General features: G+C 36.9%; 4 protein-coding genes across 6 annotated transcripts; 3 read left to right on the top strand and 1 right to left on the bottom strand.

The window, feature by feature from the left end:
* The first annotated feature begins 3,735 nt into the window (after window positions 1–3,735).
* On the top strand, window positions 3,736–13,546 carry LOC121252443 (protein STRUBBELIG-RECEPTOR FAMILY 3-like). Of its 2 annotated transcripts, none has more exons than XM_041152092.1 (17): window positions 3,736–4,122; window positions 4,370–4,563; window positions 5,663–5,792; window positions 5,883–5,954; window positions 7,485–7,550; window positions 7,669–7,740; window positions 7,834–7,905; window positions 7,997–8,068; window positions 8,144–8,209; window positions 8,377–8,442; window positions 9,173–9,570; window positions 9,680–10,107; window positions 11,133–11,401; window positions 12,011–12,149; window positions 12,332–12,468; window positions 12,556–12,712; window positions 13,124–13,546. In XM_041152092.1, the coding sequence occupies exons 2-17, from the start codon at window positions 4,422–4,424 to the stop codon at window positions 13,220–13,222; spliced, it is 2,385 nt and encodes a 794-aa protein (XP_041008026.1). In that variant the 5' UTR covers window positions 3,736–4,122; window positions 4,370–4,421; the 3' UTR covers window positions 13,223–13,546. The 2 variants fall into 2 exon arrangements, with proteins under 2 accessions (XP_041008026.1, XP_041008025.1); XM_041152091.1 differs by having other exon boundaries at window positions 4,359–4,563.
* A 24,735-nt stretch (window positions 13,547–38,281) lies between these two features.
* Window positions 38,282–46,213, top strand: LOC121253266 (secretory carrier-associated membrane protein 1). Its single transcript, XM_041153265.1, has 12 exons — window positions 38,282–38,489; window positions 40,039–40,140; window positions 40,276–40,338; window positions 40,884–40,917; window positions 41,013–41,135; window positions 43,135–43,197; window positions 43,291–43,384; window positions 44,958–45,003; window positions 45,090–45,157; window positions 45,335–45,383; window positions 45,630–45,695; window positions 45,787–46,213. Exons 1-12 carry the CDS (start codon window positions 38,436–38,438, stop codon window positions 45,871–45,873), a joined length of 849 nt encoding a protein of 282 aa, XP_041009199.1. The 5' UTR covers window positions 38,282–38,435; the 3' UTR covers window positions 45,874–46,213.
* A 1,462-nt stretch (window positions 46,214–47,675) lies between these two features.
* Window positions 47,676–48,034, top strand: LOC121252887. The gene has a single exon (XM_041152718.1). It carries the CDS (start codon window positions 47,733–47,735, stop codon window positions 47,937–47,939), a length of 207 nt encoding a protein of 68 aa, XP_041008652.1. The 5' UTR covers window positions 47,676–47,732; the 3' UTR covers window positions 47,940–48,034.
* Window positions 48,035–54,244: 6,210 nt separating this feature from the next.
* LOC121253224 (protein ULTRAPETALA 1-like) lies at window positions 54,245–58,848 on the bottom strand. 2 transcript variants are annotated; one of them, XM_041153202.1, is made up of 3 exons: window positions 58,062–58,848; window positions 56,271–56,595; window positions 54,245–54,636 (listed from the first exon to the last, which is right to left on the bottom strand). In XM_041153202.1, the coding sequence occupies exons 1-3, from the start codon at window positions 58,273–58,275 to the stop codon at window positions 54,462–54,464; spliced, it is 714 nt and encodes a 237-aa protein (XP_041009136.1). In that variant the 5' UTR covers window positions 58,276–58,848; the 3' UTR covers window positions 54,245–54,461. The 2 variants fall into 2 exon arrangements, with proteins under 2 accessions (XP_041009136.1, XP_041009137.1); XM_041153203.1 differs by lacking the exon at window positions 58,062–58,848 and adding an exon at window positions 57,694–58,045.
* Between the last annotated feature and the right edge of the window lie 13,241 nt (window positions 58,849–72,089).

Below are 72,089 nucleotides of genomic sequence, written 5' to 3'. Positions count from 1 at the left end.
AATATGATCTATTATTTATTTAATTTTTAATAAAAACAAATTAAAACACATCTTAATAGAATCTATAAAATACTATTATTCATAACTCAATTCATTTTAACATCTCAGACATTGAGTTGTCAAGATCGATGCCATTGGAAGATATTAAGTGCTCTTGTCGATGCTTCCGGATAGAATGTTTTAAAAAATATTTTAAAATATTAAAAAAAAAAAAAAAAGGTGAGATTATACCAGTGGCACGTCCCACGAAAAAGAGTTGAGGGGCACATTAGAAAGGATACTAGAAAAATACCTCACGAATATAAATCGGGTAGCGATGGAGAAATACATTTGTTAGGTGTGCAACTGCCAACCCCATTCAAGAGATTCTTGCGGTTGTAGAAGAGTACTGAGAGATACCCTACCTTAAGGTCGTCCGAATGGTAACGTGAAGGGACAGAAAGTGACATGTAAGTCTCCTCGTTAGAAATTATATAGTATCTACTTCTTCAAACCCAACCACGATCCGGCTAGGACTAACAGTCTGGATTTCGGTCCGGAAATTCAAGTATATTCGAACCGGAATTCAAGTTTTTAAGCCTAGTCGAAATTTGGATGAATTCAAATTATTTTTTTAAAAAAACTTGAATTCGGGATTCAACCACTTTTTCTATTTTTGTAGATTAGAATTCACAAAATTTCATTTTAACATGTCAGCTTTGGCTGAAGATAAAGAGTTTTCCTACTGCATTTTTACAAATTCCTCATTCTAGAAATGCTGGAGATCACTGAGGTTCTGTTGATAGAAATTCTTCTTTGCAATGAGCCTTGTGAAGTGCACAAACAGAGAAACAGAGCACATCTACAAGTCTAAACAAGATAATAATTTTATATAATTACCGCCCTAGCCGGCCAACAAAAGGGCAAAAAGACACTCAATAAACTAATTAAAGACGATAAGATTAGTAACAATAACAATTAATTAGAGCATGATTATGCAAGTAAATAGATAGGTAAATGAAAATGCTAGGGACGAAAGCGTTTTTTCAGTCAGATCATTGATCTGAATTTTGTAGACAATTTCTTCAACCCCAGAGCTTGTTGAATCCAAATAATAATAAAAATAAAAATAAATCGGGTATCGGGTGTATCCAAATTTTATTATGTGAGTACCAATCCTAAAAAAAACTTGACCCAGATGAATAGTCTTACATCCTGCCCATTTGTACGTAGATGGTAACTAGTCAATAAATTTGTTTTTCAAGAGTGTTTTGCAATTTCAAAATTGTCACACACCATTTTTTTTTTTTAATTAAGAGAGGGGGTCGAATCTAAAATCTCTACTTTGAAAGTTTGGATGTTATGCCACCAAACCATATGTCTTTGACATTGTCACACACCAAACTTGAGTTGGCGAAATAAAGAAAAAAATATCATACTATTAACGTAAAGGTAACAACATTGACACCATATATTAATATATCTATCATATTCGTAATTAAAAAATAAATAATTAAATTAAATTACCAACCTTATTCTCAATGGCAATAGATGTTAAAATTAAAGAATATTATTTTGTAAGGAAAAAGTAAAAAGAACCAATAATGTCTGAGTGTGTATTTTATTTTCAACTGGGCAGAAAGCTCGAGAGCTAACGACAATTCGTCTGACCACGTGGAGCCCATAGAAAAACTGGCGGCTATTATTGACTAGGTTACAGTCTGGTGATAAGAGTGTAAAACCCCAACTCCAAGTTGATATGTTTTTTTGCATTTCATGCACGTGGATTCCACTTCCCTCCCAAGTCCTAATAAAGCTAATATCATACAAATCGAGTCAATTTTTAAGTCCAACTCAACAACTCCTTCCCATGCATTTTCTTTTTTCTCGTTATATTTATATACGCTAGGTAGCATTTATGTTAAGGGAAAATGACTTCATCCTGGAATTGAGAGAGAGAAAATTTTTATACAGTATTTCTACACCACGCAGTTGTTGAAAAAAATAAAAAATAAAACATAAAAACCTACGTTAACAGATGTATATATAAAACTACTAAATAGAAAAATTCTTGAGAGAATTAAGATATTTTAGAATCACATTTAACCTTTCGAGTTATATATATAGATAAATAATATTTGTAATCATACAGTGCACAAATACTGTACGATCTTTTTGAAAAAGTAAGTAAACATGAGATCTATATGAAAAAAAATTAATTTTTAAATAATAAACCACACTATTTTCAAAGCGATTGCATAATATTTATACACTCTACGACTATAAGTAATATTACTCATATATATATATAAAATAATAAAATATACATCTAGTCATGCAATAACTTCTATTAAAAAAAGAATAAATTTATTTATATATATGTTTGTTTATTGAACATTAAAATACACTGTCAGTCTAGAAGCTGACTACATTAGTCTACATAAATAAGTATTGGTATTATTAATTCTTTTTATGAATATAATGAATCCCATGATAGATTATGTGTACTTATATAGGAGAACTAAAAAACTCCCATTTGACCTAGATTGAAAATGTCGTGAATCCTTTGGCATAGAATTTTGGGTTTTATCGTTTATTTTTTAGTGCTTTTATTATCATATACTGACTTTAAGGTAGAGTTACTATTATTCTTATTCATTGACTAAAATTACTATAATACAAATCATATTCACTTATAACTTGGATTAAAATATTTTTTTACTATTTGAAAATATACAAAACTTTGCGTAAGTGAAAATAGATTTGTTTGTCTTATTATACTTAATGACACCTAAATTTTTTAAAGCTTTATATAAGAACACTGGTTAATTGTAAAATAGGTTGTAAATTAGTTGCAAAAGAATTATAGGTATATCATTACCAGTCTCAAAATATAATTATATATAGTACCGTGCACTCATTTTGAAAATAAAAATTTTATGTGCAATGACTTTTACGCGTTCTACCAATGTAATTGGCTGTGCTATTTTTTTAATATAAAATAACTGTTTTGGCTAATTACATTAATAGAATGCGTAAGGAGTACGTAAAAGTGACTGTATGTAAGAAATTTTGTTTAAAAAAAGTACATAAATATGAGACTCATATAAAGAAATAAATTTTTTAATGGTGGATCCCACTTTTTTTCAAAAGGTGTGCGCGGCGTTTGCACAACTCATAATTGTATTTAGCATCACTCATAATTTAAAAATAATAATTATGCAAGTAAGACATGCCACACACTAAAATTTACAAATTAAGGCGGTTTGTTGTGGTATATTAGATTATAAATTTTTTTTTTTTTTGTAAGGGAGATAACATATTATATACAACCATTTCAATTTATAAAATTTTATTATGTAATTCATTTTCATTTTGTGAATTTGGCAATTTTCCGTCTCACGGGAATCTTATTCCGAATTACTCATCATTCTATACCATACATTTTATATATTTTTTAAAAAATACATATTTTTTATTTTTACTAAACTAATTAAATTTTTCTACTCATTATTTATATATTACATACTTATTATGATAACAAATAAAAAAATTAAAAAAAATATATTATATGATGTATAGAATGATGAGTAAAATTTTCATTCGGAACAATAAGCAAAAATTACCATGCTCAAAGTAAGAAGAAAACATAATTTCATGGACACGCGCCCGTACAGAGCGCGTCAGGGTCATTTCACAGAGAAGATATAGATGAGGAATGACACGCACGCAAACACACCGTTCCTTAGTTTAGTTAAGGGAAGAGAGAGAAGGAAGCGAAGAAGCACGAAAACTCAGAAAATATAAATAAATGGAAAGAAAAGAGTTTCAGAGTCTCGCAGAAACCCCCCATTGCACCTTTCTACGTCTCCTTTTTCTCTTTTTTCCCATCTCTTTCCAAAGCTTAGGGTTCTCCAAATTTAGCACCTTTTATATATTTTTTTTAACGTAATGTACTATTTTCTTACGTATCCCACTTAGTTGCTGTTTTCACTGAATCTTAGCTCCTAAGTCTTGCTTAATTCCTCTTTAAAAATTCTTTCTCACTTCCTTTTGTTTGTGATCAATTTTCCATTTCCATTTTTGCCAACTGCTTCGTAGACTTCAGCTCTCTTCAGCATTTTCCAAAATCCCTGCTGCTTTGTAAGTTTTTTCTTTTATATTTGTAGATTTTGTCTGTTCGCTTTTTTATTTTTTTATTTTATTGTATGTTTAAATATGTACATATATGTGTGTTGTCTTTTAAATATATAGGCGTGTGTTTTTTGCTGAATTATGGGGGTTGTTTGTTTTTGCTTTTGGCGATATTGTCTGTGGGTGTTTTGGATTGCTGCGCTGTGATAACGTGTCAGTGACCGTGAGCTTAATTTTGCTTCTAGTTCGTTTTCAGATTCAAGGATGTCTTCTGTGATTGGTTTTGCAGGAAAAGAATGAATTGAGGAATGAGGTTGAGTATGGCATCAGTGAGTGGGAAGAGATCTGCTATGAAGTCCAAGGATTTGAAGATCTCTGCACTAGTTTTGGTGTGGTTCTTGTGGATCTGGGCGGCTCCTGTTTCGCGTGGAGAGACTAATCCAAGTGATGGTAAGGGTATTTCGATTTTGTTTCCTGGGTATTCGTCAGCATTATGATTCTTTTTGTCTGTTATCTGTTTGGTTGCTGAGAAATTGTTGCAAAAATGAATAGAAATCAAGATAAAATAGTATTTTTATGCCGACCTCGAGTCCTATGATTGTAAATTTTCACCTAGAATTTGGTCAAATAGCTCGGTCTAGCGCAGCTTATTCATGGTTTTTGTTTCTCAGGGGAATAATAGTTGTATTGAATAATTCCAAATTTAACTTTACTTCTTTCTTTCCCATGTTTTAATGGCTACCAAATAAAACCCTTTAGTTTATGTCATTTTGCTTTGAGTTTTCTGGAGATGGACCACCAGTCTGAACAAATTCTTAGCTGGAAATCTTTCATAATGGTAATGCTTAACCGTTTTTCAATCAAAGTTTTCCAGTGCCAATAAAGTATCTTGGTGTTGTAGCAACACAACTTCCACCTTCATTGGGCTTAGGACATTTAGGGTGGGTGGCTATTTAGTATGAGCATTCAGAACCACCCCTGTTAGAGATAATATCAAATTAAGAATGACTAACAAAGAACCCAATGATAAAGGCTCCCAGCTTATAAAGATACTCCAAAGGCGTTGATTTGGGACAAAATATGGTTAAAGATTCTGTGATGAAAGATTCTGTGAAAGAGATAAAGTTAGACGAAGGATTGAATAAAACAGGATTGAGCCTGGCATTGGATGAGGGCTCTGATACCATGAAAGAAGTTGAACTATCATAGAAACTGAAATGGAAAAGAGAGGAGGAGAATTAGGGAGAGATTTTTTTTTTTTTTAATAAGTAAATTAAGGAGAGATTTTATAGGCTAAATCTTTATTATTATCAATTGTGGTTGAATACAAAGTGTAGGCCTCTATTTATAGTGAAATTACATGGAGATGAGAATAAGGTAAATATCTTGATCTTGTTTTGGATAATCAAATATATTGATCATGATGAAAATATTATCTCTAACACCCTCAATAGAAAAAATGAAGAGAAAAGTGTCTGCAACACTGTTTTTTTATATTGTTTCTATCAATCAGAACTAACATTATCTAGTGTTAATTCCGTTGAATCAGTGGCTGCAATCAATAACCTATATGTTGCAATGGGCTCCCCTCTTCTTCCTGGATGGGTTGCTACTGGTGGAGACCCATGTGGTGAAGCTTGGCAAGGCGTGGTGTGTACGAATACAGACATAATGAGAATGTATGGAAACCCCTATTCTGACAATGTACATCCATTGATATTTTCTAACATTGTTAACTGTCAGCTCTAATATGGATATGTGGGTTACAGTGTTCTTAATGGCGCTAATTTGGGAGGAGAACTGGGCGGTAATTTAGGATTGTTTGCTTCTATTAAAGCAATGTAAGTCTCTCTCTCTCTCTCTCTCTCTCTCTCTCTCTCTCTCTCTCTCTCTCTCTCTCTCTCTCTCTCTCTGTGCGTCCCGCATGCACACACATTGTGGTAATGATATTTATAGTTGGGGATATATGGTAGACTTCATCATCTATTTCTTTCAGTTTATTTATTGCTTTTTCATATTGTGCCTGATTCTGCAGTAGGAGTTCCTTGAATTACTTGATAGACAAGTTCTAGTGGTTGAGAGTTTAATTATTTTATAAATAATACTTGTAACATGCCTTTCATCAATAAATGCAAAGCTGGGTGTGTCATTTGTAGATCTGCTTTCTTATTCTTCATTGCTTGTTGGAGTATCCTGATTAGGGCTAAGCCAAGTTCGAGCGAGTAGTGCCTAGTCAAACATGGCTCGATTATTAAAAAGTCAGGCTCGAGCTCGACTTGAACTTGAATTGAGTTTTTTGGATGTCTGAACTCGACTTGAACAAGATATTCTCATATCCAAACTCGATAAAATAACAAAATATTTTACTCGTACTTATCAAAAAAAATATTTTACGTACATTTTACAATTAGAATCCCTAGGGATGGGCTCAAGTGGTAAAGACTTTGGTCTTGGTGGTATGCTCCCTCCAAGTGTAAGGTTTGAATCCTCTTGGGTGGAAACAATTCCTTGGAGCTATCGGACTAGGGGATTTTCCCCTTGAATTCCCTGAGGCGCACTTGCGGAAAACTCCTCACCGAGGGCTTGTGCACCCCCAAGATTAGTTGAGACGCTGTTCTCGGACACCCAGTGCCAATCCAAAAAAAAAAAATACAATTAGATACAAATTTATTCTCACAATTACAATTATTGACAAATACAATTAAATGGCTACAACACCATATGACTATTTGGCTCTTTTCCAACTCTAATCAATTATACTTGTTACTTGTAGAAAGTATCAGTATATTCATAACATTTACGTAATCATACTCATTAAATAGTGAATTACATATACACATATTCATCGTAAGTACTACATATTCATATATAGGGAACTATATACATATATATCATTATGTATTTTTATATATTAATATATGTGTGTGTGTGTGTTAATATATGAGCAAGCTAACGAGTCGAGATGAGCTTGATATGAGCATGCTTGCGAACTTTAATCAAGTCAGATGAGTTTTATACTAGTTTGTATAATTTAATAATCGAGTCTAATTTTTTGTTTGTGAACAACCTATTTAATAATCGAATCGAGTTGAGTTTGAGTTTAATCAAGCCGAATTCGAGCTGCCTATCGGTTAGCATTGTTTATTAACAGCCCTAATCCCGATGCCTGATTTTGAATGTTCTGTCAGTTTCATTTATCAAGCTGGCTGATGTGCTCCCTATACATGCAAATTAGATATAAGAAGGGAAAGACAAGTCAGGAATCCAGTCTTTACGTTTATGTTATGGGATCTTATGGGTATTAGGCAGTCATCTTTCTTTTTGATACATTTGTGGGGGTCATATCCTTACTTTTTTTTTTTCCTTTGCAGAGATCTAAGCAACAACCACATTGGGGGCAGCATTCCGACCACGTTGCCATCTACGATGCAAAACTTGTATGCATTAGTCTTTAGCCAAATTAAAATTTCATTTCTGTAAATATTATATCTGCCTGAGTATGCATCTGTTCTGCATTCCAATGCAAAAGATATAATAATCTTTACTCCTTGGCAGTTTTCTTTCAGCTAACCAGTTCAGTGGAAGCATCCCGAGTTCTTTATCCTCTTTAACTCAACTGACAGCCATGTAATTTTTTCCCTTGTCTACTTTTCTGTTTTGCTGGTTCTTACTAGAAGTCATCCCAATTTTCATAAGCCTATTTGTTTTTTGCCTTTTCAGGTCTCTTAATGACAATCATTTATCTGGAGAAATACCGGATGCCTTTCAATCTCTGACAGGGTTGATCAATCTGTAGGATCTCATTTATATCTGGCAACCTGCTCATGTCTAGATTAACTTTATAGGCTATTTATAGTTGATGGAGTCACTTATCTTTGTGCAGAGATTTGTCCAGTAACAATTTGAGTGGGGAACTCCCTCCTTCTTTTGAAAATTTGTCTACTCTGACCACCCTGTAAGTATTTTGTCTTGGTAAGGCTGTTTAGATCTGCTTTATCTCTAAGTATAGTGCTAACTTCGTAGTTGTCAGACGCTTGCAGAACAATCAGCTTTCTGGGACCCTTGATGTTTTACAAGATCTGCCTCTGAGAGATTTGTATTCTTCTCAACAATGCTTTAATTAGAAGAAATCTCATTTTCTTATGTTTTTAATTTGAGAATCATGCACAGAGGTTTTATAAATTTGTAGGATAATGTTGCCTTATCACGCTTCAATTGCTTATACTTGTTTTTTTCCCTAATGAAAACTGTCTTGTTTAACAGGAATATTGAGAATAACCAGTTCTCTGGACCAATACCTGAGAAGTTGCTAAGCATCCCATACTTCAGGTGAGAACCCCGAGCCTTCAATTAATTGGTTTATTTCCATTTGAAATATGACTATCAAATATATGACCTGTGTTGGAAAAGAGATATATTTCAATAATTGAAGTGCATTCCACCAATTTAGAATTTTTCTGAAACGAAGATTCTTTCTTGACCTTTACAGGAAGAGTTTCTTAAGACTCAACAGCTTAGAAATAGCTATAGATAGATAAAAGAAATTGATGTAGCGCATTCCATGTTTTTCTGATTTCTGCTGTCATTGGCAAAAAAAATGACCAATGTTAGCTCCCTTTAAACTAGCAGGTCTGGAAACCTTATTGGATAAACTAATGAGCTACCTTTAGATTTGGGGCTCTTTTTCTTGGCACAATAGCTGGGGATAATTAGACAAAATATAATTTCTTCCTGTCTTGCAAATTTTTGTTTCACATGGGTTTCCATGCAGCAGGCCCACAACGTCAACGTATCTACCATTCATGTTTCTGAGCAGCTTTAAGAACAATCAATGTTGTGATGTATACCTCTACAATAACATTATACTTACCGATGACTGTACTTTTGCTACCACAGCTGCAGCTGTCAACTTTCATTTTATTTGCTTGCTGTTTATGCATCTGTCTTGCTTTGATTTAATTCTGCATTATGTTGTTGTCAACAAAAGAGCAAACAGCATTCCACGTAGTTATGCTTGTTAGTTTGCTGTTTTACTAATACTTTGGTAATTGCTATGCAGGAAAGATGGAAACCCATTCAATACTACCACTCCTCCACTAATAACTCCACCTACATCCCCATTAAAACCTCCACCAGTGGGTCCAGCACCTCCATTTTTTAAGGGACTATCTCCTGAACGTACGCCTGCGAAACAGGCTGATGGACCATCTGCAACAGGGGAATCGAATTCTGAAAAAACGAAGAAAGTTTGGACCACTAAGCGGGTGGTTGGAATATCAATTGCGGCGGTATTTTTTCTGGTGATTCTGGCCCTGGGACTTGCACTCCTTATCCCATGGTTTAGCAGACGAAGGGAGGAGGACAGATTTTCCAGGCTACATCAAATAGGTGCATATGAAACTGAGAGGCAGAATCCTAGAGACAATGGATCTTTATCTCCACCAAACAATGAGAAAGGTAAAAAAGTATTTCTGATTTCCCAATCAATTTACTATTAAGTTATCCGGTGCCTAATCATAATGTTTATTCCATTAATTTTTTTATGCATGGCTGGATTTTTGAACAGTTCAAAAGGGGGCAATTGTGAGGCCAAAGGAGGACCATCAGGCAGAGAATAGAAGAGTAGAAGTGATTGCAAAATCAGAGGATGAGAAAGAGAGAAACGTGCAGAGATGGGGTACACTACCGAAGGAGAACCATGCGATAGACATGAGTACATTTGATATGCAACTGATGCATCTTACCCCTTCCCCTCCCCCTCCCCCTCCCCCTCCCCCTCCTCCACCTCCTGTTGAAAAGGTCATTGCAGCGCCAAAATTGCCTGCCGAAGTGACTACAGTGAAGCTTCCCCCCAAAACTCTATATCCCCCCACTCGTGCGAAGTCTTTCACAATTGCATCCCTTCAGCAATATACAAACAGCTTCTCACAAGAAAATCTTATAGGAGAAGGAATGTTGGGGACTGTTTATAGGGCACAGCTTCCTGATGGGAAGGTTCTATCTATAACTATGATTTCATTAATTTATAGCAACTACTTTGTTGTGGATTAATGACTGGAACGTATCCTGGGCTCTCATTACTTTAAGCATTTTTTGCTCCTTTTTCTTCTAGCAATTTGACTATTCTCAATATTCTTCTTGTACGCTCTTTTCCTTTTATTAAATGTATAGGTTTTTATCTTTGTAGCCTCCAAGTACTCGTATTACTGACTAAAAGCTAAATATGAGATATAACTGGGCTTGTATTGGAATTGAAAACATAGAAGAGGAATGGGAACACTAGTTTAGTAATATTCATGCTACAACATCATCTCAAATAACCGTCCAGGAAGTAGTGAGAAAGTCATTTGATTCATTTCTGTTACCACATCATCAATTGCTGTCTTGATGTTCCCTGATTCTTAAAATCGTGCACAGTATGAAATGTATGAAAATTGTTTTGGAAACATGACTAGTTCTTAGTCGCCTCTGGTATTGTACTTGTAGGATGATGTTAGGGGTTTGTTTCTCGTTTACTTGGTTGCTTTACTGGTACTCTTTCAGGATACACATTATTTTCACAATAATAAATTATCTCACTTTTCTAGTAATAATTACATTCTGTGCCCCACACAATTGCTCACATCTTTATGTATTTGCATTAAAACAGCTTGCTATATAGAAGTTAATGCTGAATGATAGTCAATCCCCTTTATTAGGATTTCATGTTTATCGTCAGAAATAAAATAAATCCTTACCATGCCAAATTTGACTATCATCCTATTCAGTGACTGTTTTTCTATTTTACCGTGGATTCTGCTGTTTCGACTTCTTGTTCAACATAAATATGATTAAATCATCAAAGGATTATTGTATCATAAAAACTTTTTGTATTTATAAGCTTTTTGTATCCATTATGGAGGTAGTCAATCTAATATGTTCTGAATTGTCTCTCTCACTCTTATGTGCTGCAATTGTTTTATGTTTTGTTTAGAATGGCTTCTGATACTTACATTTGATCTTTTTGGATTCTTTTGTAGCTACTTGCAGTCAAGAAACTGGATAAGAGAGCTTCCGGTCAGAAGGACGATGAGTTTCTTGAACTGGTAAACAACATTGATAGAATCCAACATGCCAATGTTGTTGAACTTATCGGTTACTGTGTCGAGCATGGTCAAAGGCTTCTGATCTATGAGTATTGCAGTAATGGGACACTGCAAGATACACTACACTCAGATGATGAACTTAAAAAGAAACTGTCATGGAATGCCCGCATTCGGATGGCACTTGGAGCTGCAAGAGCCTTAGAGTAAGTCAAATAACCATTGAGATGATAGTTTGTGATCCAACTTGTTAACTTCGCTACTAATAATGGGTTTAAAACATACATCTTCAAATTGTGGCCAGATGTAACAGATTGAGTAATCTGTATGTCTTAAAAGTGAATGCAGTACTGTTTGGACCCAGACATGATACTATCGATTGGGAGATGACTCAAGATATTAACATTAATTAACTATGCAGTGGTTCGGAATTTTCAGCTAATTTTTCTGAAATGATGAACAAAAATATATTGAGTAAATAGCAGATATAAAATAATAAGTGGATATGAACATATCATCATGGACAATAACCCCTATATCACATTAAGAGGTCATGAGTTTGGTTCATCTCTTGGGTCGAAAGGTGGGATCAAGTGTGAATGCAATATAATGGTTTTACATCAGTTGAGCAAAGGAAACTTTACTAGTACTGTTCTCAGATCTCTAATTAATCTATAAACTAGTCAACATACAATTGAATAAGCGAATATGGGCAGGAGAGTTATCCTTGTTCTGTTGTGGCATAAATATTTAAAAAGAGTCATGCCCTGTTTCTAGTACTGATTTCGTTGTGTTGTGTTGTGTTCTGTGTGAAGGTATTTGCATGAGGTCTGTCAGCCTCCTGTCATACACAGGAATTTTAGGTCTGGAAACGTTCTTCTTGATGATGATCTTTTGGTGCATGTATCTGATTGTGGTCTGGCTCCATTAATAGCATCAGGCTCTGTAAGTCAGGTAAGTGATAATCCTCATAGATAGAGAGGTTTCTTGCTTCTATGGATATAGGGGAGTAACCATTATTTCTTTTAGAAATTGTGGAAAGCCTATTTTCTGAGTTTATTGTTGGATTGGCGCACAATTAATGATTATTATCACCATTGCTGCCACCATAACTATCTAAAGTTACTTAATTTCAGCTATCAGGAAGTCTGTTAACAACTTATGGTTATGGAGCTCCAGAATTTGAGTCTGGAATTTATACTGAGCAAAGTGATATTTACAGCTTTGGAGTGGTTATGTTGGAACTTTTAACTGGTCGGGTGTCCTATGACAGGTACAAATCATGAAAAAATTGTTCTTTAAGATTTGCTTGTGCTTTTTTTATGCAGTGAAGATTTTATCTTCCTCAACTTTTGGACAGGTCACGGACTCGTGGGGAGCAATATCTGGTGAGATGGGCAATACCCCAGCTTCATGACATTGATGCCTTATCAAGGATGGTTGATCCTGCTCTCAATGGAGAATACCCAGCCAAATCTCTGTCAAACTTTGCAGACATTATTGCTCGTTGTGTTCGGGTGAGCAATGTTGTTGATTTCTAGGATTTTGAGTAAGACCGATTTCGTCCATAATGGGGGGACTCCTCTGGGTCCTGACCATCCTTTTGTGGGTACACTTGGGTCAATGCATAAATGCTTCAAAAAGCTTGAGTGACAAATATTATCATATACAACCAAATTTTCTCTCTCGGATTCAGGATGGAACCAGAATTTCTAAGACAACCAGAATTTCATATTAGAGGGGCCAAAGTATGAATGAGAAAATAAGATTTCTTATAGAAGCAAGTGGGCTTAGGTTAATTTTTACGAGTCAAACCTGCACACCCACACACACATATTTGTTAAGAGTCCTCCCCTAGTTCGGTTTCTGCTTAGATTGATTATGCTCTTCTATCCAACTGATTTCCTAAACTGAAGCATAATTTGCAGTCTCAGCCAGAATTCAGGCCACCAATGTCTGAAGTTGTCCAAGACTTACTGGACATGATAAGGAAGGAGTCAAACGGCAGTGGATCAAATGGAGACTGAGTTAGATTAAGGAATGCAGTAGCGACTTCAGCTTATGAACGAAGAAGTTGCAGAAATTACTCTGCAGGATGACAACCCAAGAAGACAAGTCTACCCTGAACAGGCTGCGGATGAATGCGTGGGCTAACACACCCAAAACTGTTACCTAGGAGTCTTCCTGTCAGCCGCAGAACTTTTTGGTCTTGAAGAGTCCAATTCTTATGGTCCATTATTCTTGATCATTCTATTGTTTATGAAACAAAACATAGATGTGTGTACCCCATAAATGTGCTAACTAATTGTTTCATAGCTTTTTTTATAATGAAATTTTTTTCTTCCTGTTGTATCCTTTTGAGTTGTGATTCAAGTTACTTGTCCATTTATAGAAATGAGAGATGCCGTCTATTTCTTAGCATTAGCAGAGCCTTGCTTACTGATTGCATCCATTTAATGTGGTTTTATATGTCAACATTTCACTTAAACTGTCACATCAGAACATATAATTAGAGATGACACAATCTAGGTGAAGAGTAGTATTGCTCTTTAAAATTTCGACAAGAATCCGGATTCAATTTGCTTAAGGTTTGACTCATAGAGCTGGTGAACCAATTGTCTTAAAGAATAAATTGTATTCATTTTTGGGAATAGATAGCACGATCAAAGGTCCGTTTGTATCTTGTATGGGAGACAGCATGTGTTATGATCTTAATGGTTAAAAGTTTAACCCAATTAGTATCCAATTGTCTTAAAATTTTTGGATCAATGGTTTGGTCTTTAACAATTGGTATTAGAGTAGGGATCACGCCATGGAGGAGGCGACCTATATGCTAAATTAAAATGCTTTGGTATTATGTATGAGTAGGGGTGTAACCGGTCCGGTTTTGGATAAAATTCAGGACTGAACCGGTATGTACCGGTTTTGTATTTTTCAAAACCGATTACGCACCAGTTATCCTCCTAAACCGGTATTTCCGGTTTCCGGTCCGGTCCGGTCCGGTTTTTCGGTTTTTTTAAAATGTAAGTTTCACAATTTGTTATTAAAATTTGTTTATGAAAAAAAAATTGATTTAAAAACAATTGTTTTATACTTTTATTAATATATTAGATTATATAATAGTATTAATATTAGACTATTGGTATAGTTATAAGTTATATATTAGTATTAGTTATAAACTTTTAGTGATTTAATATTAACATTTTATGTAATAATTTATAAATTATAACAAGAAATTACTTCATATATGAATATATATAATTATATATAAAAATTTCACATAAAAATTTATAATTATACATTATATATAAAACTTATATATATTAATTTTTAATATATATAAAATATTTTGTATAAAACTTATATATAAAAATATTATTTTTTATTTTTTTTAATCAACCGGTCCGGTCCGGTCCAAAAAATCCTGAAACTGGAACCGGACTGGAACCGGCCGGTTTTTAGATTTTAAAAACCGGTTCCGGACCGGGCCGGTTTTCCGATTTGAATTTACACCCCTATGTATGAGCATAGTGTTAAGTCATTGAATATTGATAGATGAGTAAAGTCGTCAAAAGGGAAAGGGCTACCATCGAGTCAACGTCAATAGAGAGGGCTGCCATAGACGTCGGATTCGGAATTATGGTAGAATGTTGTGATTATGAGGGTTAAAAGTTTATTAAATTAATATCCAGTAGTCCTACGGCTTTTTGGATCAATGGTTGGATCTTTAACAATTGATATAAGAGCAGAGACCACGTCACGAGTACAAGTCACGGAGTGGGCGACCTATAGCTAGATAAAAATGCCTTGGTATCTTTAACCCTTAGGATCATAACATTCTACCATGCTTACTTCCAAATCATGGAAATATGAGTTCAAGGAAAGTCCACCGACTCAGTAAGCAGTAAAATTATACTAGTGTGTAGAATATGAATCAGTTATAAAATGTAGAGATTTCTCATTTCTTGTAAAATAACAAAACTGAATTTTCATGTAACAAAATAGTTAGAAAATATCTTTGACATAAACATAACTGAAACATCATAATAGAAACAAATGTTGTGTTTACCTCTGGTTGCATCTTGATGGCCAATCGAGCGGAATGGAAAGTGAAATTTTCCCCTATTAAACCCGATGAGTCGAGTGTGCACTTAGGAAAGACCCAGTAGAGAACCACTTTGTCTTCAAAGTGGGTGCACTCATAAACAAAAATAAAAATAATAGAAACCACAATTTGACACCTATGGTAAGATTAGAACATAAGCAAAAATATAATGTTATGCTATAGGATTTTTCAGATACAATATAATAATAGATAGTGTATTGAATATTTATTATCGTATAATCACATAAAAAATTCAAAAGTCATTCGTATTTTTTGCCATAAAGAAATAGAGTAACAAAAATTCTCATGTCTATATCAATCATGACAAAACTCTCGTTTCAATGTTTAGGCACATAGAATAGTATAAAAAATAACTGAGGTAGTTATTCATAGCAAAATATGTAAGTTTTCATAGCAACATATGCAAGTTTTTTCTAAAATCAACCTCAGTTTGTCTAGCATAGGAGCATCACTTACCTTACTTTTGCAATAAACTACATAAGCTTTGAACTCGAATAGTTCGATGTGACAACCTCTATCAAGAGTTATCACTAACATATTAATAATCATACCACCATAGAATAAACTCAAATAACGTAACTCTATAGTTGGGATCACGGCTCAATAAGAAACGACTCGTGAGTCCACAAATAGCACATTCAACATTTGGTGCCTCAAGGCCAAAGTACAAAGTGCCCCAAGAATACAACTCCATCAATGGTCAACCCAACCTCCTTGAATTTGCTTAAAACTCATTATAACCTCGTACCAAAGTTCACATTCCTAAACCTGGCATTTTAGAATACCAACCAGCATTTTACAACCCATTTACGCTACCTCCCGAAACAAGAGACTAAAGGGAGAGAAAAAACAAAGTTGGAGAGGGAGAGCGAGACACGGATGGAGTGAGAGAAAAGCATACCGATGAGGTGTGGCCGTGGTGTGTAGCTGCGGTTGGGAGAGAGTGCAGGGTGCATACAGAGGGTTGTTTTGGAACCTTTTTCCTGCTAGCTGGGTTTAGAACATTCTTGGGTCTAGGCTTCTAATGGGCCGGCTCATGACAAGTGTGGTGTTGCTTAAATGAATTTTTAAAAGAATCATTTAAGCAACACGAATTAAAAGAATCCTATAGGCTGCTTTAGGATTAAAAAAAAAAGTTTGGATTTAGATTGGATTTCAAATCAATAAACTTCAAATGCCATGATTTCAGATTTCTTCCATTTTGATATTGTTATAAAAGGTGTCAACCATTTAGAGCAAAGCATGTGAGCACATAGCTGCACATGTGGAATGACTCGAGTAATGGCTTGTTTATAGGAAACATAGAAACTCATTCTATTCTGTTATGCTTTAGTCTATAAATAGAAGTCTTCATGTGTACTTGAAATTCAATTGCATTCAATACATAAAAATACAAGAGAGAAATAGAGAGAACAATCTGTGCAAGGCTCCAAGAAGTGAGGTGTGTATGAGAGAGTGTTCTTGTAATCTCAAGGCTTGTATTCTTATCATCAATCAATAAAAGTCTCTTGACTGTTGCTGCCGTGGACGTAAATCACTAGGATCGAACCATATAAAATTTATGTGTTCTTTACATTTCTTTTATGTGCTGTTTATAAGTTCTTTATAATTTCTTTACAAATCTTGGTATCTGAGTTGGAGACATTAAGGGCAGGTTTGGGGATGGGATGAGACACAAAATTTTCATCTCATCTCATCTCATCATTACACCTTTTTCAAATTCCCATATAAAATATAATAAACAATTCAACTTTTTCAAATCTCAATTCACCTTTTTCAAATCCCAATACAATAATAATATTAAAACATAATATTTTAAACTCTCAAACAAAACACAAAATTCTCATCTCACCCCCCAAACCTGCCCTAACTCAGCAAGTAACTCAGAATTACAACAAGTGGTATCAAGAGTTGAGGTTGAGATGGGAAATGCCAAGTTTGATGTAGAGAAGTTCAATGGAAAAAATGACTTTGAGTTATGGAGGATCAAGATGAGAGCTCTTCTAGTTCAGTAGGACATTCAGGATGCACTTCTTGGTGAAAAGAACATGAGTTCTTTGTCTGAAAAAGTAAAAACTGAGATATTGCAGAAGGCCCACAACACTCTAATTTTTTCTCTTGGTGACAAAGTCTTGAGAGAGGTTGCCAAGGAAGAAACAACTGCAGGGGTTTGGCTAAAGTTAGAAAGCTTCTATATGACCAAATCCTTAGCAAATCGACTCCATAAGAAGACCAAGCTTTACCCCTTTAAAATGACCCCAGGTATGTCTATGGAAGAACATCTTGATGAGTTTAACAAGATCATCTTGGATCTTGCAAACATAGACATTAAAATTGATGATGAGGATCAAGGTATTCTGCTATTAAGTTCTTTAGACACCTCATATACAAATCTCAAAGAGACTATAATGTATGGTAGAGAAAGCTTGACCTTAGATGAAGTACAGTCTATCTTGCACTCAAGAGAATTGCAAAATAAGGCTGACACAAAAACAGAAACTGGGGAAGGTTTGACAGTAAGGGGTAGAGCAGAAAAACAAAGTCACAAGGGAAGGAATAACAAATCAAGGTCAAAATTAAAAGGGAAACAACTCAAGTGTTTTGTATGCCACAAAGAAGGGCATTTTAAAAGAGACTGCCTTGAGAGGAAACAAAATTCTGGAAACAAACCTAAGGGAGAAGGAAATGCTGATGTTGTATTAGATGGATATGACAGTGCTGAAGTGTTGAATGTCTCTGAGGTAGATTCTGGCAAGGAATGGATCTTAGACTCAAGGTGCTCATTTCACATGTGCCCCTCGAAATCATGGTTTGAAACTTTCACTGAAATAGATGGAGGAAAGGTGATCCTTGGAAACAACAAGACCTGTAAGATTCTAGGAATAGGGTCAGTCAAATTAAAGCTACATGATGGTATGGAGAGGCTACTGAAAGAAGTAAGGTACATACTAGAGTTAAAGAGAAATCTAATTTCTCTTGGGATGCTTGATCATTCTGACTGCATTTTCAAGTCAGAATCAGGGGTATTAAAGGTCACGAGGGGATCTTTAATAATAATGAAAGGCATCGTAAAAAATGGCCTCTATACACTAATAGGGAAAACAATACGTGGGGAGGCATCATCTGTTCATATAAAAAAGGATGATCTGGCTGCACTGTGGCATAGGAGACTGGGGCATGTCAGTGAAATGGGTCTTCAAGAGCTTCAGAAGCAAGGCTTGTTAGGTGAGAAAAAATTTGGAGAACTACCATTTTGTGAAGACTGCATACTTGGAAAATCCACAAGGACCAGTTTCAAGTCTGCAGTCCATCACACCAAACATGTTCTGGACTATATCCATTCAGACTTGTGGGGACTTGCAAGGGTCAGTTCTCATGGTGGAGGAAACTATTTTTTATCCATCATAGATGACTACTCGAGAAAGGTATGGATTTATATTCTTAAAAACAAAAGTGATACATTTGTTAAGTTTAAGGAATGGAAAGCTTTAGTTGAAAACTAGGTGGGAAGGAAGGTGAAAAAACTCAGACTGATAATGGACTAGAGTTCTTATCAAAAGAGTTTAACACTTTCTGTCAAAAGGAGGGGCTGGCTAGGCACAAAACAGTGAGAGAGACCCCTCAACAAGTGGTCTAGTTGAAAGAATGAGCAGGACCATTTTGGAGAGGGTAAGGTGTCTGCTATCAAACTCAGGCCTGCCAAAATCATTTGGGCAGAAGCTGCTGCTACAGCAATATATTTGATAAATAGAAGTCCCTCAACAGCAATTGGTTTCAAGACCCCTCAAGAAATGTGGTCAGGAAAACCCTCAAGGTGTGACTACTTGAGAGTATTTGGTTGTGTTGCCTATGCTCATTCAAGAACAGACAAGCTTGAACCTTGAGCACTCAAGTGCATCTTTGTGGGGTATCCAGAAGGGGTCAAAGGCTACAAATTGTGGGTCGATGAACCCGGGAAACAGAAGTGTATGATTAGTAGGGATGTGACTTTCAATGAACAACAAATGGCTCGAGCACCAAAAGAAACAACTTAGATAACACAAAACCTTGTTTCTGACAGCATGCAACTTGAGGTGGAGCAAGAAACCACACTAGTTCAGCTGGATGATCAAGTTGGAAAAATTGAAGAATCAAGCTCAGATGACAGAAATCAAGGTGGAGTAAATTCTTATAACCTGGTAAGAGACATGCAAAAGAGAGTCATCAAGCCACCTCAGAGATATGGCCATGCTGAGTTGACTGCATTTGCTTTGACAGTTGCTGAAGAGGTAGTGGAATTAGATCCAAGATCCTATCAAGAAGCCATGGAAAGTAAGGAGGCTGATAAATGGTTACTTGCAATGTAAGAGGAAATGGAGTCTCTGAACAAAAATAAAACATGGGTACTAGTTACTAAACCAGAGAAGCAAAAATTGATAGGGTCCAAGTGGATTTATAAGAGAAAGGAAGGGATACCAGGGGTAGAGGGTCCAAGGTATAAAGCAAGAGTGGTAGCAAAGGGGTTTACACAGAGAGAGGGGGTTGATTACAATGAAATCTTTTCTCCAGTTGTAACACCCCGTATTTCAGTGTATTTTTACTGAAGGATTATTTTTGATTGTTCAAAAATTTATCCTCTTATTTTAAAATTGGTTGAATTTTTAGTAAGTTTATTTCTATGATTTTAATTTAGTGAAAATTAATTTTATGTGCTTTCTAAATATTTATTTATTGTTATGCATTTAAATTGCTTTTAATATTTAAATTAATTACTGTGGGATTTAATTATTTCAATTTGACTTTACCATTACGTTTAAATTATTTTATTTAACTTGTGGTTTTAAAATCGTCTCCGTTGGATCTTTTTTGTGACCCAAGTTATGAGGATTGGACCTCATTTCTTTTCCCTCTTTTTTTTCTTTCCTTCCTTTTTCTTTTCTTTCTTTTCTTTTCTTCCTTATTTTCCTCTCCTTCCCGCGCGATCTCTCTCTCTCCTCTCCTCCGCCCGTTTCCTTCGTCTCCTCCCAGCGCCGCCGTCGCGCCGCCGTGCGCGACACCGCCCAGCCGACCAGCTCCCCCTCCCTCCGGCGACCTCACCTCCCAAATCTCAGCCCCTACCTCGCCCCCGGTAGCCCACACGCCCCCCACGAAGCCGCGGGCCACCTTCACGCCAGCGCCGCCGTGAGCCGGCGGTGGCCCTCACCGCCCAGCCCATTAGCTTCCCCAGCCGCCGGCGACCTCACCCCACCAACCTCACCTCCATCCGTGCCGCCGTTAACCACCAGTAGCTCTTCGAAGCCGCGGCACTCCTTCCGCCGTTGCGCCGCCGTCGCACCACCATTGGCCACCATCTTCCTACCACTTCATCCCCGACCTCTTGGCAACCCATTGGACCCAACCTCACCTCCGATCCGTCACCGGTGAAGCTCCACCATCTACATTTCCGATTTGGGCATTTTGGTCTTCTACCGCCCATTCCGCCGCCACCCACGGCAAACCACCGCCACCATTGGCTTCACCGACCTCCCTAGGCCCTACCCTATCAATCTTGGGTCTTCGTTTGTCCTCGTTGAAAAGTTGGTAATTGTGACCCACGGCCACAGTGTATTTTACACTGTGGTGTTGCTCAGAAATCACCACTTGCAACTTCGAGATCCTCCGGAAATTATTATATTGTACTGTAAGTATTTTCCTTAAAGAACTTTCGTGATTTAAATATATTTTTGCACTAACGCATATTATCTGTGAATTGAGTTGTTTTGCCGGACTGAGTCCGAGGAGTTTCGGGGGTTGGATGGATTGTGGACGGAGTTGTGTTTGTTTGCATTGTGAATTGTGGTTGTTGGTTATGACTTGTTCACGTACATCGCGTATTGCATGCATGATCATGTTTGTAAAGAAAACTGGGTTTTCGTGTATTGCATACATGTTTATGTATTTATTGGATTTGGATTTTCATGTGAGTAAAAGGAAAAGAGACTGTAGGGATGGTGGTAAGCAGGGATGGTGGTTGTGTCCCGCCTGTGATTCCCGCCTACAGTGCTCTGTTAAGTATTTATTGTGTGTAAAGGAACTGTAGGGATGGTGGTAAGCAGGGATGGTGGTAGAGTCCCGCCTGTGATTCCCGCCTACGGTGCACGCGTTAGGGATGGTGGTAAGCAGGGATGGTGGTTGTGTCCCGCCTGTGATTCCCGCCTACGGTGCACGCGGTAGGGATGGTGGTAAGCAGGGACGGTGGTAGAGTCCCGCCTGCGATTCCCGCCTACAGTGTCCGATAACTGGATTGTTTGTGTGAATCATTTTATGGGAAAATGTGTTACGGATATTTTGGGCCAAAATGGGATTTTTGGCGTGTGTTGGAAATAATCATTTTTCTGGGAAAAAATGGTATTTTATGGTTAACTGTATTTTGCTATGTTGTTGGTTGCATTAATGTATTTTTATCCCGAGAGTTGTTTGGTTTATACTTACCTGTGGTACCATTTTATGGTATCGCAGATTTTGATGCAGATGATGATGACGAGCCTTAGCTTGGCTCCGTTGGAGGAGTGATCTGGGATTGCTCCTGTTTAGTGAGTTATGTGTTTTTATCAGTTTATGTATTCATCTTTTGTATTATATTTGGGATGACTGTATAATTTTTTTAAAGATAAATTGTTTTAAATATTTGTATTTAAATTCTGGTACTTAGTTGACTATCCGCTGCGTTATTATATTTGTACACTGTTGCATGTACACACACTGGCACTTCGTTGGGATGTGTGACCGTGTTGTCACCATCCTGGCGTCTCGATCCCTGTGTATTTATATAAGGGGGATTGGGGGCGCCACAGGTGGTATCAGAGCAGTTCGGCTCTGGGTAAAACCACATGTCCCATAGGTGTAGTACCAGAAAATTTTAAAATTTGATTTGAAATTGTTTTGTTGGGAGTACATTATTTTAATTTAATTTATTTATTTTAATTGTACGTTAATTGTTTGTTATTTATCTTATTTTTGTTATTTTAGTTTATTTAGTTATTTTATTATATGGCAGGCAATTTTTCTTGTTTTAATTATTTTCTTGTGTACTATTTCATTTGTTTTATTCCTTTTATCTTATGATATTTTATTTTGTTGGTTTTATTTTATTTTATTTTATGTGATATGGTTGTATTTTAATTTATTTTACTATAATTATATTTTTTTAGTTTGTTTTAAGCTGATAGTGGGGTTAAGGGTTACGCTATGGCAGGAAAATGGTACGACCAAGAAGGCAAGCTAATGAGCCCGAGGATGAATTACCGAGGGGTGATGGAAATTATGCCATGGCGAGGGCGTTGAATAGGATGACGGAGTTTCTTCAGCAGAATTTTCGTCCACAGCAAGGAGAGCAGTTCAGGGCGATGCAGGCCGGGTGCACCTATGAGCGCTTCTTAGCGCATAGGACCCCTGCTTTTTCTGGTGAAGAGGATCCATTACGGGCTAGAAGGTGGATTCAAGATCTGGAAAGAACGTTTGAAGTCTGTGGATGCACTGAGGCCCAGAGGGTATTATATGGGAGTTATATGCTGCAAGGTGAAGCGGCGAATTGGTGGGAGACCAAGCGGTCACTTTTAGAGATGGAGTTGGGATCCTTGGCTGCTGTGTCTTGGCAGCGTTTTAAGAAAGAATTTGATGATCGATTCTTTCCTGTTTCGGTGAGACGGCAATTGGCTCGGGATTTCAATAATTTGGTTCAAGGAGACATGACTGTCGAGCAGTATGCAAGGAAATTTATGGAGCTTGGGCGGTTTGCTCCTCACCTCATTGCTACGGAAGAGATGCGGGCTGAACGTTTCCAAGAAGGGTTGCGCCCTCAAATCCGCAGGCAGGTCGCATGCTTGGAAATCCAGAACTTTCAGAGGTTGGTCAATGTGGCCTCAATTGCTGAGCAAGAGCGAGGTGCTGTGGTAGATTCCCCTCCGGGTAAGAAGCGACTGAACGTTGATGGTGAAGGGAGCAGCTCCGGGTCGCCACAGAAGTTTGTGCAAAGGATCGGGGCCAGAGCGCAGGCAGCTTCCGGTATACGTATTGGGGGCCGAGCTCCAGTTTGTGGTAGATGTAATAGAGCCCACGAGGGCGAGTGTCGTCAGGGTTGGAACCAGTGCTTTGAGTGTGGTCAGACAGGACACTTTGCTCGTGAGTGCCCTAATTGGACCCAAGGAAATCAGGGTGGTCATCGCGGTGGTAGGACTAATCAGAGGCAACTAGTTCAGGCTCGGGTGTATGCAGTGACTCCTGGTAGTGCTGGCGACGAGATTCCAGGGACTCAGGACGCTGGAGTTACGGCAGGTATGGGTCTAATCTTACCTTTCGTAATGGATGCCATGTGTGGTTTATTCTTGGGTTTTGGAAAGTTATGCAAGTTGTATCCATGCCCGTTGGGTGTTGGAGGTTGTGTGATTTTCTTAAGAGTGTTTTGGTTGTACTTGGTATCCTGCTTTAGAGTGATGGTTGGCCCTACAAATTTCGAGGACGAAATTTTATTTTAAGGGGGGGAGGATGTAACACCCCGTATTTCAGTGTATTTTTACTGAAGGATTATTTTTGATTGTTCAAAAATTTATCCTCTTATTTTAAAATTGGTTGAATTTTTAGTAAGTTTATTTCTATGATTTTAATTTGGTGAAAATTAATTTTATGTGCTTTCTAAATATTTATTTATTGTTATGCATTTAAATTGCTTTTAATATTTAAATTAATTACTGTGGGATTTAATTATTTCAATTTGACTTTACCATTACGTTTAAATTATTTTATTTAACTTGTGGTTTTAAAATCGTCTCCGTTGGATCTTTTTTGTGACCCAAGTTATGAGGATTGGACCTCATTTCTTTTCCCTCTTTTTTTCTTTCCTTCCTTTTTCTTTTCTTTCTTTTCTTTTCTTCCTTATTTTCCTCTCCTTCCCGCGCGATCTCTCTCTCTCCTCTCCTCCGCCCGTTTCCTTCGTCTCCTCCCAGCGCCGCCGTCGCGCCGCCGTGCGCGACACCGCCCAGCCGACCAGCTCCCCCTCCCTCCGGCGACCTCACCTCCCAAATCTCAGCCCCTACCTCGCCCCCGGTAGCCCACACGCCCCCCACGAAGCCGCGGGCCACCTTCACGCCAGCGCCGCCGTGAGCCGGCGGTGGCCCTCACCGCCCAGCCCATTAGCTTCCCCAGCCGCCGGCGACCTCACCCCACCAACCTCACCTCCATCCGTGCCGCCGTTAACCACCAGTAGCTCTTCGAAGCCGCGGCACTCCTTCCGCCGTTGCGCCGCCGTCGCACCACCATTGGCCACCATCTTCCTACCACTTCATCCCCGACCTCTTGGCAACCCATTGGACCCAACCTCACCTCCGATCCGTCACCGGTGAAGCTCCACCATCTACATTTTCGATTTGGGCATTTTGGTCTTCTACCGCCCATTCCGCCGCCACCCACGACAAACCACCGCCACCATTGGCTTCACCGACCTCCCTAGGCCCTACCCTATCAATCTTGGGTCTTCGTTTGTCCTCGTTGAAAAGTTGGTAATTGTGACCCACGGCCACAGTGTATTTTACACTGTGGTGTTGCTCAGAAATCACCACTTGCAACTTCGAGATCCTCTGGAAATTATTATATTGCACTGTAAGTATTTTCCTTAAAGAACTTTCGTGATTTAAATATATTTTTGCACTAACGCATATTATCTGTGAATTGAGTTGTTTTGCCGGACTGAGTCCGAGGAGTTTCGGGGGTTGGATGGATTGTGGACGGAGTTGTGTTTGTTTGCATTGTGAATTGTGGTTGTTGGTTATGACTTGTTCACGTACATCGCGTATTGCATGCATGATCATGTTTGTAAAGAAAACTGGGTTTTCGTGTATTGCATACATGTTTATGTATTTATTGGATTTGGATTTTCATGTGAGTAAAAGGAAAAGAGACTGTAGGGATGGTGGTAAGCAGGGATGGTGGTTGTGTCCCGCCTGTGATTCCCGCCTACAGTGCTCTGTTAAGTATTTATTGTGTGTAAAGGAACTGTAGGGATGGTGGTAAGCAGGGATGGTGGTAGAGTCCCGCCTGTGATTCCCGCCTACGGTGCACGCGTTAGGGATGGTGGTAAGCAGGGATGGTGGTTGTGTCCCGCCTGTGATTCCCGCCTACGGTGCACGCGGTAGGGATGGTGGTAAGCAGGGACGGTGGTAGAGTCCCGCCTGCGATTCCCGCCTACAGTGTCCGATAACTGGATTGTTTGTGTGAATCATTTTATGGGAAAATGTGTTACGGATATTTTGGGCCAAAATGGGATTTTTGGCGTGTGTTGGAAATAATCATTTTTCTGGGAAAAAATGGTATTTTATGGTTAACTGTATTTTGCTATGTTGTTGGTTGCATTAATGTATTTTTATCCCGAGAGTTGTTTGGTTTATACTTACCTGTGGTACCATTTTATGGTATCGCAGATTTTGATGCAGATGATGATGACGAGCCTTAGCTTGGCTCCGTTGGAGGAGTGATCTGGGATTGCTCCTGTTTAGTGAGTTATGTGTTTTTATCAGTTTATGTATTCACCTTTTGTATTATATTTGGGATGACTGTATAATTTTTTTAAAGATAAATTGTTTTAAATATTTGTATTTAAATTCTGGTACTTAGTTGACTATCCGCTGCGTTATTATATTTGTACACTGTTGCATGTACACACACTGGCACTTCGTTGGGATGTGTGACCGTGTTGTCACCATCCTGGCGTCTCGATCCCTGTGTATTTATATAAGGGGGATTGGGGGCGCCACAGGTGGTATCAGAGCAGTTCGGCTCTGGGTAAAACCACATGTCCCATAGGTGTAGTACCAGAAAATTTTAAAATTTGATTTGAAATTGTTTTGTTGGGAGTACATTATTTTAATTTAATTTATTTATTTTAATTGTACGTTAATTGTTTGTTATTTATCTTATTTTTGTTATTTTAGTTTATTTAGTTATTTTATTATATGGCAGGTAATTTTTCTTGTTTTAATTATTTTCTTGTGTACTATTTCATTTGTTTTATTCCTTTTATCTTATGATATTTTATTTTGTTGGTTTTATTTTATTTTATTTTATGTGATATGGTTGTATTTTAATTTATTTTACTATAATTATATTTTTTTAGTTTGTTTTAAGCTGATAGTGGGGTTAAGGGTTACGCTATGGCAGGAAAATGGTACGACCAAGAAGGCAAGCTAATGAGCCCGAGGATGAATTACCGAGGGGTGATGGAAATTATGCCATGGCGAGGGCGTTGAATAGGATGACGGAGTTTCTTCAGCAGAATTTTCGTCCACAGCAAGGAGAGCAGTTCAGGGCGATGCAGGCCGGGTGCACCTATGAGCGCTTCTTAGCGCATAGGACCCCTGCTTTTTCTGGTGAAGAGGATCCATTACGGGCTAGAAGGTGGATTCAAGATCTGGAAAGAACGTTTGAAGTCTGTGGATGCACTGAGGCCCAGAGGGTATTATATGGGAGTTATATGCTGCAAGGTGAAGCGGCGAATTGGTGGGAGACATGCTAATAACATGTAAAGACTCAAAACTGATTGAACAAGTCAAGTGCATTCTGAAGTCAAAATTCGAAATGAAAGAACTAGGGACTGCAAAGAGAATCTTGGGAATGGAAATAGTAAGAGACAGGGAGAAAAGGCTACTCTACTTATCACAAAAGGCATATATCTCAAAGGTTCTTAAGAGGTTTGGCATGGATCATGTAAAATCAGTAAGCACTCCCATGGGGCAACACTCAAAACTGTCAGTAACACAAGCTCCTCAAACAGGTAAAGAAATAGAATTCATGCAAAAAATACCTTATGCTAGCATGGTGGGAAGTGTAATGTACTCCATGGTCTGCTCTAGACCTGACTTGACATATGCTGTTAGCATAGTTAGCAGATTTATGAGCAATCCTGGAAAATCCCATTGGTAAGCAATCAAGTGGGTATTTCAGTATTTATCTGGTACAACTTGTTTGGGACTGAAGTTTGGTGGAAACTCACAAAAGGGAAGTGGGATAGAAGGGTTTGTTGACTTTGATTATGCAGGAAATATAGACACAAGGAAGTCCTTGACAGGGTTTGTATTTATTGCTTTTGGAGGTGCAATCAGTTGGAAGGCAAATCTACAGCTAGTAGTTGCCTTATCAACAACCGAGACAGAGTATATTGCAATGACATAGGCTATAAAGGAGGCCATATGGCTAAAGGGTATATCACATGAATTAGGCATGTATGAAGGGAATATCATAGTTCACTGTGATAACCAGAGCACAATTCATCTTGCTAAAAACCAGGTATACCATGAAAGAACAAAACATATAGACGTTAGGCTTCACTTTGTGAGAGACATCATTTCAGCTGGAGAGATTGAGATAGAAAAGATCCCAACGGAAGAAAATCCATCTGATATGATGACTAAGTCATTGCCAACAGTCAAGTTCAGACATTGTCTAGACTTGATCAATATGGGAAACTGCCAAGCCAATTAGAGGGGGTCTGCAACAATAGTCAAAGAGGAGTAAAGGCAGCTTGGAAGTTCTAAATGATTTCCAAGGTGGAGAATGTTATAAAAGGTGTCAACCATTTAGAGCAAAGCACGTGAGCACATAGCTGCACATGTGGAAGGACTCGAGTAATGGCTTGTTTATAGGAAACACAGAAACTCGTTCTATTATGTTACTGCTTTAGTCTATAAATAGAAGTCTTCATTTGTACTTGAAATTCAATTGCATTCAATACAGAAAAATACAAGAGAGAAATAGAGAGAACAATCTGTGCAAGGCTCCAAGAAGTGAGGTGTGTATGAGAGAGTGTTCTTGTAATCTCAAGGCTTGTATTCTGATCATCAATAAATAAAAGTCTCTTGACTGTTGCTGCCGTGGATGTAGATCATTAGGATCGAACCATGTAAAATTTCTGTGTTCTTTACATTTCTTTTATGTGTTGTTTACAAGTTCTTTATAATTTCTTTACAAATCTTGGTATCTAAGTTGGAGACATTAACTTAGCAAGCAACTCAGAATTACAACAGATATAATGTGAAATCCAAATTTTAACATTCACCTATAATAAAAGAATGAGTTTAGCGGTTGGTCATAAGAATTCATGTAATGACTTAGAAAAAAATGCCCTTATGCAGATCCCATGTTCGACTGAGGGCCCGTTTAGATACTTAGAATATTGTAGTATATCTGTGAATAGTGGTGAAATAATTTAAATTAAGATGTTTTATTGGATTTTAGAAAATGAGAGAGAAAAATTGAATAAAAATATTATAAAATTAAAAAATTGTTTGAAAATAATTTTTTAATATCATTTTTGTTTTAAAATTTTAAATAGTAGTATTATTTTTTGTGTTTTGTTTGAAAGTTTTATAAAATTACAATGATTAAGTAATGATTAGATGAAATTTTGAAATTAAAAATATTTTGTATTTGAGTGATGTTTGGGAATGAAATGTTTAAGAATATCTAAGAATACTTGAGAATAGTTATGTTGCCAAACAGACCCTGAAATATCCCAGTTATAGATATTGATTTGACCAAAACCCCTAATACAGTTCCTAGATTAGACTAAAATGCCTCTAACTACATATTTGAATGGACTAAATACCCTTATAACATATTAAATTAGACAAAAATACCCCTAATCCAAACCAAACCAGTCAATCAAAAACTAGAACTCTGAATCTCTATCTCATATCTCAATCAATTATAGAAAAAATAGTAATTCTCATCTTCATTTGAAAGATCAAGATCACAATAACCTGAGCATCATCAAGATCAAACCCATAGTGGTGTCGTGGGTATGAGAACAAGTGACCTATAGCGTTGCCATGGGTCAGCACAATCAAAACCAGACTAACGGTAGTACCATGTGTCGATATCAACCCATGGCATCGCCGTGGGACCAAATCTACACAGAGATGGACCACGATGCTGGCGTGGGTCTAAATCGATCCAGGGATGAACCATGTTTTCGGGATGAAGAGCATTTCACCTTCTGTAGGTGACAAATATTTTGCCTCCCATGGTGCTCGCTGAGGTGGTGAACACTTTTGTTCTTGTAGTGCTTGCTTGGGTGGCGAGTACTTTAACCTGGGGGATAGCACTTTCATGTTTGAAGATGCTCATTGAGGTGGCGAGTTTCATGCTCCTTCATGGTGCTCGCCTAGGTGGTGAGCACTTTCCCTTTTTACAATATTTGCCTAGATGGCGAGTTTAATGCTTCTTCACAGTGCTTGTCGAGATGACAAGCACTTTGCCTCCCATGGTGGTTGCCTTGGTGGCAAGAAATTTTACTCTCCATGGTGTCGCTTCAGGGGCGAGCACTTTTCCTCTCCACGAGCCGAGGTGACGAGGTTCATTCTCCACGATGGTGCTCATCAAGGTGAGGAGCATTATGCTCCATCTAGGGTTCTCACTGAGGTGATGAGCACTATTGCTCTTGCAGTGCTTGCTTAGTTGGCGAGCACATTTCCTTTATCGATACTATCCAAGGTGGAGAATTTCATGCTCTTTCATGATCCTCGTTGCCGTGAAGACCACTATGCTTACTATGGTGCAAGCTGAGGTGGCAAACACTTTTACTTCTACGGTGCTTGCTTGAGTGATGAGCACTTTTGCTATCTATATATAGTGCTTGCCTAGGGGTGATCACTTTTGCCTCCCTTGGTACTTGCCCGAGGTGGCCATCAGTTTTGCTCACACAGTGCTCGCCTTGAAGGCGAACACTTTTGCTCTTAATACCATTTTTCTGAGCACTTTTGATCCATATGGTGCTTGCCTGAGGGTGTGAGCATTTTGCCTCCCGTTGTGCTCGCTTGAGGTGACGAGCTTTATACTCCTTCATGGTGCTTGTGGAGTTGATGGGTATTTTGCCTCCCATGGTACGTGTCCTGGGGGTGAGCATTTTTTATCTCCATGGTGCTCACCTAGAGAAGATCACTTTTTCTCTCCATGGTCTTCGCCAAAGAGCGAACACTTTTGCTCTCCATTGTGTTTACCTTGGGGGTTCGCAATTTGCCTCCCATGGTGCTTGGCTGGTGTGTGAGCAATTTTTCTCTCTATGGCATTCGCTTTGTGGGCATGTACTTTTGGTCTTGTAGTACTCGCTTAGGTGGCAAATACTTTTGCTCTCTGTGGTGCTTACTGGGTAGCGAACATTTTTTCTTTGCAAGGTTCTTGCCCTGGGGGGTCGAGCACCTTTCCTTTCTATTATTCTTGTCGAGGTTGAGAGCTTCATGTTTCTTGACGGTATTTCCCGAGGTGATGAGCACCCAGGCGAGCAGCTTTGCTTTCGAAAACTTATTTGAATAGCAAAAAAAAAAAAAAAATGATCATTGTCGAGATTGAGCTTCCGAAGTTTATTCATGGGAGATACTACAACATATTTTTAAAAGTATCAATTTTTTTCTTCAAATTTCAAATAATCTGTATATAGTGCCTTGCATGTGTCCTCCCACTAGTATGATCTAAATAGGGGATCTAAATTTCAAAGATCCAAATTCAAATGTTTTCTGAAATGCAAGATAAAGAACCAACTTCATGGGGTGGTCGTACCATTCTCAAGGTACTCCTCAAAAGTTGTTATCCATGCTATACCAATATGCTGTATAGGTATTTTCTGATTACCAAAGGCTTTACGCTCTCAAATTATTAGTATGATTCAAGGTTTCTTTTAGGAGTAGCTGGAAAGGACTCTAAGATTTATTGGTTGAGTTGGAAGAATATGAGAATAACTAAACAATATGGAGGTTTGGGTTTTGAAGAACTTGCAGCTTTTAATAGTTCCCTCTTAGCAAAACAGTTATGGAGATTAATATAGAATCCTTCCTCAATGTTAATTGTAATTCTTAAAGCCAAAATTTTCATTTGTGCTCGTTGCAGAATACTCGGTTACATAGGACAACTTCCTATGCTTGGAGAAATATACATTCAACTATAGAGCTTTTGAACGAAGGATAATGGTGGAGGGTGGGCAATGGAAAGAGTATCAGATTATATGATAGATGGGTCTCGAGGTCTACTACTTTCTCAGCTTAATCTCTAGTCAAGACATTGAATGAGCAAGCAAAAGTATCTGAACTAGTTGACCTAAGCACAAGAGATTGGAACACCAATCTAATTAAAGATAGTTTTACTGAAGAGGATGTTGAAGCTATTTTGAGTCTCATTTTAAGTTCATTAGGTAGTGAAGATACATTGGTGGGGAGATGCACTACAAATAGCATATTTTCAGTTAAAAGTGCTTCCCACCTACACCATGAATTCTTAGATAGATCTAAATCTAGGTGTTCCAAAGGAAATAATAGAGAGAATGTTTGGAAAGTGATACAGGATTCTATGCTGCCAAATGTAGTTAAGAACTTTATATGGAGAGCTTGCAACAACATTTACTTACTAGGTTGAATATGAAAAGAATAGGTGTCATTGAAGATCCATTGTGTTTGATATGTAGTCTGGAAGAGGTAAAAACTAAACATATATTATGGACTTGTGTTTCAGCGTAAGATGTATAGGAAGCCTGTGGTAAACAGATCGTAATTGTGAAGGAACCAACTTTATAGAGATCCTTTATAAATGGTGGCTAGGGTAGAACCATTAGAAACATAGTTGGTGATGGTATTGCAAAATTCATATGGCTAGGAAGAAAATCTTACATTAATAAGGATTCCATTCAACATCCTTATCAAGTAGTAGTTTCAGTAGGAGAAGTTTTAACATACTTTTGAGACTCATTTCAACAAGCAGATATAAGTGATATCATATTAGAAGTGAGTTAACCAAAGTGGCAACCACCAAAGGAAAATTTCATCAAAGTTAATTGGGACACTGCTTTGGACAATAGGAATAGGAGAATGGGAATTGCCATCTATTTCAGGATGATATGGGACAGGTGTTAGCTTCTAGACATATGTCAAGTCAAGTTTTTCCTTTCACCAAAAATAGTTGAGTAGTGGGATGCTTATATGGCAGCCTTTTTTTTGTGTGGAGTTGGGATGCAACAAAGTTATAATGGAAAGGGATGCCAAGCAAGTTGTTGAAACAGTTCAATAGAAAACTAAAGATTTTAGTAAGGATGGTCACCTCACTTTAGATATTTGGAAGAGCTTATCTTTATTGCAATAATGGAAGTTTGTCCTATAAAGAGAGAGGCAAGTTATGTAGCTCATTATTTAGCGCAATACCCCATTGCTTTAGAAGCAAATAGAGTCTTCATAGAAGAAGTTCCTTTATGATTTCCATATTGCAATCTTTTATGTTTTTTATAATAGAAGATTCTTCATTAGCATCATTCCATACAAAAGTATAATTACATAAATGATTCTATAATTACATATTGTTTGACAACATTTAGGACTAAATGCAACAACAAACTTCTAATATCCTCCATCTTCTTGCAGAACCTAGCGCAATTTGAATGACCTTATTCCACATCAGATGAATTTAGCATATTCCAATGGTATATGAGTCACTCTTAATAATAAGTCTTTGAATGACTATATTAAAAATAAGTCACACTCCCCTAAGAATAGCAAGAGCTTCCATTGTATCTACTTCTTGTACCCCATTTTCCACTTTACAAGCTGCCATTAAAATGGACCCATTTTCATCACCTAGAATAGATCCCACCCCAGACTTATTTGATTAAGAAAAAGCCACCTCATCCACATTTTGCTTAATTGTATCTATAGGAGGTTTGTGCCAAACAATTGTCTATTTTCTCAATGTTTCTTTTGGAATGTACTTGTTAACCCCTAAAAATAGTGTAACAGGCCGGAATGGGAGAAAGACTCATTCTCGACCTACTGTGACGATTCGGACCTCGATTGGTGCTGAATAGAGCCCCCAACGGTAGTCCGGTGCGGCTGTGCGATGTCCGTGCATTCATCCGTGATGGTGGGTAGTAAATAAATGCAGGAAAAATAAGAGACGGATACACATAGATTTACGTTGTTCAGCACTGGGCCTACGTTCACTGGTCATTTGGAGGGAAAATCCACTATAATATACATATTTTAGAGTCTCTCATGGTCTCTTATTCTCGCAATACAATGAAGATCTAAACTCTATCTTCTGGTGGATATCTCATTGCTAGAGTCCCTCTAGTTAGGTTGAAGAAGTGGAAGAAGTTGAAGAAGAAGTCAAAGTCCCCTTGAAAGTCATCTGGTAGCCCCTTTATCTTTTGCTCCTCCATTGTTTTATGTCCCATATTCTATTCTTTACGTCATATCCTCACTTTTTCTCGTGACAACATTTTCCCTCCTCGGCTCTTTGTCTCGTCCTTCATTCTCTCTTTCTTCCCTTTTGATGAGACCTCCCACTTTGGGTTGGGCTTAGAAAACCACTTTGGGTCTTGTATATTTTATCCATTTCAATTGCCTGCGATTCTTAAGGCCAATTCGCTTCGAAAAAAGGTCTTGGGAATCTTTAAGATAAAATATGCAACTGAGGTAGTTCGTAGAAATCTGTAACAAAATAAATTTCAGGTGTGGATCCTTTGCTTTTTGCTTGCGTTAGGTGAAAAATATTTCCCAGCCTGAGGCTAGGAGAAAAATAAGCTCGACTGCGTAACGTGCGAGCGCGGAGCTCGGCTTCGATGAGAGATGTACTTGACCGCATAAGGTGCGAGCATGAAGCTCGAATTCGGCGGGAGATGTGCTCAACCATGCAAGGTTCGAGCGTGGAACTCGGCTTCGACGAGAAATGTGCTAGACCGTGCAAGGTGCGAGCGTGGAGCTCGGCTTCGGTGGGAGATGTGCTCGACCATGTAAGGTGTAAGCACAGAGCTCGGCTTAGGCAGGAGATGTGCTCGACCGCGTAAGGTACGAGCGCGGTGCTCGGCTTCGGTTGGAGATGTGCTCGGCTATGTAAGGTGTGAGCGCGAAGCTTGGCTTCAGAGGAAGATGTGTTTAGCCGTTCAAGGTTCGAGCGTGGAGCTAGGCTTCGTCGAGGTGCTCGACTGTGTAAGATGCGAGCGTGGAGCTCGGCTTCAGCTGGAGATGTGCTCGACCGTGTAAGGTGCAAGCACAGAGCAAGCAAGATGTTAGCTTGGATTCACCCCGTTGACTGGATTGAGATCGAGTAGGAAGTCAGCCTGGACTTGCTCTGTTGACTGGTTGGAGGTCGAGCAGGACGTCATCCTTGACTCGCCCCATTGACTGGATGGGTAGAGCAGGATGTCAACCTGGACTCACCTTGTTGACTAGATGGAGGTCGAGCAGGACGTCAGCCTGGACTCGCCCCATTGACTGGATGGAGGTTGAGCAGGATGTCATCCTGGACTCGCCCCGTTGACTGGATGGAGGTCGAGCAGTACGTCAAACTAGACTCACCTCGTTGGCCCTTGCATGCACGATAGGGGTCGAGCAGTACGTCAAACTGGACTCACCTTAAGTCTTGTAAACTTTAAGGGAGGTAAGTAGTTGGGTGGTTGACCGTGCTACAGAAGCCAAGTCGGTTAGCATAGATCATTTGCAATCACAAGTATGATATTTGCGAACCTGATTCATCCAGTAGGAATGCGATGAAGGTTTGAGAGGCGTTGGCGGGAATCTGGGGGCAGTCGTGTTTCGGCTATGGTGGAGGCCTGGGGTGCCCGCATGCATGTTAATGCCCAGAAGACCATCTCAATGAGGACAAGTTAAGTTGTCTGGGTAGTGCTCGTGTGGGTTGTATATCTGTTGTCTCGTGCTGCAGGAGCCGATTTTGTAAATGGAACTCACATAAATTTAGAGAGAGACAAATCGAGTGTTTTAGCCGCTTTAGGCAATCTTTGCTTGACTGGAATTTACGGCCGCTGGTTGCTGTTCCTTCTCTTTCTCGTTCTTCTTCTTTTCTTCTTTTTCTTTTCTTTTCTTTTTTTTCTTTTTTTTGTTGAAATGTAGATGCATGCTTGCCTCTTCTTCTTTCTGTCTTTTTTTTTTCTTTAGATGTACGTCTCTATGATGCATGCTTGCTTTTTCTTCTTTCTGTCTTTTTTTCCTCCTTTTTTTTTGGGTTGCTATTAGAGGGGTTGCATGCTGCGTGCATGTGGTCGAGGTGGTCACTACCCGCTGCATGCACGTGGTCGGGTGGCTTGCATATAGCCGTAATCTTCAAAGGAAATAATGACCTCAAAGCCACTTCTTTTATTCACGATACATCAAGAGAATCCTCATTGTAGGAACCTTAATAACATGGATGATACGAGACATGGTACCACGCTGAAGCTTTTACATATACTTCCTCAGCCCTAGAATCCAACCCACTTCCCTTCTTGTTAAACATGCTCTAGCTTCCTTTCTCAAGGATCTAAAACATTAATTGCTTCCGCATCCTTTCTCTTAGTGAAAGACTTGGCTATTCTCATAATATTCTCACTGGGAATTTCAGCCTTAGTTTTGATGCCATAATAGTTGATCAAGTTCCCTAAACTGTAATCATAATTATTTTTGTAGAAGAAAGCATCATCAACGAAATCCTCAAATCCATCGACTTCCATGTCAGGGTCATATAGTTGGGTGGCTTGAATGTAGCCGTGATACTCTTGCAAAGGTTGGGAAGTGTGCATGGTTGGGATGGGATGGCACTGGTTGTGTTGACCGAGTCAGGATGGAGTTGCCCGAGTAGGGGGTGGTGTTGGCTGAGTCGAGTGGTGTTGGGCAAGTCGAGACTGGTTGGGCGAGTCAGGACCTGCTGATGGATGAGTCTGTACTTGCTTGGTTGAGTCGAATCAGGTCCCAGGCTGTGGGTGGGGAGTCCATTGCTTGTTTTAGCTGAGTCAAGTTAGTGGTCGTGGGAGAGGAGTCTGTTGCTTTGCTTGGCTGAGTTGAGTCTGTGGTTGTGTAAATGTTGGTTAGGTCGAGCTATTTGTGGCTGTGGGGATGTGCCTGCTAGTGGGTGGCGGAGTTGGGATGTCATGTGCATGGTCGGGACATGATGCGTGCATGGTCGGGAAGCTTACAATGTGACCCGGGAACGTCTTCTGTTGAGGGACCGGTGGGGAGTGTCCCCACTGGCATTTTCTGTGGCCGAAGACCACCACGTTGATGACAAAATGTCGGCGGGGTGGTGGCCGTCGTGGGACTTCACAGTCCACGCGGTGCATGATGTGTGCTACCTTTGTGGATAGTGGGCGCTCCAGTGGCGGAAGAAATCTCCAGCAGAACCAGAGGTGGCTGCCAACACCCTTGTCAGGCCCACAGTTGGTGGGCGAGAGACTCCTAGAGTGCGTGGCCACGGGTAGCCTTATGTCTGCCATGGTTGGCAAAATATGTCGGCGGTCCAAGTGGTGACCATCGGAGGGAGTAAGGGGCTCACGGCAGTCCGCCGTGTGCTCGTCGGGTGGCTATCGTGTAAAATTCGTGCAAAAGCTGCGAGCCATTGTTTGCTCGGCACGGTGGTCGGGGATAGAAGACACCGGTGTGCCACGGGGTGACCGCCGGCACCCTTACCCAATTGCCCTTACTCGGTTGCAATGTTAACTAGGCCGAGTTGGTGTCATGTGTTGTGTCTGCCATCACTGTTCACGACCCCATGGACGGGGGTTGTTGTGGCTCTTGTCAGAAACCGCCGACGGTCCAAATGGTGATTGTCGGTCGGTCAACTGGGCTCATGGGAGGATGCCATAAGCCTCTGGGTGCATGTTACCGTGCACTTGAGGTGCAATGTACACGCACAGTGGGACGTGCATGGCCACCACTTTGCACCAGTGCACAATGCACACTTAATTTGTGCCCGTATGTGCGTTTAGAGTGTATCCCGCCCTCTCTCATTTTGTATAGTGCACTTAAAGTGTACTAAGCATTTGAAGTTCAATTGGCTAGAACTTGACTTTTTGCCTGGGTGAGAAAAGGTTCACTTGCCATTTTTTGCAAAATGGTCATAAAAAGAAAAATTGGAGGGATGAGAGTACTTATCTGGAAAACTTTGATATGCTCATTTGGATATTATTTAGCACGCCAAAAAATTATCATTCTCCCGCTTTCGATGTAAAAAGTAACTCAAATCCCTGATATGAAAACTTTGATATGCTCATTTGGACATTTTACTGTTCATTGTTAATGTTTTTTATTCTTTATTATCAAAGAGAAACTGTTTTGAAAAACTTTTCACTGTTCATTGTTAGTGTTTTTTTTACTGTTCATTACAATTGTTGAAAAACTTTTGAAATGAGATACAAACTTAAGAGTGGCCGTTTGGATACCCTTGCGAAATGAGCCGTCCAAATTTAAATAAGATAATTTGTATCTTATCTGAGTATCCAAACCAAACCATAATCTAAAGATAAGAGCAACAATATAATAACAATTGAAATACAACTATTTCATAACTTGATAATGAAATATTTTTTTTAGATTTTGCTACATGGAAGTCGGTATGTTAATACATTACTTATTGTGTGATCCATTACAAATAAAAAAAGTATCAATTAGTTTTTAAAATAATATTTACAATCATAGAGTGTATAAGCGCTACACACTCTTTTAAAATAATGATTAAATATAAGATTCATATGAAAACATTAATTTTTTTAATAGTGGACTCCACTCTTTTTCAAAAAGAATGCACGGCACTTACATAACCCATGATTGTATATAAAGATTACTCTTATTTTTAAGTTTAAAATATTAAAATTAAATCAAAAGTCAAATTTTTTTTATAAAAATTAATATTTTAATATTTATTTATTTAAAACTTGTAAATAGTTCCTATTAAAAATTAATATTGTTTATATAAATTTCATATTTACTTATTTTTAAAGAAATATAAAAAACTTGTCGTGCAACTATTATTTCTGGGGCTAAATTACATTTTTAATTGTTTTTAACACCCAAGAAAACGAACAATCCAAAACGAAAAAGCGGTGCTACTCCACCGAAAGTTTGTACCAGTGTAAACCTTTTTTTACTTTAAATATTTTTTAAAAAATAAAATTTTACAAATTTTTAAAAAAATATGTACTTAATCATTAAATTAAAAAAAATTTAAAATTCGGAGAGCAGTGTTTCTCAAACAAAAGTCCGTACATTCCTACGATTTCCTATGCTCTCATTCTTGTTGCTAGGCAGCCCCAGGAGGCCACTGATTTCTCTGATTCAGATCTCGTTGTTATTGGAGATCCGACCCGGACAATGAGTCGCTACGATTCCAATCCCTTCGACGAAGAAGAGGTCAATCCTTTCGCGGTGAGTTCTACGCCTACTTGTACATGATTTTTACATCTTTTGTGTTCAGATTTTGGTGGTTGGATTTAATTTTGTGGAATCGTGAATGTGATAGGCTGTGGACTCGTGGGATTTGGTTGTTTGGTTACCATATTGATTTAGTAGTTAGATCTGCTTTTGATGCTTTATTTCTGGCGGAATGAGAATTCATAAAGCGCAATGTATCCTGTATTTTCCTTCTCTATGAAGTTAACTTCCTCTATTTAGTTGCTGAGGAACCGAGAACAAACTAGAAGTTTGTTTTATTATATATTCCCTTTTCTTTCGTAATTATTTAACTTTTATTTTTACTTCAACTTTTTTTACTTATAAAAAAAAAAGAAATTACTTTTCATATGGTTTCTGCTGTTGAAGCAAATTAGTTCTCTATTTTCTTCATGGCAATGTCTTATTTGTTACATAAGAATTTGTGCTCATTTTCAATTTTTTATCGGTAAAGATGAATTTTACTCGACATACTTTTTTTGTAAGTAATTTTACTCGATATGTTTAATAATGTCTGATAGTCTTTATCCGTGAACATGAGAAAGAGATGTTGAATTTTGTCTAAGCAAGACGGAAGAAACTTTTAGTTGTACAATAAGCAAATTGAAATGTATAAAGACTTCATAGCTTATTTTAGGATTACATGGAGGGGAATGGCCTACCGAGGTGTTTATGTTTTCATTGTTTTGTATAATCGTGGAGAGCTTTCTGGTGGCCATAGATGGCAATTTATTTTGTTGTGATTTGCTTAATTGTGACAGAGTTTACATGCTCCATGTACTCTTTGGCTGTTCTTTATATTATTGCCTTTAGCTTTTTCCATTTTTTTATATGCCCCAGAAAATTTTAAGTTATTGATATCATAGGATTCGGCAGCTCAGGGGAAGCGATCAGGGCAATCAAACCATGGTGGAGGTTCATTAAGTTTTGGGATTATTTTGCATTGCACTTGGTCTAGAATTATGGATGGCATTAGTTATTGGACTGATAGACTCATGCGTCACAATATTAAAGAACTGGAAAAGTTGGATTTTTATGCATGTAGAAATCCATTTCCCTCGTTTGATTGATCCATTAAAGTTTTATACTTCATGATGTGGAAATGAATTGGCTGAGCTGTTGAGTTTTGTCTAGAATTTAGACTGACTTAAACAGGACCTTTTCTAGAATTCAAAGCTAATTGTGGATCTAAACTCTAATTCATGAATTCATAGGATTTTGACTTCTATGATGTATTAAAAATTGTCACTGGTAGATTCCAAGCAACTTATTTCACTCTTGTTCTTTTGTTCCTTTTACTTATGCTTAATCTTTGTAGACATTGACACTGTCTACAACACTTTTCTAGCTTGTTTGCTTCATAGATTTTTTTCTGGGAGAGTGCCTTTAGCATTTATGGTTGAATTTCGTGGCATTTTACCTATTCTTTTGTATGCATGTGTCATCATGCTGTAGTGAGTTGATTGTGGCTTCAGATATACTGACTCCATAGAGCTTCTTATGAAATTATTCTCGACTTTCTTAGAATCCTGGAAGTGTTGCTCCTGCAACCTCAAGGCTTTCACCCCTGCCTCCTGAACCTTATGACCGTGGTGCTACAATTGATATTCCTCTTGATAATGCAAAGGTAGATTGAAGTACTGAAAATGTTAAATTATCAAGTCCATCTTGGTGCCTATGAAAAAAAAGGAGATTCTCTTGCCTTTAACATTTATGGTTGAATTTCCTTTTCTAATTTGAATTTATTTCCTGTTTAACTCAGGATTTGGAATCAAAGGAGAAGGAGCTCCAGTCTAAAGAAGCCGAGTTGAAAAAGAGAGAACAGGTAATTACTCCTAAGAGTGCATACTTAGCATCTGAGCATGGATTAGTAAATTACATACCTGCGATTTGACAAACACTATAGACCAATATTTCATAGAATGGTACTAAAATTACTACAGGTTTGTTAACTTTAGGGTGTGTATTAGCCAATTAGTTTCTACTAGGTAAAGTGCATGTTAATTCATTATTGTAACTGCAGGTAGGGCAAGAATAATTAATGGCCACTTGTTGACTAATTTGGGGTAGTAACATATTCAAGTTCAAAACTTTATTATTTTCTTTTGTTCCCCTAAAAATATTAGCTTAATATTATTCGCAAACTCTGTGTTATGTACCACCACATGCATATAATGGTATGTATATATATATATATATTTATTTATACTCTGTGCTTTTACTTTGCTGTGTTTATGTTGAAACTAGATTTGAAATTGTACTCCATATGTTGTGAGCATGGAATTTTTTTAGTTTGCTTGTTTCATGGGCTTTTATATATAAACTGTACTTAATTGATAATCACATATCAGCTTTCATGATGCTTCACAGGAACTAAAGCGGAGGGAAGATGCAATAGCAAGAGGTATTCTATTTTTTATATGTGCTTGAATGAGGGGAATGTGCATTGCCAGTTTCCATTGCAAATTTTCAATATATGTTATTTCTTCTGTTTTGCAGCGGGAATTGTTATAGAGGAGAAAAATTGGCCCCCATTTTTTCCTCTTATCCATCATGACATTGCAAATGAAATACCTATCCATCTACAAAGAACTCAGTATGTTGCTTTCACAACATATTTGGGTATGTTAACTACACATCCCCTCTCTTGGCAGTTCGATTCAGTGTTTCAATGGTTGTATACTACTTATTTTCTTGTCTTAATATTCACATAGCTTTCTTTGTAAGAAGATTAGTTCTTGAACATGCAAATTGATGTTAAGATGTTCTAGAATTTTCTGGAAGTTGAATCTAGATGCATTAAATTTTAAAGGCCCTGTTTGGATAGTGAAAGTGTTTCATCTCACCTCATCTCATTATTACAACTTCCCAAATTTTCACACAAAATATAATAAACAATTCAGCTTTTCAAATCCCAAAACAATAATAATATTAAAAAATAATATTATAATAATATTTTATTTAACTTTCAACTTTCATCTAAAACCATCTCATCTCATCTCATTATCCAAACCGCACCTTAATCACACCTTCTACTTTGTTATTACTAGGTGAAAAGCTAGATTTACTTTTTTGATAGGTTAAAAAGCTAGATTTACTGGCATCCAAATTCCAACTTGGATTGTTTTACTTTTCATTTCAAAGAATCTGGTCGGATTCTAAAATAGCCTGGATAAATCCTAATAGCTGTAAAATGAATTTGACATTCACTAAATGCCCAGTACCATAAAAACACTGAAGCCCACATCTTCTAATATCTAACATAGATTTGCTAATACCAGCAGCATCATCTGTACTTTACTCCATTGGTCGATTGTATTTTATTTTCATGGCAATACCTTTCATGAATTCCTTGTATCGCTAAACTAGCATGCTTAGGCATTGCTCTTGTATATGTCCTGTATACTTGGGCTATTGCCTACTCTTTTGATCAATAAAAATTTGTTTACTGCTATAAAAAATACAAGCAGCATCATGTTTCTGATAATACCCAAGAAATAAAAATGCGAGTCAACAAAATTATTAACGTCAAGCATCAGTTCCATGTTTCGAGACTTGGAATCATATTTTTTAATTCAGAAGTAGTATTATTAAGTGCTCAATATCAGCATATTCTGCAGTGAAAAGTGGGGGGGGGGGGGGGGGGGATACACCAATATAGCTTGAATCATGTCTCAAGAAAAACATCATGTTTAAAAGGTTCAGTTTTCACATTTTTTATTGAGTTAACATTCAGGCTGTTCACAGCTGTCACTGCCTTTCCCTTTTCTTGTTTGGTTCTTAATTTGTTTAGTTTGCTCAAGCTGGCTACCTGAAGTTTCTTTTACACGTTATTTACTAGATATTATTTTGTAGTAGGGACCTCTGTGGTTCATGATAAAATGGTGTTTCTGCTTGCAATGTGCACCATACTAGGAAATGACACTACCTTAAATTAACAACGGGTTTCAATGTGCATTTTGATTACGATTTAACTGCTAATTGTTTTGATGACGTGGAACCTCACCAAGGCAGGGCCCTTCAAACTTAGTCCCGAGGAGTGAACCTTGGATAATGACCCTCACACTTCAAACCGCGTATCTGGTAATCCAAGGGAAACTCATAGAGCAAAGGATGTCTTTGTCTACAATTCATTCCAAGCCCACCCTTTCACCACTAGGCTGCACTCTGATGGGTGATTATGATCTAAATGTTAATAGGAACAAAATATAATCTTAACAGCTAGATCTTAATAGAAGCTGCACAGTGAAACCTATTTGGAGGTTAGGGTGGATATCACAAGTTTTCATAGTTTGGAGTACACGTTGGAAAAGTGGTAGTTCGAGGATGTAATGTGCAATTATCCCTTTTCTTTTTATTTGTACCCTTGGAAAGCATGATTTATTTCTTTTGTTTTTGGGTTTTATGCTTGTAAGACGAACATTGAAGCTTCTAGTTGGTATGTCTTTGTTCAATTGTTTGAGACAGATCTTCATGCCTTTTTTTTTTTCTTTTTCAGTTTTTTATTCAATGTTTTTGTATAAAGGATGTTGTGATAAAAATGGTCAGAATGTCCCTGTTTACTTTGATTAAAAAAAAAAAAAAGTGACTCTGAGCTTATGAACTCTATATCATGTTGTAGGTTTGGTTGTGTGTCTCTTGTGGAATATTGTGGCAGTTACGACCGCTTGGATAAAAGGGGAAGGTCTGTTTTACATTTTTATGCCGGCAGATAATCTTGATTCATAACAAACAACAGTCTTGCGGGATTTGGTCTTGAACTTATCTTCTCTTGTAGGCCCAACAATTTGGTTTCTTGCTATCATCTACTTCATATCAGGGGTTCCTGGAGCATATGTGTTGTGGTATCGGCCTCTTTATCATGCTATGAGGTATTATTCTGTCTGATTTCATAATGCTCCATTCTCTTTAGGGATATGATGCTGTATACTATTCATATCATAGTGAAAGAATAAACAGTTCTGTAAATCAAAAGCCTAAGCAACCATTGTTGCTAAAAAAAAAAAAACTTAGAAACTAAATATAGTCTTCATTCCAACAATATCATACTAAGCATGAGCTCTCTATTGTGCTAAAGGCACCTGTAAAAGCATCTTGTAGATAAAGATAATGCTCCATTCTCTTTAGGGATATGATGCTGTATACTATTCATATCATAGTGAAAGAATAAACAGTTCTGTAAATCAAAAGCCTAAGCAACCATTGTTGCTAAAAAGAAACTTAAAAACTAAATATAGTCTTTATTCCAACAATATCATACTAAGCATGAGCTCTCTATTGTGCTAAAGGCACCTGTAAAAGCATCTTGTAGATAAAGGATTTGGCCCATGACCGTGACCTGTAGACTTGTCTTTGACAGTCTTTGGGTAGTTAAAACATAAAAACAAACATGAATTGAATACTCTGTAAATTTACATACATCATACAGTAACAATAGTTAAAAAAAATCTTTTTTCTTTGAAAAATATCGATAAAACATTTTACACATCACAAAGCATTTTTCATTTTTTCTCTTTGGTAGCCTACACACAATTACGTTTGTGTGTGAGAGTTGGTAATCATAAGGATCTCGACTCCATCTGGTGGCTGTATGGGTGGAGTCACATTTAGAATCATTTCATGCATTCATACATAATATTCCTTTCTGTTTTGGTCTATTCTTTTCTTCTCGTAACATGGCATATACATACCATAAACTTAGCAGAGTATACGACTTGAAAACAGTTGAGTAAACTTACATTACATGTTATATATTTTATGTATGTATGACCCGTTATGTACAAGTTTACTCAAATGTTTTTATGTTGCATGCTTCCACTACATTATGTACTTATAAAAAAAATGTCATACATGTTAAGTAAAGGGGCTTTCGAAGGAAGGCTACTATCATATACTTGAAGACTATATCGCCTTCTTCATATGCTATAGATGAGCTTGCTATGGGCTTCCACTATGTTGCATGCCCCACCAACAAGATTTTTTCTTTAAGCGTAAGTTTTGAGGCTAAGTGGCAGTAGACTAGACTTACTAATAAACAAATAAATATAAAAATAAAAAAGAAAAGACCATAGACTTGACCTATGTTGAGTTTCCTTTCCAATGGCTTAAACCTTGCATTTTTGGCTAATAGCATGTTTTTTAGGAAACAAGAAAGGTTGCGTTAGTGAAAATGATGATTATCAGCGTCTCAGTGTGTCAATAGTGAGTTGACTCTGTGTATGTCCATGCCAACTTGCTTGTAAAGCACTGTCTATATTTTGCCTAATATTTTCGGTTGCCATGTAGTGCTTCATTCAGTGCCTTTGCAGGGAGTGAATGAAGAAAAAGAAAAGAAAAGAAGATATTTCTTTTTTGCTCCTGTAACATTGATTATATGAACTTTTTTATTGTTTTTTCTGACATATCAGGTTCTCTTCTAAAATTGTGTGCCATCTCCTGTTATAGGACTGATAGTGCTCTGAAGTTTGGTTGGTTTTTTCTGTCTTACGTGGTAAGTTAATTTATATTCTTGTTTTAGATGTCGTTTCTGCATAGAAGATGTGTTGGGATTGCTCAATACTGTTGTCCTCCATGCAGGTACACATTGCGTTTTGCATCTTTGCTGCAGTTGCTCCTCCCATTATTTTCAAAGGGAAATCCCTCACGTAAGATTCTAGTTTTTTCATTGGCTCTTCTTTTGCAAGTAGGTAAAAAGTCTGGATGAAGAGAGAATGAATTCACATTAGAGAAAATACTGTTCAGAGCACTGGTATTTCCTGGTGTATTAATTATTTCCTTCTGTACTCTGCTGCTGATTTTGTACGGCGTGCTCCCGTGGACAGAGGTATTTTGCCTGCAATTGATGTGTTAAGCGGGCATGCTTTGGTGGGGGTAAGTTTCAAACCATTGTATATATCTATATTGACTTGGATGTTGTCACTAGACCACTAGAGTAGCAAAACAATTGCTCTACTGGTATAGTATTGTGTAGAATGAAATCGGACAAAATATACCTTGATACTACTATCATAGATAGTTTTAAATGTTGCCAACTGTAAGAGGAAAATGGACTGGGACATGAATTGTTGTGTTGATGTTGACGGGTACTTCAGACAATGCTTTTGTTCTTACTTGCAGATATTCTACTTTATTGGATTTGCGTTTTTTTGCCTTGAATCATTGCTCAGTATCTGGGTTATTCAGGTTTAACAATTTTGACTTAAACTCTGCATAATTGTGGGGGTCACGGTACATTTTGGTTTCTGAGGCTGTCTTATCTGGCTCTATTCTGCAGCAAGTTTACATGTATTTCCGAGGCAGTGGCAAGGCTGCTGAGATGAAGAGGGATGCAGCAAGAGGGACCATGATGGCAGCACTATGACCTTGAACATATTGAACCGAGATGTTATTTGCGATTTGATCTCGCCTGATTTGCCCAAAGAGTTCGATATCTTAAATCGTTCTTTCCTCGCCGGTTCTTGGCTTGCTTTGCAGTCACACCTCTTGATGTATTTCCTTCTGTATTTATGTTTTGCTAATACGATGAATGTAGATTAGCTGAAACACATTTATGTTTCGCCGGTTCTTGGTCCGGTACCATATAGTTATTAGCTGAGAAATTGAGTCATTAGATTGTATTAATAGTAGCAGCATGTTATCCCACCACAGTCATTGAAGGACTTCAAAGGAATCAGATGTCGAGCTGCCCACATCAACATTAATTTACATGATCAAGTCGTGCCTAATTGTTTAATTGCTTGTACTTCCAAAAGAATGTATGAAATAACGCTCATCCCCCTCCATTTGGTGCTCTGTTGTTATGTATTGTTCATCCCAGATATACAAGCTTTTACACAGCCCCTTTATAAAACAATGGATCCTACCATGAAAAAGTATTAAAAAAAAAAAAAAATGTACCTTGTTTTAGTGGGACTCACTTTTCTACAAAGGGCCTATGTAAGGTTTGCACAACTTAAACTTGTATAGCACTACTCTTAAATTTATAAAATAAAAGTAATATATCCAATTAAATTATTAATTTTATTTAAAAAATAATGTTAGTTAAATTTTAAATTAGCATCAAGATATCTCTAGCTTTAATTTGAATAAGGTTGGAGAGAGCTTGCACATCATTTCAGTGTGAAGCAAACTGATGATGTCGTTCTCAATATATAATGGTAGGATATATATAATCTTAACATACAAGTAAACAATCTGCTGCTATAATCAGCATTATGATTTGTAACGACTCCTCTCTCTCTCGCTTTTAATTAATTAATTATTTATTATTGTTTTTCACATTATTAAAACTATGATGTAACATTTGAAAATCGATGGAGACATCTCTATATTCTATATTCTATATCAGTACAATAAGTCGTGCATCTTAACTCAATTTCAAAATCGAAAGAGCTTATTCATTTGATTGATGATACGTGTAAAATCCTATTTTACAGCTTTTTATATAATTATATTTTAAAATAAGGATATTTTTGTAAATGATATTATTTTTTACAATATATTTTTAGTTTTTACACTAAAAACTTTTAATAAAAAATCTATTTTTTACTAAATTAAACTCTTATGATGAGAAGAACAAATGAAATATTTGAGAGAAAAAAAATGTGTAAGGTATAGAGCATTTTATTTTCTTTGTTTCTTCATATAAAAAAGAAAATAAATACATGCACGTCATTATGCAAATTAACACGTGTATATGTTGAAATTTTTGAAAAATTTCTCAATTATTATATGTATCTATTAATTAATTACATGGAAAACATACAAAAAGGCTATCCAAGGTAGCCCATTGGCCGGCCCCTTGACTAGGACTTGCCCATTCTCAAATCCAAACCAAAATCAACAGGTACCAACCAACTGCCACCCACATATTTCAGTTGCATTAAAACCCCCGCTTAGTTATTACAGGATCATTACCAGCCCTTCCTCTTGTCCACGTGACGCACCAGATCTTGCTACCATCCAGGCATGGTTATTATTTCTATCTGCATTATTACACGTGGAACAATACCACAAGCCTTTCAGACTTCAGTCACAGTAGATCAGAACAGAGAAGCTTCAAAGCTACGCATTTTCCCTCTACTTAAATCATCCAGCCTCAACCACATTACATCAGTCCAACGGCTGCTATGCCTACGATGCTCTCCAAACTCGCTCGACCTCGTATTGTAGCAGCAGCAAGTTTCACGTGATATATACATTATACCCCAAAATAATACAATGGTCTGTTTCTGTTTTCTGGTCGATCAACAGCGGAAGGTGCGTCGGAGCAAGCCGGCGGCGGGAACCTGTTCGCGGTGCGGGAGCGGGGCAAGCGTGGCGGATATGAAGACAGCTACAAGATTTTGTCATGAGCCTTTCTATTGGAAATCCTGGAAAGCCATCATATGCACATTTTGTGGAGCCGTTCTTCGATCCTACCGATAGATCATAGAGTTTTATACAGGCCAACCAGCCAGTCTGTACTTGTTAGTAATTTGCATATATCCTGAAACTGTCATATATTGTATGGCTCTACAGCCACCGCTGATAACTCCACTGGGAGCTAGTTTATTTTGTGTGTTTGTATTTTTGACTTGTTTTTTACATACATTTTTTTTAACACTTTTAAATACTTAAAAAAAAAACACACAATTATTAAAAAATATTTACTTAATGATTGAGTACAAAAAAAAAATAAAAATAAAAACAGCGGAAGTTACCAGCGGGATCCCAGCATTTTTCGTCATACATTATTACATAGGAATAATAAACATTATTCAGGAACTAATATTTGAAAAATCATAGAGAAAATTCTGAAAAGCTTACTAGTTAGTTTAAGACTGATAATTTGGATGTAAAAAACTAAGCCAATTAAATGTCAAAAAAATATATTCACCTTTATTTATCAGCATCTCATGAAATCATAAGTTGCGGTAGAATAAAGAGATCATAGAAGTGTTGTGAAATGTTATGCAAAATACACGCACTAACAGTGAAAAAGAAAGTAAAAGCAAGACAATTAAGCACACGATGTATAATATACGTGGTTCAACAAATTGGCTATATCTATAGAGTTGTAAAAATCTTATTAACTAGAGGAGATTAGAATCATTCAATCTCAACTCACATTCTCTAGGGCTTTTTGTCCTCTTATACAATATGCACTTACTAGACAATTGTTCTCTCTCAAAAAATATTTTTGTCGTTCAACACAAGTCTAATATGATATATTTATAGTGAGTGGCGTTGGAAACCTAATTTGGTAAAAACTGCGTACTTCACTCGAGTGAAAAGTCAAATGAATATTGGCTCGAGTGGAGTGCCGAGCGAATATCAAGTGAACACTAGAATTTCTGTCACCTCGAGCAAACTCAATAGCGATATGTCGAGCAAACTTTGACTTGAGTCAACTTTCAGCAAATATTTTTTTTAGCTCCAAAATCAATCTCTACATATATCCCAACAAGAAGCCCATGTTAGACCCATCAAGATCTCACCCCTAAAGACCCGCGAGAAGACAGTATCTCTTGCGTTTTCCCATAACAAGAAGCAATAACTTGAGAGCAGGAATGATTCAGGTTGGATTGGAGACCAAAATTAAGGAGGTTTTTTTTTTTGACAGAAATATTGATTGGTGTTTAGATATATAGCAGCAATGGATCAGGCATTCATCAACTTGTGAGTCGACACCTGGCTTTATGGGAAGCAGTTAAAATAGGTAGGATTTAACGAAGGCATTTGAGAAGAACATGAGGCGAAATGTAGATCAGGCGTGGGCAGAGATATATGGTTGGGAAATATTACTTTCTCCTCCCATTTGTACCGTTTTATTTGACCGTTTAGTAATTTTTTTTTTTTTAGTGATTAAGAAAATGTTTTTAATTGTATTGATATATATATATATATATATTTTAAAATATTTAAATGTATTAAAAAAAGTAAAAAAAAAAAAAAAGAAAAAAATACCACCCAGCGGTAAAAGTGGTTAGGTAGTAAAATATCTGAGGTGGAAGAATCTAATGCAGCTAGCTATAGCGATGTGTGTGACAATTTGAGTTCTAGAGATCGGGAGATGAGTGGTGCCCACGTGCCCCTTCGGAGCCATGCATGTAAGACACTCGCTTTGTTCTGACAGTGCAATGTGTGTTGTTTGAAGGTCGTCAAAAGACAGATAATTAAATTAGTATTTTTCGTTTCAGGAGAAAAAAAAAAAAAAACCATAAAAAAGGGTATGATGTGTGTATATATATATATATCTATGGATCTTGTATTTTATTTGTATGTCTAAAATAATCAATTGGGCTCCAATGAATCATGTATTTTATCTTTATTTTACATTTTGTTATAGTTATTTTGATGCTAAAAATCTGTGGCCTGATCAGCATAACCCCAACATCTAAAATGGAAGTCTGGAATTCGAAACCCCCCTCCACATATAAAAAAAAAAAAAAAAAATTACAGTTATCCTGATCTACATTTAGTTGGCATTATTCATCCTATGTAAAATTTATTTTATTCATTTGATCTCTTTCCACTTTGTCTTCCTATTAACACTTGTTAGATGAAATGGGTTTTAATATTTTGCTAGATTCATAACTAGGAATGAAATGATTTCCATGCATCTAATATTTCTAATTATTTTTATCTCATAATATATAGTCACATTTTTTTTCATCTTTTGCTTTCATTTTTATATGATTATATATTGCAAATATAAAAAGATATGGAGATATTGCAAAATCTTAGAAAACAAAATACTTGAAATTAATAAAATATTAAATTGTAAATATCAATAGTTAAAATATAAAAAATGAATTTTAATGATGTATTATAAAAAAAATATACACAAATTATGTGCTCTTAAGCCTTGGAAGGGGAAATGAGAAAAGGGAACCGATATCAACAACTATGGTGAGTTGTAGAGTCCAAGAGATCATAGCCCATGTTTGATCCATCAAGGAGCCTCAAGCCCAAAAAACCGACAAAAAAAAAAAAAAAAAAAAAAAAAGTGTAGCGTTTTTCGTTGGCAACAACAGGTAATGCCTTGAAAGCGGGGATGATTTAGGTAAGATTAAAATGGAGTTTTCTAGCTTAAGATAAGATAATTTTAATTCACGAAAATTTAGAGGTTGGAGGACGCCATACAATCGCTGAAAATATTCAGATGTAGGGTGGTAGAAATCGCTAGATGACTACGAGGGTGATGTAGTGGAGAGGTGTGAGTGAGGCTCGTTTGTTTTCAGAGATGAGATGAGATGAGTTGAGATTAAAGTTAAAAAATTGAATAAAATATTGTTAGAATATATTTTTTAATATTATTTTTATTTTGAGATTTGAAAAAGTTGAATTATTTATTTTATTTTGTATGGAAATTTGAGAAAGTTGTAACGATGAGATGAGATAAGATGAGATGAGATGTTTTCTGAAAGCAAACGAGACCTAAATCTTGGGGGTAATGATACCCTTACTATTTCCCACTATCGGATTACTATCTAGTCTACATGGCTTTATTTTTTCCTTTTTGATCTATTTGACAAGTCTACATTATGTCTATAGCCTCAAGGTCGGGTGATTTTTGAGACTCTCTTCACTTTTTAATTGAGTATTCGGATTTGCTTAAGTGGGTTTTTTCTCTCTTCCCTTTGCACTCTATTTTGTTATTTTTAGCATATGGTGTCTTTGTGGGGTTCTTGGATCCAAAGAGGTGGGTCTTTGTTTTTGGAGATTTGTATCATTACTTTACTTTGCTCTTATCACTTGCTCTTTTGGCCTTTGTGCATATTTAGAGCTATGAAGAATCTACATTTTTGTGTGAATCTGTTAAATTTCTCTCACTTTTATAATGCAAGTTTGGTAGTGTAAAACTCAACTTTGGTAGTGTAAAATGTCTACAAATTCTATGTTAAGCTCAGCTTTTAGATCAACATCTACGGTGTGGTGTGAAAGCAAGTCTACAAACTCTTTGTAAGGATGCAAATTATGGTAGAAGGGTTTTTATTTGTAAGAATTGGCAAGTAAGATGCCATATTTTAACCATGTCTTTGTGCTTGAAAACCAAGCTTGACCCATATGTTTGTTGTTTTGTTTTGCAGTATGGCCTGTCATGCAAGTTTTCCACTTGGATAGGTCTTGAAATTCCTGAATATGGTATGGCTATAATAGAACATCTCCAAATAATGAACAGACTGTTGATGGCAAATACTAGTCAAAACGATATATCAATTGAGTAAGCGGCATCTAAGAGGTCGACAATGGAAATAGAAGCTACCCAAATAGAAATTCAGAATAAAACATGCAAAACAAAGATTCTCTTGTGTAGATATAGGGCAGGTTCCATTTATAGTGTCGTGGATTTCTTTTTTTCTCTATTAATATGGATGCTGCTTTAATTTAACCAATCAATGAGGTTGGAAGTTTTTCTAGTTTTTTGTTGAAACTTTGTTATATGATGTTGGACTTAGACTACATATTATGTTTGGTATTGTTAATATGAGGCAGGGAGATTTGTATATGTGTGGTCCTTCAACAGTGAACATAGTAGGATTGTTTAAATTCTTATGTTTAGTATTGTTAAAAATCTTTGACTCGATAGATTTTTTTTAGCTACAAACAATAGTGAACATATGCAAGAAAATATCAGTGCACAATATAATAATGGCACTCCCATTATATTCGGATTAAAAAACGAAACAAGAACATAAACAGTGCTTTAAAATATATTAATCTTGCTCGTCTTACGTGTTATTTTATTTTTGATACCTTTGAACGATGTTAATAGGTTTCTTATGCAAATGGTTGCCCCTGGGATTATATGAGAAGCTCCTGGCATGATACTAGACACTCAAAGACATCCATAAAAGAATTTGAATAACAAATTAAAATCACTTGTATTGATATTCAAGTTAGAAGGAAAATATTCAAGTGATTTCTCCATACTACAAGAGGTGCAACGCAAAGTACCCAACAAAAGTATCCTCACCGTAGGAGGCGCGATGTGGAGGTGTGCTCAAGGGTTGGGCTTGACGTCTAGGCTCGATGTCTCTCTCAGGCCAATGCCGTACTGTGGAAAGAGGGACTTCTGAGAGGGAAAGAGAAATCATGTGCAAGAGTTGAACTGTCTTAGGTTGATAACGTTTATAGTGGCTTGCCGTCGGCAAGGATGGACATTCGCACTGGCTAAAGGCGGGTTTTGGGCGGGAGGAGAAATTGCCACTTGAATAAAGGAGACGATTTGAATAAACCTTCATATCTCAAAGAAAGCTTATGAAAACCTCAATCAAATCTTAAGTGACAAAGTAGTGTAGACAGAGAGTAGAGAAGCAAAGCAGTGATATAGAGAAGAAAAGAAAAAGTAAAGCCATGTAAGCTGGGGTAGTAAACCGGTAGTTGAAAGTAGTAAGGCCATCATTATCCTAAATCTTGAAGATTTGAGTCGAGGAATTTGTTGAAACAAACATTGTGCATGATAGTTTGAGCTCCAATAATGGAAGGTGCATGGGCCCATGTGCCTCTTTGGGTGACAGGTGAGACATAGGACCATCATTCTAACTTGGTGATATAGAGCATGATGCTCGGAGGTGGCAGATAATTCATTTTCCATTATAGGAAAAGAAAAATATACATATAAAAAATATATATATACAATAATGGCTTCTGAGCTTTATAGGTAAAGGGGGAAGAGAGAAGAGTGGGAGCGTGGAACTCCTCATCCACTCAATGAGCATCTTATGTGGGTGAGAAAGTGGTAGGTTTTGAGAGAGAAGCATTGATTTTACACTCACAGAAGGGGGGGGATCCATAACAAGTTATTCAAACACCTTTCACACTTCAAAAAGTAATAGCTACGGTCTACTAATCCCACCATATTGAATATTCCTGGATAATGTGGACTACAACACTAAATAGAGTGGGGTCTATATGCTATATTTATATCTCGAAGAAATGACTAATGCTAAGTGTACAAGTTTTCTGCCACGTCGGGTTGGTCAACAGCCGATGTTGACATTAATATTTAACCAATGTCAGCTTATCCTGTCCATGCCCCTATTATAGATATACATATGAAAATTTTTAAAATGATAATAGTTTTATATGATATATTAGATCTATTTTATAAGCATCAACCCATATTTATTTTTAAATTTGCTTTTGTTAAATGACTGCCTCTACACCTCTCTCCCTGTGAAGGAAGTCGCTCGAGCCAAAAGACAGCCATATAATTGCTTGTTAATCTTTTAACCATGTTCAGCATTGCCCAAGTTTAAAATCGGCTGGGAGAATCTGCAGTTGTTTTAATAAATTCATGTAGCCCTTTGGAATAGGGATAGGAACAATGGTTACTGATTGATTCTTCCTCATTATAGACTCAATTTATTTCCACTAATGCTTACATTTATTTAATTCAAACCGTGAAAAGAAATTCGGCAACAGTTTTTGGGGAGTAGAGTTACTTACACTCTGAAGAATATCCAAAATCTGCAGAATCAAATCCAATAAGCATTGAATTCAGTAGTACATCCTCAGTAAGCCATTCCCTACAAATCTAAGCCAGCAAGCACGTTCAGTACATCCTCAGTAAACGAAAAGAGAGAGGCATAGCTCGTCTCAGGGGACTTCTACTTCTTCCTTGAACCATTTCGCTGCGGTTGTTAGACAATTTTATCCATCTACTCACAATAATTGGAAAATCTACATCAATAATAATTCTTTAAAAAAGATGAACCAATAAAAACAAAAAATGGGTAGAACAATAAAATCAAGCACGAGCCAAATATATAAATGGAAGGAACAAGTTACTGAATTTGATAGTGTTATAAACCAGTCCACGTGAACAGCGAACACTGATGAACAACCCAGCAGGGAGGGAGGTAAACTCATATCTGCTGTCAGCTGTAAGGTAGACAAATGACTCTCAAGAGCTTTTCAAATGTGGGTGGGCTTGATTGACGGATTAATGCTTTTGGAGACTCAAGTCTTCGCATTCCTAGTAAAGTCGATGCAGGTTTGGCAGCTGCAATCAGAGAAACGACAGATTTCACATCCAAAACAGACACAAGAAGTGCAGCCCTTGCATGTTGGAGAACGCGTGCAGCCCCTGTACACTCTGCGACTCGCTCGCTCCTCGTCATCATCACATGTAATTCTGAATACAGAAAGCCGTTGTTTCACATGAGTAACTATGAAACTCAACCAAAGACGCTACCATAAGAGTTAATGCCTACTAAAATCACCAGTGTCATACAAAGATAGATACATAAATATTCTTGTACATGAAAAAAGATATACAGGAATGCGTAGTGATTTTGGTACGTGAGTGTAGATGTGTGTGGGTGGGTGGGAGGTTGCACCCCTTGTCCATTGCATTTTGAATAACGAGGCCTTGAAGATATATTATTGGCAGTGTCCCACTAATAACTTTGCAAGGCTTCATAATTTTAAATGTATCTAGTGCAAGATAGCTGGCATAAAAAAGTACATCACTCATAGTCTCCAATTCCCTTGATATCTCTCTCTTTCTAGTCTTCGATAACTTTCTAGTTCTTCAATGCAAAAAGTCCACTCAGAAATCCCGATGGCTTTTGCTGCACTCCTTCGATTGATACCTTAGACAATCCTATCCATTTTTCATTATCTTATCTGTCAAGGCTCAACAAGCACCATACCAGCATTGACACATACCCACTTCAATAGTGTTTCAAAGTTCAAACACGAGCAAACATCTTTGTAGCATTAGAAAGACAATGAGAAATTAGCTGATAATTAGTTATTAAAGAGTAAATAAAAAGCCAAGCAAAGTTCCTGGAGCTAGGGAGCATGGAAAACACTACATACTAAGTTGAGTATGTCTTCAATTTTTACATATCCGTATATTATGATAAAGCATTTGTGGCCTGAAGTGCCTGAAAGGTGAAGACCATTTTTTCCAATCACAATCTTAAGAGTGAGAAGTTGAAACCAGAAACATATAAAAAGCTCCTCTTAAATTATGCCAATGCAGAAAGATTCCACTTCAAGGTCCAAGATAGGTTTACCTTCAGTCTAAGACTTAGACTACACAGGATCATTTGCATTCCATCAAGAGGCCATAATGGTATGAAAGAGCTAAGCTACCTTTTATTCTCAACTCAGAGAGCCAAAATCAACATTTTACATGTATAAGAAATTCTTCCATATCCTATATATGAAACTGTGGAAGCTTGCAGAGGTTTTCCCCAATTCCCTCACAGGAACAAAAATTACCTTGTGAAATTTACTTCAGGCTTCATTTGACATACTAACAACATCTTCAAGATTTTAATGATTACTATGAAAATGACACACCATGGCTGAGGTCCAGACCTAACCAGACCAGGGTCCCCCAAATCTATTAAACAAACTTGCATCTTGAAAAATCAATTTAGGGACAAATCGGAACCTTCCAGGTCACTTACAATCTAAAAGATGCTATTTTTTGTAACAAAGCACAAAGGTATCCTATGTGGAAAAGAAAAATCTACAGTAAAAGTAGAGATAAAGAAACAAACAGGCCAGCACATTGAATGAGCATAATGCAAGCCATTAGAAAAAGATTTATCTGATTGAAAATAAGAAAACTGCAATCATTTCAGTCCTGATATGCACTGACACATTTCTAGATACCAATTCTCTAGGATAAAATGGTAAACATAAGCAGCATGTTACTGAATGGCTCATATCCTCATATATCAAATAAGAAATTCAACATTATTATTTTGAGGATAAAAAAGAAAACAGAATTCAATGTAAGGGCAAACATACTTATCATATGAAAGATCAGAACATTTCCAATTTACATCTGCCAAAGCATCATGATGAATGCGACATTCCTCTTTTGTTCGCAATCGGAACCTACGCTCCTTGTTGCATCTAGTACAACGAACAAACTCATCACGGTGAGAAACTCGTCCATTATGGGATCTGTGGGACCCATTAGCATTTTTTGATACTTGGTTGTAGTATTTGAGCAGCACTGTCTTAAACAATGGAACCTTCTCCCCATTAACTATAACCCAAATATTATTCTTCCATTTCCTAGCTGTCTCTCTTCCAGAGTGCTTCTCAAATGCAGCCGGAGTCAACTTGTCTAGTCATTCAAATAGTCAGTAGAGGAATTAGATGATCAGAACTATAGCACATGCTGTACACAACAGAAAGTATAGCCCGCATGAGATTATAAGAATGAGTGAGAAGACGTGATAGACCAGCATCCTTACTAGTTCAATACATTGCATTTTTAAAGGACAATGAATCAGAATTTGGTAGATATTGACAAAAGGATTGTGCTAACCAAGTTAAAGTCCCTAACAACTGATCCAGTCATTACATCTACAACATTCTCTTGAAAGAGCCATAAGATGACCGACAGTATGAAGAAGAAATAATGGTTAGGGACTGATAGTAGGCAGGTGGTTCTTTCAATTCTGATGATTGGGATCAGAAATCAAATTATTCAATCAATCAGAAAGATATATTATTTTTATTAGAACATTCACATCACAAGTGGTCGATTAATTAGGTCGTCAAACTGAGTTCAGGGCTTACAATCTTTCAGAATACAAGTTTGGCATTGCACAAAGAAATCTTCAAGCAATCCTCAAGAATCTTTCTAGGTGCTAATCCAAAAAGCTGTCATTGCAAGCCGGATACCTAAAGCTATATATATATAAATATATATATATATATTAATAAGTAGATACCTAAAGCTATATATATAGGCGGAATGCAGCACCTTATTAAATCCTCAGCCATCTATGCTACCCATGAAACCTTCAATCTAGACACTTGCACCATGGAAACGAAAATGCATGCATACCAAGAGATGCATGAACCGCATATCAACTTGGCAAACCATGGCCACGATTGTTCATCAGAATTCAAGCTCAAACTTTGATCATTGCCCGAAACGATCAAGGCCTAAGAACAAACGGATCACCATAGGATTATCAAAAAGAAAAGAAAATTTTCATCAGTGACTCCAGTGGTAACATACCAACGGAACCGAGAAGAGGAAAACATGGAGAAAACCATAAAATATACAACCAATGCTACATCATCCCTCAACATTATACTCTGCTGAACAGAAAGAGCAGAACTTGGAGGGTAAAAAACCAATCTCAAACTAGCCGAAGAGATTGAAATAACAACCATAATGACAATGCAGGTTTCATTCAATGATACGTACTCACAGAACACCACCGTATTAAACAAAACAGCCACGTTTCAATCTGAACCGGACCATATCCTGTTGGCCATATACATAACTGCACTATATTGTGTTGGAACATTGAAGATAACTCCTTCACTCAGACAAAACAACATACACTTGAACTGTGGAACAGAAAAACAATGAACAACTTGCAAGGCTCTCCATCACCAATAACTCTACTCCCGAAGCAGATTAAATAACAGAAAGTGGTTCACATCAACGTCAAACCCCAGTTCACCACAAATGGTATATGCACACGCATACACGCATCCAACATGCATAAAATCAAAACTCATTTCCCAAAAAGAGCATGATAAGGCGGAGAGAGAGAGAGAGAGAGAGACCTTCCTGACAACCAGGGGTGCATTCACAAGTGATCTCAAGGTCACCATTTTGGAAAACCCTAAGCCTCCCAACGGCGTCACCATATCTGTGGCTGGTACACCCACACATGACCTCTATATAGTCCAAGCCCCACTTCACCTCACTCATCTCTTTCAGCTCCTCATCGCTAAACATCACCACCAACTCACACTCTCTCTCGGCCCCATTAGCCATTCTCTCTCTTTCTCTCTCTCTCTCTCTCTTCAAGCAGAAACAAGAAAAACACTCTGTTCTTGAACAACAAAGAGAACGAACCCCGAAAACCCTACAAGATATTTAGGAGAGAAATCGCAGACAAAGTAACAAAAAAAAAACCCTTAAAAACCGAAAACGAGTACTCGGGTATAAGAGAGAGAGACCCAGAAGAATATATAAAAGGGGTAAAGAGACGATGTTCAGAAAGCACGCATCTCCAAAGGGTCACTCCAAGAGATCCGGTGGAGAAAACGTTGAGAGATGGAGGGAGAGAGGGAGAGAGGATATCAGAGAGTGAAGGCCCGGGTTGGGTTGGTGTCTTGGTGATGCGTTTGGGGTTGGGGTTGGGAATGAATGAGCTGGCGAAGGGAGAAACAAATGTCGTGGGCTGAAGGGGCGAAGGGTGGGGGGTGTTAAAGGACGCTCCGCTTAGGGTGCTATTTGCATGATATGACATGAGAGAGAGAGAGAGAGGGAGAGAGAGATCAGTGCTTTGGGTTTTGTGAGGATCGAAAATCCCTCTCCTGGGATGGGGAGCAGACGAGGTTTGGTTTTTTGACAAGTAACTCTTGTAGAGTCGGTCCCCCCAACCCTTTGTTTTTTTTTTACTGGGCCACGTTTGTATTGGTGGTTGAACTGTTTTTGTAAGGTGTTGAACATTTTAGGCCATGTTTGGAACATGAACGCACGTCAATTTATTTCAAATCAATTATTAATGTGATTTATTATTTTTTTAATTTTTTATAAAAAAATTAAATTCATCTCAATCTATTTTATACATTTAAACGCATATCTAATTTATTTATATTCAATCACATCTTAATAAAACTCACAAAATATTACTATTTAATTATAAATCATCTCAACATTCAAACACAACTTTAAAATCAAATATATTAGGATTAGATGCGGAATGATTAAGTAAATGGTTAATATATAGTACAATATATAGTTTTATGGATTATGCATGCATGCATGGTACCTGGCCGTGATTTAATATTTCAAAACTCTTCTTTTTCTCTTTTTTGGTTCCTCAAAATGTTGTGACTTCCTCGTTTAGTTATGCAGTTTAAATGAGATGAGATGTTTTGTTAAAAGTTAAATAAAATATTATTATAATGTAATTTTTATTTTGATATTTGAAAAAGTAGAATTGTTTATTATATTTTATATGTGAGTTTAAGAAAGTTACAATAATTATATGAGATGAGATAGTTTAGTTTTGTATAACAAAACCAACGTCCATTGTGCAGCTCGAATCACATTAATGCGTGTAATATTATTATTATTTTATTATTACACGCATATTTGAAACAAATTAGCTTCATATGTGTTAACAAATTTTATTAGTTTAGGTATAAAAATGATCACCTCTAGTACTAGACTTTAGATACAAAATTAAAATAGTAAAACTTTACACCACATGAGTTGGCGAGATCCATGCATGGCGTAGGATCGAAAAAATTAAATAGTTAATTAATTGTTTATTTCACCATACCAAAGAAAATCAACATGATCAATCGGAGGCCATCAAGTACTACTTCACCAAAACCAAAATTGTAAGAAAATTAAAATGAAATCCACCCAAATGATGAGAATATTTTCCAACTTTATTGCTAACATTATAATTACATGATTAATTAATTAATTAATTTATTGGAAACCATGCCTCTTTGCTTTCTTTATAGTTACAAGCATGAACACCAGCGCGTCCGAGTCTTTTGCCTCTTTTTGGCCCATTTTATGCATTAATGCTTTATGCGTGGGGACGTCGATCGACGGCATGCATGTATCTCGTGGTCCATATATAGAGCCAGAAAATCCAGTATCTAGATAGATATATATATATATATATATATATATATATATATAAATGATCATGGCCGTCAGATTGTATCCAACGACAAACATTTTATTTTCTAATGCTTTTTCTACCCCAGCTAGCTAGCATTCATAGTCTTGCATGCATGGCATTGTTAATTTATTACATTATGAAGTAAATGATTGCAAATTCCCTCATGCTTTTGTTGCTGTTCCGAAACTGTGTTCCCAGCAGCCGGCCACCTTGTTCAAGGCAGGCATGAACATTGTAATCGACCGAGCACGTACGTACAGATCGCGCAAGACATGTGCACAGCTTGTAGCATTTGAAGATTACTTCATGGAACTTGATTTGATAGATAGGGCTGTCTGGGAATTTGCTTCCTCCTGTTAATTATTCTCTAGAAAAGACTGCTCTGATCTAGTACTTGAAAACTGCCCCGGCCTGTGCTTTAATTTGGAGACAAACACATATGAAATACGACCACGTACGTAGTACAAAAAGGTGCAAGAACCAAGTTTGATTTCTCGGCCTCTACCTACATGAGGCATGTCGGTTGTTGGTCACTTGCTCTAATTATCAAAATTTGCCTCTTCTTTTTGGGTTCATGCAGCATCATTAATAATCCTCAGCGGGCATTTAGGTAAAACAGGTTTTATATACTAATTTGAGGTTAGGACGTGTCGGGTCTTCCGTGGAGACAATAAATTAAAAAGCATGCATGCATGCCAGTTCGTCTTTAGGACAGCTCATGCTAGCTATTACTTCTTGGTTTTTGGACCCAGTGGATAGTTTATCTTTGGGGTATCATTGTGAGATGTGAGATTTAAACAGATATCTTGAATGCTTTATTGGGTGTGAGTTGAACAGCAGCTAGCTAGGTTTGTATTGCATTAATGCATAAGCTGCAGTACTAAGCAGTAGTGCCATAATTTGCTGGTATATTTATTTTTAATTAATTTGATCAACTTGTTGGAACAGTACTATATATGTCCTAGCTAGCTGGCTTTCTTTATCAACAAAGGCCCGATTCAGGGGGCAAGAAGCTGGACTGCTAGCTCTCTGTTGGTTCGTCATCCCCTAATGATGCCATCATCATTTTTGAATAAAAAAAAGTGGGTTGAATTCACTGACATGGTCGATGGTTATCTCGGCGCCTTTGGTGGTAGAATTTATATAGACAGCTCTTTAATTACCACTGTGGAATGAGATATACCGATTGATGATTTGCTAGCGATCTCCTTTGCATAGGGAAATTTTGCACCGCACACAGCCCAGTTCTGTAGTCGGTATCACTATATATATATATATATATATATATATATATATATATATATATATATGATAAATGATAAACACGCAACATTTTATAAAATAATATTTTAAAATGAGGACTATTTTTATAAAATATTTTATAAAACTAACATCATTTTATAAAAATATCCTTATTTTATAACATGTGTTGTAAAAAGTATTGTGTAAAGTGTTGTATATTTATCACTACTCATATATATATATATATATATAATTATACTTATCATCTCTAAACATCACACACGACATATTTTTATTTTTTTATCTTACCAAATATATGATGTATAGATAATGAGTAGAAAAATTCAATTAGTTTAAGAAGAATAAAATAAAAAAAATAAATAAATAAAAATAAGTGTGATGTATAGTGTGTGAGGATGATAAGTAATAAAAATTAAACTCATAAATTAATGTAAAGTAAATCTAATAAATCTCATAAAATTATATCAATTTATAAATTTATTTTATATAATCTTTTTACGAATGCAGCAGTTTTCTTTAAACAATAATACATATAGGCAACAGTGTGATAAACAGTGAAGAAAGCCATTTGCTTGACCTGGATTCCACTGGGAAAACCACCAGTCTAACACTAGCTTGATACAGAGTTGGACTATGAATTTGAAACGGAGTATATATATATATATATGGTACTGTTAAGAGTGTTTTTGGACATTTATATATGTAGCTTAATTATTGCTTACTAAAGAGTTAATTCTTCGGGTTGATGATGAAGAGGCACATAATTCAAATTCCTGGGCGGCCGCCAATTCATGCTTTTTGTCATACAATAATCGGTTCCTCTATAATGGTACGAGTATCTGATGCAAAGTCAGAAGATTTTAAAAGTGGTGAAAACAAGTCTCAGAAATGCCAGCTTTGCTTGATTGTTGTGGGGTTCAAATGCCACTGAACGGCCGTACCTCCTGCTTAAAGAAGACTGGCTAGATTTTAAAGATGAATTGAGTTATGGATTATAATATTTTATAAATTTTATTAATTTTAAGAAGTTGGAAAAAAATTAAAAAAATAATGAGTCCAGCCTATCCACGGAAATTCTACGGTCCCGTGGCTCACCTCAAGCAACATAGGTTATGTTGTTGTAAATATCTAAGCAAATCATAATAATTTTTTTTTTTGGTTTTGATGCCTCCCCTACAAGGCCAAAAGTATAGGATCTATGCCTCTCAAGTGGCGAAAAGGGTGCTTTCTGAGTTTTTTTTTTTTTTTTTTTCTGATCAGGGAGCTTTCTGGGTTGAAGTTGAGCAGACCCAGAACGGGACAACGTGTATCCTTTAATGTAAGAAAAGGTAGATTTGGTTTCCAACAAATGGTGGGTATGCCAGCTATATATATGTATATTTGTTGAGGTCGTCATGGCTTCTTCAGGTATGGAATCTCTTGCTCCCGGGGCAGCGTAAAAACCGATGTCTTTGTATTCTGGGTGTATGCGAGGACAAATGTACAATGGGGACAGCTATCCTTTTAAGTTTTTGTTCAAATTTGAGTGCTTCAGCTGAAACAAAAAGACAAAGACACGTAGTAAAGTAGATTTTACAATATTTAATATTATTTCTTGTTGATGTCATGTTTCGCAATCCGATAAACTCCACGGGAGGGGCCCAATTATATAACACTTTGCCTAAAAAGTTCCTTAAACCTTGATCTTAGTAGCTTTAATCCTAGTTAATTAGAAGTTAGACTATTTGAGAATAAGAACAATTTTAGATATTTGAGTTGACAAGAGAACCGTATACTTTGAGTTTAGTATAATTATTAGAAGATTTTAGTACAATATTGATTTTGAGGAAAATGAAATTTTTGGAGTTTTATTGGTTTAATAATATAATTTTAGAGAATTTTTAGTACTTTATTAATTTTGAAGATAAGAAACGAAGAAGCCCATAAGGGAATGACACATGACATGTTAGATGGTTGCCACATTAATGGATTAAGTAATTTGGGTTAAATATTTGATGGAATTAGAGAATGTCCAAAGAGTGGTTTCGAAGGACCCAAGCTTTTTGGATATAAAGGCTTATGAGAGGCAATAAGACTTTAGGGCTCTACTGTAGTAAGGAAGTGATGGGCTAAGGTTAAGATGTTAAAAAGTCTTAGGCCCAATAAAAAGGACAATAGGCTATTGGGCCTAACTTAATACGAGTGAAGGCCTTAGGCCCAACTTGGAAGACATAAGAATTTAGGGCTCACTTATTGGACACAAGACTGTGGGCCTAACTATTTAAATCCAAGGTATTAAGCCTAACTTAGTAAGCATAAGGCCTTTTGGGCCAAGCATGCTATAGGTTTAACTCATAGCCCAATTAGGTCAATGTAAGCTTTTCAAGCCCCATCTTTATGGATCTTGAGGTCTCTTTTGATCCCTCAAAATTTGGAAACAAGGCCCCCATTCACTCAAACTCAAAAGCCCTTGAACCATTAACTCACACTCATGACCCTTTCTTGCCCACAAGGCCCAAAGCCTTAGTTTGCTTCTTTTTTACTTTTCAATTTGAAGTCCAATACACCATACCATGTGATTCCTCCAGCCTATGTCATAACCCAATTACCCAAATTAAATTTTGAAATTGGGTTAAGATCATTAATCAACTTACCCATGATTAGTGATCTTTAAACTATGTTTTGGAGCTTAATTTTCTTTCTTAATCTTTTTAGCCTTTTTGATCTGAAATTTTCTTGGTTCATTATTTAATCACATCATTTTTAGGTCATATTAGGACACTAGATAAATCTCCACACATGTCATTAGAAGAAATGACATATCAAACGACAAACTACACCAATTGACACACATGTGTGCCCTTTGTGTGCATGGACTGTTTTTCCTTTAAGCCCAACCTTTTTGTGCCCTTTTCTCAAGGGCACTATAGTCTTTAAACACCTCGTATGACCCCTTTAAACCCAGACCAACCCTTGGACGAATTTGGTTTTAAAAACCAAACTAAAATCCCAAACCGATTGCACCCAAAAGACTAGTTGGATGGGAACCAAATTGGTTGAGCTTCAACCACCCTCCTGCCCATGGCTGAGCCACCACCCCACGCCACCTCCAGCACCAACCAATCCTCAAGAGGCCCTCATGGTCATCATGATCTTTGACTAGGTCTTTCCACCCAAAGAAGGCACAAAAACCAAATGGCTTTTGTGCACCACTTTATTTCAACAACCACCCTCCATTGCATCGTCTTCTTGGAGCTGCTCCTTTATGATCACATGGCAACCAACTCTCCTCCTTCTACCACCTTAAAATGACTTAAAGAAGTGACCTTAAACCTGCACAAAACAGCCATGATGATGAGTCAAGAAGATGAGTCAAGACAATGAAAAAATCTGCCCAAAGATAACCACTTTGAACCTGTCAACTCCATGGTTGGTTTTTCTTCTATTTCTTCTACACCACGACTTGACCAGCACCCATAGGTTCAATGTAGCACCTGTAGTGATGAAATCATGATGATTTAGGGCACTATTTCGTTCTGCACAAGTAACATAAGGTGATGGAATGCAATCTGAAAATTCAACCCCTTACACCACCACTCATCTCATCCAATCACCATGGGCTTAGGCCTACGTCTCCACCCCCTTGGCCACCTATAAAGAGCCCCTCCACCCCCTCATTTCCTCCACACCTCATCTCCAACTCCCCCTTGAGCATTGAGAGCCATATTCCCCTTAGTTTTGAGAGAAACCGAAAGGTGTGTGAGCTTGAGTGTTATTGGAGTTCTTGTGCTAGGAGCTTGAGTGGACTACAAAATTTGTAAGTTTTCTTGCCCTTAATCTTAGTTTACATTTCGAGTTATGATTTTAAGTGTTGGAATGATTTTTGGATGAATTTAGAAAAAGTTACCATGCTTGATTCAAAACTGGGTTCATTAAGGATGGTTTTAAGTGTTAAAATTGTTTGAAGTGGAGATTTAGCTATGGCACGTATTAACATATTTTGATATGATTTATTAATGTCTTAGAATGATCATGGAAGTTTTAATTTTTTATTAGAAGTATGTTAATTCTATCTTGTTTAGATCATCAAAACATGCATGAGTTTGAAGTAAGTTTGTGATTAAGGCATGAAGTTTGATTTTTTCTACCTAGGCTTGATGATTAAGCGTTTAGAAACCCTCTGATTGGGATAAGAATGAAAATGCAGTTTTGGGTGAGTTTTGAAAGCATGTCTTTGTAAATTACATTAGAAACATCAAAGCATGATTAATGAATGATTAATTAAGATTAAGATTTTTAGTCATGATTAAATGTTGGGATGAACTTGCTCACCAAAGAATTGGCCTTTACCATATCATTATGGACTATAGTGATTGTTTGTGACTAAAGAGAATTTCATATGCATGTATTCATAGGGATCAATAGTTGAAAATACATTTAGGCATCAATTAGAGTGCATGCCACAGATTGTGATTGTTTGAGCCAGTACCACTTTGAGTTTTACAATTCTAAGGATATGGATGGCTTTAGAATATAAAAAATATAAGGTCCATGAAGTTTGGTCAAATTTGAGGTTTGTTTACAAATAGTAAAAATTTAGGGCCTTAGTGGCAATTTTTAAAAATTTAGGGGCATTTTGTAAATACTCATTTTTGAAGCTTTTGTTTGTGAACCCCATCCATAGTAGTATAAATTCTAACTTAGTATGAATTTGATTTCAGACGCTACGACTTTTTCAAACTCATGAAATTTGTAAGTTAACTTCTAACTTACACCTTGATAGGTTATTTATGATTTATTGATAAATTTCACATTCATGTTTTGATTAAAATATTATGTTATATGGTACATCGAGTGCATACTTACATGACATGTGATATTTTCACCATTTTAGCATATTGCATATATAAATATCATTTTCATATGAAAGCTTGCTACATATGTATATGTCATAAAATACATTTTTCAACATTGCATGAAAAATAATTTTTTTCACCACCCAAAGGCTAGGATAAAGAATTATCCTAGTGGAACTCCTCTGTCTACTCTGGAGTGTTTAAGAATGGAGTGGTAACCCTTGGGTTGAAGAAAAATAGTCAACGGGCTTCGAATGGATTATTTTTAAAGAACGTCAGAGCGAAGTCAAATGTTATGACACCTAAGACTGGTGGGTGTACATATTATGATATTATAATGTTATGTTATATTACCAATGTATTGAGAACGAGTCTACAAATAACGTAGTTTCAACGTGAGTTGTACTACGGTCACTGACAGGTACTTACAGTGCATATAGGGAACTGTGACAATACCATATGTTATCATGTTACGATTAAATATGAATTACTAATAATGATGAAATGTTATAATGAAATTATGTTTTTGACGGTTGAAGTAAAAAAATGTTCTCTGAATAAAAATATGTGTCTCAGTTTTTCTGAAAATGTTAAGAAATCTGGATGGGAGACACATACTAATTTTCTGCATTTCATATTTATACATTCTTCATGCTTAATTTATTTTTATGCAGTTGGTTCTTACTGAGATTTCAAGTAAATATCACCCATTGTGGAATCGCTATCATTCAACTCGTAATGATAGAAATTGTGTCAGGATTTGAAGAGGACGGGGTAGATGGAGCACTGGATCCGACTGATTGAGGAGGAGGCAGATCTCGAGAAGAGACTGAACTTGATCCTTATGTTTATAGTCTTAGTCCTTCATGCTCTAGAATGTATGAAGCGGATGATTTAATTTTGAAGACTTTTATGTTTAGCTTATGCTACTGTTTGGTTTTGAACCTATGATGGTCATTAATGCATTGTGATGTTTTTAATTATTTTGGCATAAGTTATATTTTCACGCTTAATTCGTTGCGAATATTGCATTCTGCTAGTTGAATTTATAAGATGCATTGCATACTAACTGTCATGTACGAGGGTATGTAACTTTGTGTTACATGTCCTGACGCTTTAAGTCTCCGTTCCAACCCAAGCGGAGGTTGAGGGTATCACAGTCCACCTGCAACTAGAGAGAAATGAGGGCTTCAGGGTGGTAGGGAACACCTCTGATGCAAAAGTAAGTGTGAGTTCTTTGAGAGAATTATGAATTGCAATACCAAAAGGTCTGAACCCCTCTCCTGGCTGAGGGAGGGGGTATTTATACTTGGTCTGGGCGATCCTCGAGATTGAGGTGGTAGGTGCGCTGCTCCTACTGTGGTCGGGTGTCCTTGCCAACTTCCTGATGCGCAACAGACTAGCCATACCTGATTGTGACTATCACTGACATCCCAGGAGGCACGTCATGGCATGCCGAGCCCCAAGATGTATTAAATGTGGCGTGGCTCCCTATTGTGGCGTGCCCGTCTCCGTCCTAATAAATGCGGAGTGGTTCTGGTCAGTTACATTCATCTTTTTGACCTGTTCGAATTACAGGGTTCAGGGAAAAAGGGTGTCCCTGAATGTCGGCTAATAGTGGTGTTAGACAGTCCTGCCTTCTATTCTCTAGTCAGTGTGCGTTGCCCGATTGCTTACCTTCTTAGGACCCCTAGCTCGAGGCCTAGCCTAACCCTGGTCCTTGGGCCCTAGGACTCTTCAGGCATGATAGGCTGAGCCTACTTTCATTAGCTCGGCTCTGGGGATTACTCCCCTCACAATTTCTAATATTCAATGAGTGTTAAATTCTTACATTACGTGTCACTCTTTATTCTATTTGAAGCTCTTTAAGTTGTAAAAAAAAAAAAAATAAAGGAAATCTTGCCATATAAGTTAAGAATATATATAAGTTTAAATATATAGTAGAAGATAAGGATATAATAGTGTACAAGACTATATAATTATATAGTACACCCATATAAGTATTATAAGTAGTATATAAGTATTAGTATAAATATAAGTATATAATAATTAAGTATAAGTATTATCTAAGTAGTATAAGTATATATATATATATAAGTAGCATAAGTATATATACTATATTATATAACAAATATAATAATAACTAACGCAATATTTTTTCCCGTTGGAATTGTATTTGTAAGACGTTCGAATGGATAAAATATTTATAGATACCATTCGAACGTCATAACTAGCCGTTCAAATGGTAAAAAGTAAATATTAACCATCGTGTTTAGACCCTAGCACCGTTAGAACGCAAAAATCGATTCCACTCCACCGCTCTAGTGCCAACAGCTGTTGAACACCACTGACAAAGTCACCATCCATCACCACTCTCCAACCCGCAACAGGTATATTCTCTCCCCAACGTTTTTACAGATTAATTTCTCCTAAAACTTGTTTTAAAAGGTTTGAAAATGACGTTTTGAAAAAAATCCCATTTCAATCCCATAGTCGGCAACGACAAAGTCATCCCAGCCTCTCATTGTTGTTGTGGGAGGAAAAACGAAGGTTTTAAACTGATTATTTACGGTTTTGGCAATGCCATTGCCGAGCTTGATCCAAAAATATCCATTTGAACGTGTATTAGATGTTCGAAAGGCAATGAATGATGATCGTTCGAACAACAATTACAAGGTTCGAATGAAACTCTATTAGCGTTTGAACGGATATTTATTACCGGTTGAACGCACTGTAATACTATTGGAACGTGTTGTTAGTCATTCGAATGGTACATTTCTTATTTTAAGTTTTTGTTAGATATATTTACCTTGTTCTAATTATAATTATCATATTTTGTAATCATTGTCCTTAATTTTATAAATTAAATTTAGCATCATCCCAATGGCTTCTTGGGGAAAGATGCGGGCCGCGTCAAGATAATCATCTAGTGAAGAAGTCTGAGAGAGGACTATTTTATTGGAGCACCAGGTGAAGATAGATGATTTTATGGACCTTCTGTGGGAGAGACATTCTCTCGCATCTGTCTTTCTCGATCGTGGTTGGACATCGAACATCGATCAGAAGGATGAAGAGATGAACAAGATAGTTTCCTACATCAATATTGTCTCTAAGTTCTATAGAGAACTTGGTCTTGCTAGCCAGGAGGATGGCGCATACCCCTTTTTCGTTTGAGGCATCTCAGTCCAATTTTTAGTTAATGCAGTTGCTGATTTTCTTGGTATCCCTCGACTGCCCACTGCATATCTTAACATGGCGTCTAGAGCGTCTACACCTGCAGGTGATGGAGAGACTGCAGAGGAAGAGGATACTGTGATGCCTGATGTGATCGATGGCCTCACTGATCATGAGGTTCGTCAGTTGGTTGTGGGTCCATATGCTCATTCCTATGATGGGAGCAAGAGCATCAAACATGTGGACTTATCTAGTTTTTTCAAGATCATGAATATTATAATAGCCAACAATATCGATCTGCGACTGCATAAGACTGAGGTGAGCATGGATTGAGCATAATTTATGTTATGGGTCGCTCATGGGGTGCCCATTGACCTAGCGAGATATATATTTGCTAGGATTTGATCAGAGGCCACCTATATTATGACAGGTAGAATTTTATTTTATTCAGTGTACTTGGTTTCTACTTTTGATATATATAATACTTTTACTTATCAAAAAATATTTTATGACAAATATATTGCCATTTGGAGTCCTGCTCACACGATTTCTTTTAGTGAAAGGAGTCAGACCAGATGCGTTTGAGCGTATTCGGGAGCCGATTGGACCGATCAACTCGACGACCTTGTTTCGTAGCACCAGACACTCTAGATTTTTTATTTGTGCACCCATTACAGAGGCGGTCGACCCTCAGGGAGGTGCACAGGACATATCTGGTGAGGCATCTATACAGGGTACATCACGCAGTGCTACTCGTGAGGAGATTGCAAATATCGTGCGTGCAGAGATGCGTGCACAAATATCAGAGATCATCGATGCAGTCCGGGTCGCACTCGCAAAGACTGAGTCGAAGCTCATGTCTCGAGTGACTGATATTGAGACACACCTTGCTCAAGTCGAGGCGGTGCTACACGATCTGGCCCGATAATGTATATCTTTTATTTGCATTAAATGTATTTTTTTTTATTGACAATGATGACTATTTGTATTTTGCATAATTAATTTAAATATTCAAATAGTCATGTGTTATATTCCCGCCATACATTATATTTTTGAGATGCAATTAATGTATGGTATTTATTTTTAGTATTTGCTAGATTGTTTATTGTTAATTATGTTTTTTTTTCATTTTACTTATCATTCACGATAATATAAAAAATACACTATAAGTAATATTTATTTAACTACAAATATTATTTAACAAAAAATAAATCACTAAAATATTTTTACATTAATTATATAAAATTAATTTATGAATTAGTAAATATAACACCCCGCTCCCGGAGGTCCGGAGAGTTAGCTCTTATTACTTAATACCAACTCCAATATCACAGTTATAAAATTCAGAAAATTCTATAAAATATTAACTCATTTACTCAACTAAAATATCCATATTCCTTCATAGGGACAACAAAGAAATTCTCACTAAATACTCAAAAATATCCTTAACCCAACACATCAAAATATTTGAAAATAATCAATTTACTAACTATAATTCTCAAATAAGTACTTGTACTCTCGGACACTTATTCCTCTACAATCATCACTTATTGCTAAAACTTCCTACTCATGTCCTCCAGCTGAACCATCAAAATTATTTGAAAAATGTTTGGAAATAAGTAGTGAGTTATCAACAACTCAGTATGCAGAAAACATATATTAGCGTGTAAACATGAGTATTTACAGAGTTCAGAATGCAGAATAAAATACTTTCTTTCAGAATGTAGAATCAGAATATTTGCTTTCCGAATGTAGAATCAGAATATTTACTTTCAGAATATAGACTCAAAACATGTTATCAAAATATGAAAGCGAAAGTTCAAAATATTCATAACCAAAACCCTTTTGGCATAGTATAAACTAAAATATCACATCTTATACTATGATATCAAAATAGAGACATGTTTAACTCCTGTGGTAGGGTTATGTAAACCTTGGCGGCCAACCGAGCAGAAACAAAATGTGAATCTTCCCCTTATTATTCTCGGAGCCTCGAGTGTGCACACAAGAAAGACCACACAGAAAACCAGTTTACTTCCAAAGTGGGTGCACCAAAAACAGAAAAGTTAGTACCAACCTGAACAGAGACCATAGTTTTACACCTGTGGTCATGTCAGAACGGAACAGAAATAGAACAGAATGTTATGCCAGAGGTTTTCAGAAATCACATCATATCATATTAGAGTACAAAACATCTTTAGAACATAACATAATCAATTCACAAAAACATAATTTATGCACAAAATTTCACATTCGCTCTCTTTTGCATAGTTTAGAAACAAAATGCCAAAATAGTTCAAGTCTACATCAGTCATACCAGAAAATACTTTATTCTTAAACAGAATCTCATGAGTAATGCAAAACAAATAACTGAGCTAGTTTAAATTTCTTTTCATAACCAAACATGCATATTTTTCAAAAATTAACTTCAGTCCATTTTATTTTTATACAAAATCTAGTATAGGAACCCTATTTACTTGGACTTCTTAACTTTCTGAATTTCTTCAAAATAGTGCTTAATGAAAATTACTCATCACCTATAAAATAGTAAAGTGATACTCGTAAATTTCTCGTCTAACACGTAATTCAATATTTAACCTAAAATGTTAAAAATTGACCTACTTTAATTCGTCAAAACTTAAAATTTCTCTTAACCCTAAAATATC

The sequence above is a fragment of the Juglans microcarpa x Juglans regia genome, chromosome 2S, assembly GCF_004785595.1.
Source record: "Juglans microcarpa x Juglans regia isolate MS1-56 chromosome 2S, Jm3101_v1.0, whole genome shotgun sequence".
NCBI classification, from domain to species: Eukaryota; Viridiplantae; Streptophyta; class Magnoliopsida; order Fagales; family Juglandaceae; genus Juglans; species Juglans microcarpa x Juglans regia.
Note: the sequence above shows the minus strand (reverse complement) of the source record. Positions and strands in the feature narration are given on the sequence as shown.

Excerpts from the sequence above, each read along its gene's own strand:
- LOC121252443 (XM_041152092.1), top strand. The coding sequence starts at position 4,422 with ATGAGGTTGAGTATGGCATCAGTGAGTGGGAAGAGATCTGCTATGAAG. Across the intron at positions 4,564-5,662 it reads AGAGACTAATCCAAGTGATG|TGGCTGCAATCAATAACCTA; the intron begins GTAAGGGTATTT and ends CCGTTGAATCAG. Across the intron at positions 8,069-8,143 it reads TTGTCTACTCTGACCACCCT|ACGCTTGCAGAACAATCAGC; the intron begins GTAAGTATTTTG and ends CGTAGTTGTCAG.
- LOC121253266 (XM_041153265.1), top strand. The coding sequence starts at position 38,436 with ATGAGTCGCTACGATTCCAATCCCTTCGACGAAGAAGAGGTCAATCCT. Across the intron at positions 45,384-45,629 it reads GCGGGCATGCTTTGGTGGGG|ATATTCTACTTTATTGGATT; the intron begins GTAAGTTTCAAA and ends TCTTACTTGCAG. Across the intron at positions 45,696-45,786 it reads TCAGTATCTGGGTTATTCAG|CAAGTTTACATGTATTTCCG; the intron begins GTTTAACAATTT and ends TCTATTCTGCAG.
- LOC121252887 (XM_041152718.1), top strand. The coding sequence starts at position 47,733 with ATGGTCTGTTTCTGTTTTCTGGTCGATCAACAGCGGAAGGTGCGTCGG.
- LOC121253224 (XM_041153202.1), bottom strand. The coding sequence starts at position 58,275 with ATGGCTAATGGGGCCGAGAGAGAGTGTGAGTTGGTGGTGATGTTTAGC. Across the intron at positions 56,596-58,061 it reads CACCCCTGGTTGTCAGGAAG|ACAAGTTGACTCCGGCTGCA; the intron begins GTCTCTCTCTCT and ends TTGAATGACTAG. Across the intron at positions 54,637-56,270 it reads TCTGATCTTTCATATGATAA|AATTACATGTGATGATGACG; the intron begins GTATGTTTGCCC and ends TTCTGTATTCAG.